The sequence below is a fragment of the Sceloporus occidentalis genome, unplaced genomic scaffold (genome assembly GCF_023333645.1).
Source record: "Sceloporus occidentalis isolate IW3139 unplaced genomic scaffold, rSceOcc1.0.p SCAF_1, whole genome shotgun sequence".
Lineage (NCBI taxonomy): Eukaryota > Metazoa > Chordata > Lepidosauria > Squamata > Phrynosomatidae > Sceloporus > Sceloporus occidentalis.
This window is the reverse complement of record NW_028316981.1, coordinates 79,433,075-79,492,361: the sequence shown is the minus strand read 5'-3', so window position 1 is coordinate 79,492,361 and position 59,287 is coordinate 79,433,075. Positions and strand designations below refer to the sequence as shown.

General features: G+C 43.0%; 1 protein-coding gene and 1 long non-coding RNA gene across 2 annotated transcripts; both read right to left on the bottom strand.

Moving 5' to 3' along the window:
* Nucleotides 1-1,672: 1,672 nt before the first annotated feature.
* Nucleotides 1,673-30,522, bottom strand: LOC149321687 (sodium-dependent phosphate transport protein 2A-like). The gene is made up of 11 exons (XM_089515911.1): nucleotides 30,384-30,522; nucleotides 17,630-17,758; nucleotides 14,315-14,458; nucleotides 12,002-12,113; nucleotides 11,217-11,412; nucleotides 10,250-10,345; nucleotides 6,430-6,532; nucleotides 6,094-6,261; nucleotides 5,803-5,919; nucleotides 2,679-2,803; nucleotides 1,673-2,227 (listed from the first exon to the last, which is right to left on the bottom strand). Exons 1-11 carry the CDS (start codon nucleotides 30,520-30,522, stop codon nucleotides 1,673-1,675), a joined length of 1,884 nt encoding a protein of 627 aa, XP_089372037.1.
* A 13,696-nt stretch (nucleotides 30,523-44,218) lies between these two features.
* Nucleotides 44,219-57,501, bottom strand: LOC149321686 (uncharacterized). The gene is made up of 5 exons (XR_016278157.1): nucleotides 57,413-57,501; nucleotides 54,325-54,395; nucleotides 50,455-50,532; nucleotides 49,075-49,131; nucleotides 44,219-44,481 (listed from the first exon to the last, which is right to left on the bottom strand). It is a non-coding gene; the product is annotated as an uncharacterized LOC149321686 (long non-coding RNA).
* Between the last annotated feature and the right edge of the window lie 1,786 nt (nucleotides 57,502-59,287).

Sequence of the window (59,287 nt, the reverse complement as noted above, 5' to 3'; positions counted from 1 at the left end):
AAGGAAGAATCTTAGGGTGAGATGCTCTCTTGAAAGGAGAGTGTGTGTGTGTGTGTGTGTGTGTGAGAGAGAGAGAGAGAGAGAGAGAGAGAGAGAGAGAGAGAGAGAGATTTGGTGTTTTTTTGTTCGAATAGCATATTCTATACAACTGTGGCTGATGCTTAAGGCACCATGCTTAACCATATCACCAGGGTCTGCCATTTCTAAATAACTGGGTCTGCCTCCTGTGACATCACAAGGAGTCATCCTAGGCCCCAGGTTTTGGCACTGAAATCTCAGAGCTGGAGATAGTCATGACCTGGTAACCCTATCTGCAGTCCCTTTTACAACTTTAGTGTACAATTTGCATGCATGATTTATTCCTGTCTCCTAAGATGAGAAATGTGCATGCTGAGATCTGTAAACCTATATTTATTCATACCAAGGCTAACCCAGAGAGTTAACCTTGAATACCAACATGGTAAGTCCAAGGCAGGGGTCACTAGAGACCTAAGGCAGACAGAATCCTGGCAATTCTGTGCCAGTATGTGGGTGTAAGATGGGAAGGATAATTGGCTTGCAGTAATTCAGCTAAGCACAGTATATATTTGATGGACATGGGGACATTTCAGAATTTCACTGACACCTGCCATAGACATTAAAGGAAATTCAAAATATTATGAGTCTGCATGTTGCTCTATACATTTAGGGGTACGTGGCCACATAGCCAGTTCTGAATCTTCCATGAAAATATATTTATTAAACATGGCATATAATAATTATAAGCATTTTGAAAAACAATTAATAAACATTGCTAATATTATCATAAGTGCACATTCCCCAAAGATAATACAGGCATCAGAGTTCAAAGAAACATTTTGGATGATGCTCTTAAACAGCCTCCCATGGAGAATCTGCCAATGCATCAGGTTCATTCCCCAAAATAGCATTTACTAGAGTACTTGAATTCTCTTCAATAATACAAGATTTCCTGTGTTCCAGAAATCCATAGGATATATATATATAGAGAGAGAGAGAGAGAGAGAGAGAACAGGAGTTTTAATTAGCTGTTGATCAGCATTCTAATGCTCTGGTTTACTTTGGCTCAGATGGGGGTGGAAACAGATAGTACTATGCTAAACCTTATAAATATCAGGTACTTCACAATTTGAATTTTCATTTGTACATGACAGTCTGTTTTCCAGTTGGTACGAGTGAGAAAAATCTTATAACAAAAGATACGTAGAACCAAATTCCTATTAGCCACATCTCACCTCACTCTGCAGGAGTTATTTTCCTGCCGCCTCCATCGGAGCTCAAATACTACTCAGATTTCATCACCAGCTCAGGGCAAGTATCCAATACACAGCTTATTTTGAGACATGATTTTATAGTTGTTCATTAATGCACACTACACACAAAGATATGCACAGTGACAGTTGTTTGCAGTTACCGGCATAATCATGCATCCCATGCAGAGTCATGCAAAATAGCAGATGAACCCACAACGACTGCGACACAGATGAACACATGGCAGTAGTACATGTAACACCAAACATTCAGATTCATCACACATACAGCCACACAAAGTGGCAGATGCACCTTCTTGCCTTCAAAAATTAGCTCAATCATTCCTTTTCTACTGAGCATCCTCCTTTTGTAGGCAAGAATGGGAACTTTATTCCTTCCCAGCTTATAGGCGGGTAGCACTGTGTGCTGACTCTGAATTCAAACAGGATGATGGTTTTGGTGGAAGAGATAATTCCTTCAAGAAGCTGAGTGAAGGATTACCCAGGCCTGCTTTGGTTTTCCTTTGGGGAGGCATATCACTGCTTTCTTCTTGACTGCCTGAGCAACGGTCATTGCAACACTGCAGGGTCCTGGTGATCAGCCCATCCATGGGTTGCAAGGAGCGTAGCCAGTAGGGGAGGAAGTCCCAGCTCTGAAGCCACTGAGGCAGTCGGCTGGGGCTTCGCAACTGCAAGAAGTTGACAAAGGCCACACAAGACAGAAGGCTCAAAAAAGGGGCTCCCACACCCACCAGGACCCGCCATCCTGCCAGAGAGAGTCCAAACACCAGTGATGGCAACAGCAGGAAGCACATGATCAGGTAGAAGACTGCAAACCAGCGGTATTTGGCTGTCTGCTTCCCGAGCCCTTTGGCCATTCGGATGGGGAGGCGGGTGCAAGGCAGAGGATACCACAGCAAGATTGCAGAGATGTTGAAGAAGAAATGGCAGAGAGCAATCTGAGAAGGGAAACCAGAGGCATAGCAACCATCTCAGAAGCAGCTTTGGAAAATAATGGCTCACCACACTGAGAGCTGTAGGGGCAGGGGTAAGAAGTGAACCTACCCCTCCAGATATTGTTGCACTGCAACTCCCAGCAGCACCAACCAGCAAAGACAAAAGTAAAGGACCAAGGATTTTGAAATCTAAAACATCTGGAGTGCTGCCCAAGTCATACTTGGGATAGGACATGCCAAAAGGTGTAATTTCCCCTTTCCCCTAGGTTCTTTATGATGCTCCTTCCCTGTGACCCATCATTTGTTGTTGCAATGGCCTGGGCTTCTCAGTGTTAAAATGGGTGGCATTCATTACTGTATGTACACTTTCCTCTATATCTTTAGCCTTGGATGGTTAATCTCACAAACTAAGACCATTTCAGCAACATAGGGGGAAGGCCATTTATCTGCTCACCTGTACAGCACTGGCCATTTTTTCTCCTGGACTGGCCAAGGCAGCTAGGAGAGCAGTGGTTGTAGTTCCAACGTTGGAACCCAGGGTGAGTGGATAAGCACGCTCCAAGCTAATCACTCCAACACCTGTCCCAAACAGAATGAGAGACAATGAAGTTTATCACAAGGGGGCAAAAACGTCCCCCGATGTGTTCTAACGAGCACGAGCACGGGCACGCACGGAGCATGATGGGAACCCGATGGGGCCCAGAACGCTAGTTTACCGCACGGTGGAACGCCGCCACTGCCTCCGGGCGTTCCCATCGGGTTCCCGATGTGTTCCAGGAGGCGCCATTTCTGGGAATGCTTTTGAAACTTCCCAGAAATGGCGCCTCCTGGAACACATCGGGAACCCGATGGGAATGCCCGGCGGCAGCGGCGGCGTTCCACCGTGCGGTAAACTAGCATTCTGGGCCCCATCGGGTTCCCATCACGTTCCGTGCGTGCCCGCGCTCGTGCTCGTTAGAACACATCGGGGGACGTTTTTGCCCCCTTGCGATAAACCTCAATAGTCAAAGAAACAACATATTGTTACTTCACAACAAACATATGTGCACCACTATCACCATGCTGGGAAACATTCCTTCTTAAAGTTCTGGAACACATTGTAGCTTTGCTATCTGGAGATTCTGTGTGTTGTCCAACAAGTAACTTTCCCAAATTCCACACCCAACCAAAGCCTCTTGAGATAAGTGGTACTGTTACTCATGACATACTCTGTCCAAGGGCTCTCAGGAACAGCTGTGTTTCACCTCACACTTTCATCCATGTTCACTGTTGGACCAAAGGGAATAGGAACACTTTGGTTTTTCATTCCTTATCCTGGGTCAGTGGCTACAACCAAGAATCATAAAATTCACTTCCCCCCTTCATATCAGGCTAAACAGAAGAGGAAGAACTGAAAGGTCTTGATGTCAGGTTTGGTTCCTCTTCCTGTGGTGAGTCAAGAATATGAATTTGGTAATTGAATTAGTTTGTTCGCGCGCACACACACACACACACACACTTGCACTTAGAGCCTGGAAAGTTACTTTAAAAAAACAATTTGTCCCTGATATGCTCTGGAACTCCCTTCCCAGGGAGGCTAGATTGGCTCACTGTATAGTTTCCTTCTGGTAGCAGACATAAACCTTTTCGTTTTGACAAGTTTTTCAGTATTGACTGCTTATGAGGAAAGGCTGTGCTGTATTGTCTGTATCTAGAACAGATCCCCTGGAAAACGGAGGGACAACTGTATTAGTAATGTGAACTTTTATTTGTAGTTATGATCTGTATCATGTTTGTAGGTCACCTTGAGTGCCAGGATTGTGGGAACAGAGGGATATAAAAAATAAATAAAATGAACAATAACAATAATGGTTAAGAAAGTAATTGATTACTGTGACTGTCTGCAGAGGGACACCACAGGATTGATAAGAGAAAAATATGAAATTTGGAAAAATCTTGTCATAATGCCTCTAAAATGCCATAAAATGCCCTTTTAAAAAGTAACTTTAAAAATAAACTAGTTTACTCATTACACCAATAAGATAAAGGTGTTCCTGCTCTTTGCGTCTGCTTTTAAAATTTGACCTTCGTTATGTTGTTAATGGTGGTTGGTAAAGGAATAAGTAACTCTGTACAAGTAACTTCAATTACTTATTACTTCCTTCTACTTGCTCTGGAATTTGTGTCTCTAAGGAGATTTTCAGATGGGGGAAGAAACTGAGAGTAAAAGGCATAATCCCAGAATAACTGCACAATTGCACTGAAGATTTTCAGACGACGTCACGCTCATCCAGAGCTTCCCCCATGAAGAACCTGGAATGTTCCTGCGACAAACCATTCACAGGGAAGTTCCATGAATGGCTTCTCAATAGCGTGAATGAAGCAGGGACGTAGCCGGGGGGGGGGGGTTCTTGGGGTCCGGACCACCCCTTCCATTAGAAAAATGAATGGTGTGTGCTGCTGCGCTGCCACACTCAAGCCCCATTATAATGGTGGCACTTAGTTTGGACCCCCCCCCCCCTTCCTAAAATCCTAGCTACGTCCCTGAATGAAGCATGATTGTGAGGGTGTGAAAGTTAATTGTGCTTCATTCACTCTATTGGGAAAATAACCAGGGACATTTACCCAGACAGCATTTCAGTGGAGGCAATCTATTTTCATTGCCAGGATTGGTTTTGCAGTGGATTTCAGTCTTCTTTTGAGACATGGACTTTAAAGCCCTAAATGGCTTGGGCCCAGGGTACTTGGAGGACCGCCTCTCCCCATATAATCCACCCCGCACACTCAGAACATCTGGGACTAAACTGTTGGAGGTCCCTAGGTCTAACCTTACTCGGACCTCACAGAGGGCTTTTTCTACTGCTGCCCCTTCACTTTGGAATAAGCTCCCTGCAGAGCTTCGCTCCGCCGCCTCATTAGCTGTTTTTAAAAAACAGCTGAAAACATATCTATTTCGGCTGGCCTTCCCACCTTAATTTGTTTGTTGTTTTTTTTTCTGCCCCCCTTTTTTTCCTCTTCTGACCCTGGATCGATGGAATTTTTTGCATTTTTCTTCTGCCCCTGATATATGTACTTTTCTATTTTACTGTTTCCTGTTCCTGTTTTTTTGTAGGAATGTTTTTGTAGTAATGGTTTTAATTGTTATATTGAATTTTTAATCTTGTATTGTAATTTTTTTATAAATTTTGTAAGCCGCCCTGATCATTTCTATGGAAGGGCGGGGTAGAAATAAAATTTATTATTTATTATTATTATTATGTGGCATGATTTTGTTTACATTGGATTAAAATAACGTGGTGAAGTAATACATTTTATTTTATTGTATTGGAAACATGATTTGCAGACATGTGCTGTAGCGCTAAAATGGTGCATGCACAAAATGATAAATTCCAATATACTAATGATTCATTCATAGATGTGTGCAGAATATGATCGCGTTATTATTTGGTATGTATGTCACAATTATTACACAACTCCATGACTGCAGATATATCGAGCACTATAGCACTACTGTTGCATTAGCTTCCACTACCGCAAATACTGCTGAATTGGCCCTGGTATGATAATCTCCTTTGAAAGGGAAATAATGGCTGACTCACCAATGAGTGGTGTGATCGCTGATGTAAAGACAGAGCTGCTCTGCACCACAAAGGTCATTCCAGCACCAACAAACATGGCGAAGTAACCAGTGACCCAGCCAAATGGGAACGGCAGATCTGCTCAAGGAGGAAAGACTGATTTCCACACAAAGATTCTACCATAAGAGAAGCCCAGAGAGATCCCCCTAGCATAGGCCCTTTGGCCCAAGAAACCATGAATACCCTTGTAGGATGATGGGGTTGAGTGGAGAGACTTGGAGTTCTTTCTGGCTCTTTATTCATTGAACCTACCTGTGTTGATGACCTTCCGGATTGCTCTGGCTACCTGGCCTTTGAGCACAGAGTTGAGTAGCTTAACCAGCATGATGAGACAGGTGCATAGCATGATCAGCGACCCAGCCAGCAGCAGGAGTCCAACAGCCAGGTCAGGCAGTGAGGATTCCACAAATAGGTGGTGGCCTGCTCGGAAGATCAGGGTCAGAGAACACCATAGAGCGCATTGATACATAGACTCCCTTCTGTCCTAACTTCTGAATCTCCCATGTTGCCCTCAGAGAACTAGCCCATTTCTAGCTGCCATGTCTTACAGAGCCCTGCTGCCTAAAAGGGTGTGTGTGTAAGTCTTACATTTCTGTAGCATTGCAGTGCTGACATTGCCAGAACTTCCCAGGCGGCATAGTGCAAGGGAGCTGCAATTCAGGAGTCTTCCTCTAGTGCTGCTAGAAGAAATCTGTAGAGAAGAAGAAAGGTGTAAAGGGAAGGGGTTCTGTAGAGCCACTAGAAACATGATTATTGTACAATAAAATCCAAAATCCACAAAAGAGAAATTATTGGTCAATCTAGATGCACAAAATACATCATGCAAGCTTTCAAAGCTCCACTGGCACAAAGGGCAATATAACACAGGTAATAAAATTCTGGAGTTGAAATTTTATTACCAGTCTTTTATTGCCCTTTTTCCCAACTCCCAAATGGCTAAGAAGGGGAGTGGCCTTTGCCTGCATTGTGATCCATGCAGAACAACTGAATTACAACAGAAACAACATCTGATACAAAATGTGAATCCAACACTGTCACTTTTCTTCTCTGATATGATTTTTTAACATCTTTTGCCCAAGATTCAAAAGATTGCACTTGTGTATTTTGTGTGTGTCAATTGGCCAAGAAAGGTACAGTATTGCTCTTTTGTAGCCATGCTGGTTATGGAATTCTGGGAGTTGTAGTCCAAAAAGTAATGTTTCTAAGCTCTGCAGATGCTTTCATTCTATTTGTCACCCTTTCATCTTTTGCCACTGCTGTTTCCATCTTTTCACCTATCACACACACACACACACACACACAAGTAGATTAAGGAGAGAGAAGCAAGACTGATCTAAAACGTCTTTTCAGGAGCAAGGCTAGGAGCCACCAGCCTTGCAGCTGTTCTCAAGACTTGACTTTAAATATCTATCTGATGGTCAAGGGAAAGAATTCCTAAGACTGACAGAACATCACAGGAAGTAGGAAACTGCTAATTTCTCTACATGAACATATGGTAGTGCTGAGGGAAATGCTGCAAAGGGTTGTCCAAAATGATTGGCAGGTTTACTGCAATGAAGCTCCATGGGAAAACTGTCAGGATAGCGAAAAACAAGTGCCTCATCTTGAACACAAAGTGGACATTGGAATTTGATTCCACAAGTTGTGGCAATAGCTACCAATTTAGATTACTTTTAAAGGAAATTAGTTATGGAAAATAAGGCTATTAATTGCTTCCTATTAGAAAGGCTATTTGTATCTCCTGAATAAAAGGCTGCATCATATCTTTCAGTACTAGCTGCTGGCAGGGCAGGGCTAGTGGGCTACCCAAGCATCTGCCCAAAATCAGGGCTACCCAAGCATCTGTCCAAAATGTGGGCTACCCAAGCATCTGTCGAAATGTGAGCTACCCAGTCATCTCTTTACCTTTGGTCTGATTCAGAGGGCTGGTCTTAGGTTCCTAGGTTTGTTGACCATCCAGAGTGATTTTGTATGCTTGCATTAATATCTAACAGAAGTCCAGCCTTTCTGATCAAGCACCCTGGCAAAGTGGAGAACCTCTTTTAGCTCAAGGGCCAAATTCAATTTCTAATAGTTCTCAGGAGGTCACTTTCCAGTGGCAGTAGGGGCCAAGGGCAAATGGGGAAGACTAAAATTATCAGCATCATTTTTACATAAAGCTTTTACTAGTAGTAACTGAGCTTTAGAAGAGGTATTCCTGTTTTGGAATGGCGAAAGCCCCTCACAATAGTTGGGAAGTCACCAAACACCTGTATCGTGTAATTGTCTCAGAAAAGCACTAGAACGAGATCCCAGAAGGGCTGGATTTGGCTCTAGGAGGTGAGAATCCCCATTTCTAGGCTGTACCTAGGCTTGGACCAAATATTTGGAAATTCAACATATCTCCATACAGCCTGGCCTATTCTCTCTTCTGAATAAGCATTAAAGCTACAGGAGCCCTTTCTTGTTCTTCACCTGAAAACTCTAACTAGGACATTAACAGGGGCTCTGCTGAATGGGGTGGCAACTGGGGAGAGTGCCTTCTAGAAGATGGAAACCCTCCTATAGATTACAATTCCCAGAAAGCCTCACCTAAGTCTGATCAAGGTTATCAACTTTTTGATGCCAGAGAGTTCCTCCGTTTTTTCTTTTAAAAAAAACCCATAGCTCTGCTTATGTGCTGTGTTATCTGCTGTTTCATTTATTTTTATGTTACTTTTCTTTATGTTCATGGTTTTAGTTTAATCAAATACTGTTTAATCTACCCTGATTTTTTAAAAAAAATTAATTGTAGAAGACATTCAAATAAAAGTATCAGTGGCGCAGTACAGACTGGCCTTTTGTGCCGTGCTGGTGCCGATTTTAGGGTTAGGGAGCACGCACCAACCACACGCTCCCTAACCCTAGTACGTGTGGGGGCCATCATGATTGTGTGGCCCTGCCTACAAGTCGCACGCGTCAGTGATATCACACCTGCACAGCATCCAAATGGCACTGCGCAGCTGCGATGCCACCGTGACGTCCTATGGCACTTTGTTGCGACACAGCTGCACAGCAAACAGGAGCTGCTTCTAAGCACTCCTTTTTTGCTGTGCAGCATTACTGCACCATTTGGTTACTGCAGTAACTCTGCGCAGCAAAGAGAGGCAGCCCCAGTCCGCCTTTTGCAGGTGGTATGTACCATGGCAGTGTTAAAACTGATGATTAATCCTAGGTGGTACACAGGCCATAATACTCAGGGGGCAGCATGGAGTATTCTGGACCTGAAGTTGCCTCAATGTCCTCCTGTTACCTTGGGCCCTCTGTTGCAGTGCTGGGCAGCCGTGTCCCTCAAGACTAGCACTGTCGCCATTGCGCATCACTCACTCTGAGGTCAGAACAAGGCACCTAGTTTTGATCACAGGGCTGGCCATCTTGTTCTGACTTCAGAGTGAGCAATGCACATCAGCGGTAGTGGCACAGCGGAATGCATTATAAACAGCCATCCGGTGTCCCAATGGAAGGCTCTGGATCTGCCAGGAAGATCTGGAGCAAAAGGTGATATATTTTTGAATGTTTTAAGGGAAGTATACCTAAGATAAGTGCTGAACTGGCCAGATGTCATCTGAACAGTCACACCAGAACCAGGATTTGGGCCCTGCATCATGCAGACTGGGGCTGGGCATGGGGCATGGGGAGGATGGTTTATTTGGCCCATATGGACAGGGTGTCTGCTTCTGGTTCATGAAAACCTGTACAGCACCAGCTAAAGGAATCCTAAACTTCCTGGCTCCTTGACACATATACTGTCATCTCTCACACCCTGATAAAGTGCATAGTTATGGGTCTAAAGACAAATGTATATTCATTGAGCTCTCCGTGTATCATTACATTTCCAGCCCTATGCACATATAGAGCAGTGATAAGCAAATTGTGGCCTGTGGTCTACATGCAGCTTCCAACCTGTTCTTTACAGGCCTCCAAGCCCACATGAAAATGGTGTGAAATTTTGTTTTACCTTTATTCTCATTTAGAGCAAAATCCAAAAGCTATGAAAGAGCAACACTTTTATCGGCCAATCAAAATGCACAAAATAAGTAATGCAAGCTTTTGAAGCTTCACTGGCTTCTTTATCAGGAAAAGGTGTTAAAAATCATACAGAAGAAAAGGGACAGAAGAAAAATGACAGAGTTACATTTCATGTTAGTGTGGCCTGCTGGGAGAAGTGTGTACAGAGGAAATTTGCTCCCCAACTCTGATACAGAGCCCACCTCTGACACAGTGATTATTCACTCTCCATTCTCCAAGACGACAGCACACAAACAGTCCAGGTACTTTACTGCTAAGCCACTGGGTTGATTTCCCCTGCCATTAGCAGAATAGCATGGACCACTTGGCATCATCCTTCCCTCTCCACACACCATGCTGTCTCTCTTGGTAGAGCTCTCACCTGCCTGGATGGTGCTTCACACCACACCTGGATCAGACTTTGGTTGTACAAGCTCTCATTGCCTGTGGCAATGCCTGTGATCACCGACTTATCCAGCTATAGGAAAAAAGGAAAGAGCAGGGTATGAAAGCCCTGTCAGGGATGGAAAACACAGAACCTCAAAAATAGCAGCAGCACATGTCTCCATCACAACCTCTCATACCATAAAGGATTCCCAATATGCAAGAGCATTGTGAGAATTTGTAACACATTGCAGTATCGAGAAAGGTAGCTCAGTCAATAGACATTTAACTTTCTGGTGCATGTTTGCCGATTTTGGAAACAAAATGAATCTGGAGACAAAGACTGAAAGTCTAAAGTCTTTCCCTTTCTTACGATCTTCTAGGTCATGTTTGGCTCATATCCTTGCCTCCTTATTGTCTGGGAGCTCTCTGCTATCTTTTCTAGGTTGTCAGCCTGGCAAATATCCTTGAAGCAAGCTGAGGACAGGAGGAGAAATCATGACATTTTTAACACCAGCTGAGAAACAGGGTAGGCAGAGAAGTAATTGTGGCACCATTGCTTGGTGTACCCTCTTGAACCTCAGCATTAGAAGATGCATCTGGGAATAAAAGAATAGCAAGGGAAGGGCCTGGATCAAGAAAAGCAGGACTTTGCTCCACTGTTCCATACCCAAGACGTTGCCATCCAGATCCCTGCATCTTGGACATTAACCTTTCTCCACCTGACCAAGAATTAGACTCAGATTCTAATTTATTGAATGTGAATTCCACTAACTCTTTCCCAAAAGATGATCAGTCTTTAAACATAGAAGCCTAGCTACTGGCTTCAGCAACCAGTAAGGACTAGACAATGCAATGAAAGCTGGGCCTTTCACCAGGATGTCAACCACAGGGAGGTATTACCTAGATTTTCTACCCACAGCCATGACTAAAGAGTTCATACTTGTTCACCCAGTAACACATACCTGGATAATAAGACTAGTGAAAGGCTCTGTGATTACTTTCAGGAGCTCTGGAGCATCCTGTCCACCACGAAACTTGAGGGTTGTCACAACAATGTTGGTGATTCGGTATAAATAACTGGTGGCCACCTCAAGTGGCAGCAAAACCAATACTGACAACCAATTGAAGCAGTCATGGATGGTGGCCCCTGCAAAGGCCCTGCCAGACAGTAGAGAAGTCATGAGGTATAGGAGTCATTGTGTGGGAATAGTGCGGGATGGGCTTCAGCTGGGCAATCATTCAAATATCAATGATCTCACCAGTTGCCACATCATTCCATTCTGCACTTACCAAATTCCTTCCCCACTTCCCACCCTACTTTTATTGATATGCATTTTTTGTTTCAGTGTGCAAATTATTCCTCTGTTGAGATGGACTTTCCTCATTTCTTATAGGACCCAGGAGACACTACCGCCTGCTTGCAGCATCCTAAAGTTCCTGAGTACATCTCACCCTCTTATGTTTGGTTTTTCTCCAACTTTGGTTGCTGCATGACTGTCTTTCTCTCCAATGCAGCCCATGGGTGTAGGCTACCCACTTCTCCTCCACCCATTTTCCATTCTCAGCCCCCACTGATTCTGCCCACCACATATCACAGTAATTCTTGTTAACTGCTCCCAAACTGACTTCAACTCATGACAACCCCATGAATGAGAGACCTCCAAGTCACCCTCTCACCAACAGCCCTGCTTAGGTCTTGCAAACTCAAGGCCTGGCTTCCTTGATTGAGTTTATCCCTAATACTCACCTCTTAAAATCATTTCGGTCACTGGCCTGCATAAGTGCTACAATGGTGTTGGTGACTGAGGTACCAATGTTGGAACCCATGATGATGGGAATGGCAGAAGCTACATCCAGCACTAAAAAGTAAAGGGCAAGAAATGACAGCTGAGTGTTAAGGTACTGCCACTTAGGTATGGTTTTACAATACATTTTGATTAGAGAAAATGCAGGCAAGCAAGCATGAATATATTCTCTGTCTTTATGTATAATTTGGAGCAACAGAAGCATTGTGAAATTTCAAACAAGCTGCTTGTTCCAGGTGTCCCAAATTTTGCTGTATTCTCTTTTCCATCTTGTTCCTAGCAGACACTCAGTACTCATCAGGGAGTTTATTGCACACATATCCCACCCCCCCAAAAGCGACTTATCCCTCGTGGGATAGAGTCACTTAGGGGATGCAGTCGGGTATGATCGCATGGAAAATACCACCGATGCCACCCGGCTAAATCCTAGCTCCCAGCCACGCTCAGCTAGCCAATTTGCAAAGTCTCAAATTGGCCAGCTAGCGTAGCTGGGAGCTGGGATTTACCTGGGATGCAGTCACCTGGTGGCATTGGTAGCATTTTTCATGTGATAATACCCGACTGCATCATGTAAGCAACTCTATCCCACCAGGGGTAAATTGTTTTTTTGGGGGGAGTGCGATAAACTCCCAGGTCTCTCACCCCTCCAGTTTTCCTGTTACATTCAAAGGTTTTTCATTACTACAACAAATTATACAAATGTTGCTAAGATACAAGCCTTATATCATATATCATATATTAGAAGAGAAGGCCAAATATATTTTTACAGCAGGGTGGGGATACTTTTTCTCTCTTGATGTTTTGAACTACAGATAGAATCATAGAATCATAGAATCGTAGAGTTGGAAGAGACCACAAGGACCATCCAGTCCAACTCCCTGCCATGCAGGAACTCTCAATCAAAGCATCCCTGACAGATGGCCATCCAGCCTCTGCTTAAACACCTCCAAGGAAGGAGACTCCACTATACTCCGAGGAAGTATGTTCCACTGTCAAACAGCATTTACTGTCAGGACGTTCCTCCTAATGTTGAGGTGGAATCTCTTCCTGTAGCTTGCATCCATTGCTCCAGGTCCTAGTCTCTGGAGCAGCAGAAAACAAGCTTGCTCCCTCCTCAATATGACATCTCTTCAAATATTTAAACAGGGCTATCATATCACCTCTTAACCTTCTCTTCTCCAGGCTAAACATCCCCAGCCCCCTAAGTCGTTCCTCATAGGACATGGTTTCCAGACCCGTCAACATTTTAGTCACCCTCCTTTGGACACACTCCAGTTTCTCAATGTCCCTTTGAATTGTGGGGCCCAGAACTGGACACAGTATTCCAGGTGGGGCCTGATAAAAGCAGAATACAGTGGAACTATTACTTCTCTTGATCCCATAGTTCCTTGGAGCTTGATTCCAAAGTTCCTTGGAAGCTGGATAGACATGGTAGGCCATAACATCTGGAAGAGCAGATTCTCCAGCCCCAGTGTACAATGATGCCAATACCTAGGTAGGAATAGTGTTTTCGAACTAACAACAAGGGAAAGTCAAAATTCATGACACAAAGATTGGACAATTGGGAAGCAGTTGTTAACAAGTTTGTGTTTTTTTCATTTCAGTTAATTGAGCCACATATTTCGCTGTAAAATTAACATACTGTCCACTTTCATAAATTACATGATGGACATACTGCGGTTTTTATGATGGGCCCACACCACACAGAATATGGGATTTTTTGTCAACTTGCTCCATCCATTATAAAAGGAGACGATTTCCAGCCCTCAAATAGAGGACATCTCTCATAATAAGGGACACCTGACAGACCAGTAAGTGACAATGTTTCCATCCTCAAATGAGGGACACTGCATAATAAGGGACACTTTGAAACTCTATGCAGGAATAAAACAGAGGACTGGGGTGGATGAGGGTAAAAAATGCTTAGAGAAAGAGTGGTCAAATCTGGTGTGAAGTACCAAACCACACAAATCCATGGGGGATTTTTGGTTCCAATTTATATCACAGAATTGGGGGGGAGCCCACCTGCTAGGAGGTAATAAAATATGGCTGTTTATGCCAGAAATTGCCACTGAATAGTCAGAAACAAGAGAAATATTCAAAGAAATTCAGAGAATGATTACAAATACTAAGCAACATTTATGCTGTCCAGAAGACCCCCTCATTTCTGCTCCACCCCTATGCAGCCACTCTCCACGATATCCCATCCCATTCCTTCTCTTGGACTTTCAATCCTGCCCAGCCACAGTACTTACACCCTGAGGAGACCATGCTGACCACAATGGAGCTGGAGGTGCTGGAACTCTGAACCAGGACAGTGGCAAGGATTCCCACCATGAGCCCTGCCACTGGATTAGCGAGGATAGTGTTTTCCTTGAAAATGTCCCCTGCCACTTTACCTGGAAAATTACATAGTTTTAACAGCTTTAAAACTGTCCTGTTTTAAGCATTAAATGGCTCAATATGCTTTTAACCTGTAATTGTTTTTATTGTTTTACATTGCATTGACTTGATTCAAATTTATTTTACTGTGCGACATCCTGAGAGTCTTGGACTGAGGCCAGGATAAAAATATTTATATATATAAATAAATGCATAATCAAGCAAGGATTGATCAAGCAAGGTAATGAAATGCAAGCACAGTGAAATGCCCTCCACACCCCTTAGGGGGCATATTTTTTATTTTGTTTTTGGAAACCATTTTTGACCTTTGCACTGTGCAGGGAGCTTCCAAACTTGATGGACATGTCCACCACACCTCCTAGAGGGCTTTGGCGGGCATTCTAGAGCAAAAATGCTCAAGAGCCGCATGCAGCCTGCAGACCAAACTTTGCCAACTCCTGCAGTACAGAAAACTGCATTGTCTTCCAATAACATAGTAATGGATGACTTAGATTAGATGTATAAATCAGGAAGCAAGGCAAGAATGTTATTGTCTCATTCTCTCTAAAGAGCAGAACAGATATAAGAAACTTCTGACTCCTTCCAAATACAGTACAGTCCTCCCCCCTTCTTGTGGATTTGGGATCTGCGTCCCTTGACTATCTGTGGGAGGCAAACAGAGGGGGTTAAAATGGGGCATGTACCCACAGCACACACCTGCATGCCCCCTAGGGGGCACATCTCCATTCAAGCCAATAGGGCTTTAATATGTGTGATTTTCCGTTTTTGCAAGGGGGTCCAGAAGGAATCCCATTGTGAAAATGGAGGGAGGACTGTACAACTGTCCAGTGCCATCTAGTGACCAAACTATATAAGGACACTATCCATCCAATTAGATCCTTTTAAACATGATATTCTTTTAAACATGAAATCTTCTGCAACCTAAGCATGTGCTTTAACACTTAATCCAGGCTTTATAATCTTCCTTCATGCTTCTGAACATCTGACAGCTGTATTAACTTTATAACTATGAGCAATGAATGCACGTGAAAAATGAACACGATAGCAAGTACATCTCTATACCACTTATCAGTGAACTTAAGCGCTCCCTAAGAGGTTTACAAAATGTAATCTTTGAAAGTAAGAGCAGACACTCATATATAAGAACAATGCATATCTAAAATACCAGCAATGGAGAAATAAAACAGGAAGGATATATGTTACAACTACAAATTTCTGAACTGCTGAAGTTTGTTGGACAGCTTTGAGGAGATCAATATCTTTTGTTCTGATTTTGCCAATAGGATGGTTCTAAGCTCTTGGAGAAACAAATATATATGCCCTTAACACTGTTTCCAAATGTAGATTCATGAGCTGATTTTCACAGGCCCAACCTTGCTATGAGGATGAATGAGAAAAGAGGTATAAAGGAACATCTATAGAGGGATTTGTGCTTCAGGGGAGTAATGAAATGAAGTTGCAGAAGTAGAGATGCTGCTGTCCAGTATAGTCTAGCAGCCAGTGCCTGACATAATTTAAGGAGAAAGATAAGGTTGGCGCAGGACAGACCACCCGAAAAGGGCAGCCTGCTGGCGGCCTAATTCCTTCTGGAGGGAAGCCGCAGCTGCCAAACCACACGGCTTCCCTCCAGAGGGAAAAGAACCCAGAAAAACGTAAGTGACGTGTGGCAATGTGTGGATGCCGCACATTGCTTATGTCACAATGGCAGCGCCTGTATGGACGGGATGCCGCCATTATAGCGCCGCCATGCCATGCTAGGGTTAGGGGCCGTGCGGTTGCTGCGCGGACCCTAACCCTAAAATCAGCGCCAGCACAGCACATTTGGGCCGTCTGTTTCGACCCTAAGATAATGGTTTTTAATATCATGGTGGATGGGGCTATCTTGGTGACAAAAAGGGAGAAATGAGGCTTTAGGCCAAAGGGAAGTATAAATGAAAGACAGAAATAAGAGAGTTGTTGTGCAGAACACAAAAACTGTACTTGGACATAGGAAGTCTCCTGAAAGATACTTTATGGTTTCTGAGACTGTAACATGCACAGTCAGCACATTTTCAAATACTGTTTCATAACCATGAAGACTAGAAATCTGCTAAGGGGGACATGAATTATATGCTAAGTTTAATTTACAGGTGAAATTCTTCCAGTTACTTAGAGGCCACAGAGGAGTAGGAGAAGCAGGAAACCAACCAGAAATGAAGAAAACAAAAACAAAGCCTTATAGGGAATTGTTGTATAAAGAAAAAAAAAATCTCAAGGTTTGCTGGAAACCATGAATCAGCTATTAGACTAAGAGCACAGAAAGATATGGCAGCTCATTTCTTATCTGGAGTATAGGATTGATAGGTAGGTCCCACTGAGCAAGACATAATTTTTCTTGCCTCCTAGTTTAGCATGAACAGGCTTTGAATAAAGTGAGGGGTATTTGATTCCCCCACCTTCTTTTCTCTTTAAAGGACTGTACTTTTAAATGGTTTTAAATTTTGGATAGTTGAATTACTTCTTATTGTCTGTATGCTGAAGCTGCCTTGAATTCTGAACTCAGAAAGGTTATTATTATTGATGGAATCACTGCTACAAGGCAATGCAGCTGCTAGAGCTGCAGGACAAAATAAATGCTAAATACCTTCACAATGCTCCCTATTTGAAAGCCTCCTTTTCTAGCTTCCCTTGTAATAATAAAAATGAGGCTTCATTTTGAAAAGAGATTTTGGGTGCTTTGGGCTCCCCAATAGGCAGGTAAAGCACATCTGGATGAAAAACTACATTGACCATTTCTGTTGTTCAGGTTGTTTCTGACTTATGGTGACCCTATCGTGGGGTTTTGGGGGGCTGAAAGTGTATAATTTGCCAAAAGTCATCTAACTGGCTTCCATGGCCAAGTGGGGAATTGAACCCTGATCTCCAGAGTCATAGTCCAATGCTCAAACCACTACACCATGCTCTGACCATTGTTAGTGGAAGCAAATGTTCCTGCTGTGTGGTCTTGTATTCTTTCATAACAATGTGTACCTAGCTAGATACACTCCAATGACAGACATGTGGGATTCGTAAGACTAAAAGAGAGTAAGACTGTAGTTTTACTCTCAGTTTGTTTTCCTCTGCAGAGATAATTTTATTTAAAAATAAAGGAGTTAGAGAGGCAGGCTAGCCCCCAACATGAGTCTCACCTCCTGCCAGCTGAAAGGCAGAGCTCAACACATCAAGCGAGCACACAAACAGGTACAAAAAGCCAAACATCAGGGGCACCTTGAGAAGGCTGGTGAGGATGGATTTAGTTCTTGCACATTTGCCAAGTTCTGCAATGGAACAACAGTCATTAATCACAGTTGGACATTAGACATTCATAGCCAGTTCAGTCTGTTGCTCCCAAGACCATGCAGCTGATCACTTAGCAGCTTATCCTCTCTGATCCCTTCTTTCTCCACATTCAGCTTCCCATTGAATCCCTCTAACTTCAGTGATTTTTGACGCTCCAGCTGATGCTCTGGGGGAGCTGTCCCTATGGCATAAATATAGGAGCACAGGACACATCACTGTAGAGTTAAGAAGAGCAAAGGTGGAGTACGACATGGTCCCCAGCTCAGCTTGTGCCTCTGTAGAAACCTTTCTAGAGTAAAAACGAAGTTGGAAAGAGGTAGTCATCCATCAGGCAGTCATTCCAATTCTGAAAACAAACCCACTTCATTTCAGCACTGCCTTGGGTTGCTTAGTAACAGTACAAGAACCTGCCAGTCATCATTCTATAAATGCCTAGTGCCTTGCAGCAGGGGATGGACAGAAGTGGGGACCACAATCTTTCAACAGAAGCCACCCACACAATCGGTATGGGCAATGAGAAAAAAGTATGTTATGACACGACACAAGCACCTTAACTCTGACTTAAGGACACAATGAGAATGAGGGCCAGCATCGGTTGGAGCCCATGTGCACAATTCTATGACTCAGCCACTTGTCTTAAGGGAGACCTTCCCAGTGGGAAACATTCTCTTTCAATATTTATCAGCTGGAAACAGATTGTGTAAACTTGTTGCGGTTAAGCAGCAGTGATGTTTTAATTCTAAAAAGCAGGGAATCATTACTGATGGCATGGCAAAGTTCCATCCAGAGCTTATTTTTTGCACATGATACTGTTCTGGTATTCGGACCATTGATTTGATTTGATTTGATCTGATCTGATGAATGAACAAATCTATTAGGATTTTCATTATCACCACAAATAAAAGGATGGGAATCATGAGGCCTTTCAGATGTTGGTGAAGTGCCATTCTCAGCATTCTTTACCATTGGCTAAACTGTAAAAAGCCATATTATCCCCACCCCTACCATCAACACTGCCTCAGAGTATATCCTAACATTTACCATCAAACCTGAGATAAACCAAGTAAGCATTTGAATCAAATTAAATCAAATCAAGGATGCATCTACACTGTAAAAATAATGCAATTTGACACCACTTTAACTGCCATGGCTACATCCTACAGACTCCTGGGATTTGTAGTTTTGTGAATCACCAGCACTCTTTGGCAGAGAAGGCTAAAGACCTTGTTAAACTACAAACCCCAAGATCCCATAGGATGGAGCTACAGCACTTAAAGTGGTGTCAAACTGCATTATTTCTATAGTGTAGATACATCCTTGATTTGATTTAGATCTTGTTGGACTGTAGGCTCTAGCTGCCCTTGCCAATGGCAAAGAATGCTGGGAATGCAGTCCAGCAACATCTGAAAGTCCTTGTGATTCCCATCCCTTATTTGCAGTGATAATGAAAATATTAATAGATTTGTTCATTCATTATTTGTTTCACTACACCCTACACTCAGCTTAGAAAAGTTAATTCTGAAGCCTACAATTCACTGACTATCTGGATGATTCTGGAAACCATTATCCATAAAAATAACTTTTCTAACCTTTGCCCATGTTATGCAGACTGATGGCCTGGCTTTTCACTCAGAATTGTCTTTCTAAGTTAAAATAGGACCCACTTCTTAGTAAATGTGCATAGAACTGCTTCTCTAAAAGAAGAAACATTCACTATTAAAAGGCCGAGTCACTTTACACACTGAATTACAAAGCAGGTCAAAATGGCCCATGGATCTTACAAGAATTTTAAACAAAAGTTTCTGCATATCCATTATGGGCACAATGGTCATAATGTCTCCTGGTAGATCAGGACTTAGGTTACTGAAAAAGCTGCATGTGAACATTTCTTCTATCATATTTACAGGAGGGGACTTTCTTAATGTTACTGTTTTGGTGCTTGCACAACACAACTTAGCCTCTTTTATTTTGATAGCACCAGAGGACAAATCTCCAAGCCAAAAGTATCTCCATAGGGCAGTATTATTTTACTTATTCAAAGATGTATATGCCATAGTTTTTTGTGTTTTTCGGGCTATGTGGCCATGTTCTAGAAGAGTTTCTTCCTGATGTTTCGCCAGCCACAGATGCTGGCGAAATGTCAGGAAGAAACTCTTCTAGAACATGGCCACATAGCCCGAAAAACCTACAAAAAATATGGATGCCGGCAGCCTCTCTTCTCAGAGCCCAACTCAGCAGGAAGCCTTCTCCAGGGCGGAGGACGCTCCTCCGCCCTCTGCCTCAGAGAAGGCTTTCCCCAGCCGGGCTAGGCTCTGAGAAGAGAGAAGCCTTCTCGGAGGCAGAGCCGCACAGGGCCTAGTCAGTGGGCTCAGCTCCAGAGGAGGAAGCCACACGGCTGTGGCCTCCTCCTCTGGAGCCCAGCCCACTGGCTAGGCCCTGTGCGGCTCTGCCCCAAGCTCTCCTTCCCAGCAAAGCCTAGCATGGCAGCTAGGCCTTGCATTACTAAGAGGGAGGAGGTGGTGACCGGGAGTTCTGGGACAGCTGCCATACCCGGAACAGGACGCTCCAGACGGTTGAAAAACCGTGAATGTCCCACCTGGAACCGGGATAAGGCAAGCCTACCGGCAATGAAAGCCTTCAACTTCACATTTATATGCCATTTTTCTGAGCAAAACACTCCCCAAGCTATGGAGGTTAATTAAAAAGTAATAAAACAATGATCTAAAATAGAGGACATCAAATCATTGTGCAACTGCAAGCCCTTTCATGCTACTGAAGGTCTATGATTCCAGATAACTGCTAGAGCAGCATCCTGTAGGATGCTGCAGTTTCTAATTTTAGGAGTGGTGCTTCAAGTTCTTAACCAGAGAGCTGTTGTGCCATACCCCACTATATACCCCAGGATGCTATAGGGTGCAGCCATGGTAGTTAAAGTGGAATCATAGCTCTAGAACTCTGTTGTCTGAAAGGATCTCAGGTAGTATTGTCAGATTTTCAAAACAGCAATAAGGGACAGTTGAAATTCATGACAATTAATGACAGGATTGACCTTCAGGAATGAGCTATTAACAAGTTTGTGTTCTACCTAAATACCAGATGAAAAGATTGATTTAATTTAATCTAGTCATGTATTCCGATGCACAATTAACACATTTAAGTTTATCGCATGGGGGTTAAACCGCTCCCCAGCGCGTTCTAACGGGGGCGAGCGGGGGCGCACACGGAACGCGATGGGCACCGGATGGGGCCCAAAACGCGACTTTATCGCACGGGGGGACGACGACGACGACGCGCGTTCCCATCGCGTCCCAATTCGGTTCCAGAGGGCGCCATTTCTGGGAACTGTTTCAAAGCGTCCCCAGAAATGGCACCCTCTGGAACCGAATTGGGACGCGATGGGAACGCGCGGCGGCGGCCCCCCGTGCGATAAAGTCACGTTTTGGGCCCCATCCGGTGCCCATCGCGTTCCGTGCGCACCCCCGCTCGCCCCCGTTAGAACGCGCTGGGGAGCGGTTTAACCCCCATGCGATAAACTCTTATGTCTACAGTCATAAATTACATGATACACACACATTTATGAAGGACCCACACCCCACACAACAAGATTTTATTTTATTTTGGTATCTCATTCAGTCTAAATGAAAGCGAAACCTTTTTAGCCTTCAAATAAGGAGTGTTCTGGAAGGGGCTAGCTTCCCAGCCCTCAAACAAGAGACATCCCTTATAATAAGAAACATGTGGTGACCCTAGCCCCTGGTTAGCTGGTTGGTTTGAGAAGTCCCTGAATTATTTTCCTGAGCTCTAAAGTGTGGTTCATGTGGCATCCTCTTCCAACTTTTATTCTTTTAGACAAGAAAAGCTGTCCCACTGCCTGTGGCTTGAGCTCCAGATGAGGCTTATTTACAACACTCTTCTCCTCCTCCTGACTGTTCCCCCTGCCCCTTGATGTTTTAGGAGCTACGTGATCAGCACCTTTTCAGCATTCCAATACATCTCTAGGCAAACATGGCAAGAAGATCTGTGAGACATCAAGGCACATCTCTTATGAAGAAGACAAGTTGCTGACACCTTGGTAACATGTCACACCTCACCACCACCTCTACCACCACCACCCACCCTCTGCACATCTTGTGTCAGCTCAGCAAGATTTCTGAGATCCTGGCTGCAGTTAGTTTGGCTCTTCTAGCATACCACTTCCTCTTTGGCTGCATTTGCACTGCAGAAATAATGTAGTTTGATACTGCTTTAACTCTCATGGCTCAGTGCTATGTAATTCTGGAATCTTGTACCTCACTGTGAGATATTTAGCCTTCTCTGTCAGAGAGTTCTGGTACCACAACTAACTACAAATACCAAAATTCCATATCATTAAGCCATGGGCGGTTTTTATCAAATTGCATTATTTCTGTAATGCAGATGCAGCCTTTGTAAGTTTGTTTGCTACAGGCGAGGCCTCATGTGGCCTCCCAAACAGCTCCTAAGTATTTAAGCCTTGTACTTTTCTGCCTTGATGATTCACTTGGTGTTAGCTCTGTGTCATAGCTATTGCCATCTCCTCAAGCCATCTCCTTCCATAAAGCACTGTTTGGCCTCTGTAGGAACAGAATGCAGTGCTAGAGAGACCTTTAGTCTGATCTAGCAGGGCTCTTCAGATGTTCCTATATCTTAATTGTGCAGTCCTTTGCAGAAAATAACAGTCTCTTTGTTTTCTATTCATATACCATACATTACAGTCAGCCCTCCATATCCATGGATTTTTTTTATCCACAGATTGAACCATTCATGGCTTGAAAATGCTTTTAAAATGTATAAATTCTAAAAAAGCAATCCTTGATTTTGCCATTTTATATACGGGACATGCATCATTTTACTATGCTAATGTACTGAATGGGACTTCAGCATCCATGGATTTTGGTATCCATGGGGGGTGGGTGGGTTTTCTGGAACCAAACCCCAGCAGATACAAAAAGCCCACTATATAATGGTAGTCTGGTCCATCTTTACTGAGAAAAGGGGCATATTACTGCTGAATGACCAAAGAAGTGAACTATCCTTCCCCTGTGGATTTAAAAGCAGCCAAATGTGACAACACTGGCATACAAAGCTTTTCGTACTATAGATGTAAGTAAGCATTATCATTTGGATGACAAATAGCAGCCTATGGAGACTGGATTGGCAGGTTCTTTATTGACATTGTTACTAAGCAACAGTATCAAAATTGCTAAGAGTACTTCCACAACAGACAGAAAACTGTAATTTTGTAAACATATAATCCAAGGTGCTCTCATTCATTGGAAGAGTCTATGAACAAGTTTTCTTTTATTTGTTTACTGTCTATCAATTGAAATTTCATCCATGAATATGGTTTCCGCAATAAAGCTCTTTAGTGCTATTGACATTGTTTTTCTGGAATTTGCTGAAAGCAGAATTAGAATGGAGATGCCCTATAAACACTTGATACTTTATTCAGCTATGCCCTTATTACAAACAAGTTCTTATAATGTGTAATATAGAAAGCTTGGGGAAACTATTCTTTAAACTACAGCTCTCAGAATTCCCCAGCCAACAGACTGGGGCTTCTGGGAGTTGTAGTCAAAAAAATATTTTTACAGCTCTGCTTGCCAGTAAGTTTCATTTAACAAGGATTTCTGTCATTATTAAGGCCCTTTTTTGTATGTTTTAGCCTATTTTATTGCGTCTGAGTGAATATTAGTATGAATTAGTGAAGACTATCTTTAACAAAGAGATTTACATCATTAGCCCGATAACTCTTTCTGTTCCAGTGGTGACAGGAAGCTAATTATTGATTTTCCAATACTGTTTTTTTCCAATTTTTAGAGAGAAATAACACTACTTTGCTTTTTAAAAAGGAAAAAAAAAAGAAGAAGAAGAAGAAATTATAAGTAATTTAAGCCTCTTGCTTTCTCTCCATCTCAAGGGTAGATGTGGATATTGGGTTATTTGAGAGAAGTTGGGGTTTTTTTGGTTTTTTTAAATTTTAAAATAAACTTTATTGTGGCATTTATACACATACAACACATACACAACAAAATCTAAACAGTGAATCAAATCAAAACAAGAAAAAGAAGAAAAATAAAAATGAAAAATAAAAAATAAAATACATCTTACTTCAAACATTAAATACATTTAACACAGTTATCTCACATATTAAAAGGAACTGATCAGCTAACACTCCTTGTGTTTACCTCAACACAATTCCTCTTTCATACCATGTCTTCCACTGCCTTCTCTTTATATTTCCTGGTACTCTCTTAAATCATAATATTCAGTGTATATATATATATATATATATATATATATATATATATCTCCATTCTACTGAGCAGAACACGAATAATCTTACACATTCCCAAAGGTATATTCTTATAATGTTTAAACCGAGAGACGATTTATCCTCTTTCTATCTTGTCATTCTATGTATAGCCGATTATTCCCAAAACATAATTGTATATAGAGAAAAACCATCATTATCTCAATGTTATCTTTCATTTTTAACAGCAGAGCTAAGGGAGAGAGGAAAGAAAGGCACACCAGATGTTACATAGAATCTACCTACAAGTTTATACACTGTCTTATCTTAATCTAATATACTATTAGGATATCTTTCCATTTCATCTTCAGGTATTCTAATACTTTTGTCCATTCTTCCGCTATTTTCCCATATGGAATATTTTTCGTCATGCTTGAGAGTCTGTCCATCTGCATCATATCATATAGGTAACTGACCCATTCTTCTACATTGGGAGTTTCCTTGACTCTCCATCTTTTGGCATATAAGATCCTAGCAACAGAAACCATATATGTCAAGATCTTTACATATTTTTGGCTCACTTTATCTTCAAACATCCCTAGCAAGATACTTTCTGGGGGTTTTCCCCAGCTTAATATCTAACATTATATTTATCTCACCTATTATCTCATCCCAAATTTGTTTAGCCTTCTTACAGGTCCACCAACAGTGGAAGTAGGTGCCTGTTGTGCAACCACACTTCCAACAAAGATTATTTGTTTTGTTATTTATTTTAGCTAATTTCACTGGTGTCAGATGCCATCTAAAGTACATTTTATACCAATTCTCTTTTAAATTTTGAGCCGCCGTATATCTAATATTATGTTTCCACGCTTTCTCCCATAAATCTAAATTAATAGGATGGCCAATATCTTTTGCCCATCTTAACATAGGCGGGTTATAAACTGCCATAAAGTATGCGCTCCACGCGTACTAGGGTTAGGAAGGGCTGTATTAGGGTTAGGAAGGTTCTTACCTTCCTGACGGCCCTTCCTCCCAGTACGCGCGGAGCACGGACTTTATGGCGGCGCCCATCCACATGGGCACCGCCATTTTGATGTCTTGGATGCTATGCGTCCAGATGTGTCGCGGCGGAAGTGACGCCGCGAGGGCGCGCTCCACCCCTCGCGGCGCCACTTCCGCGTTCTGAAAAGGAGCGCCATTTCGGCACTCCTTTTTCGCTGCGTGGGGAAGCCTCGCGGTCTGGCCGCTGGGGCTTCCCTACACAGCGAATGGCGGTGGAGGGAAAACGGCCCCTTGAGGGCCGTTTGTAACCTGCCACAGATTCCTTGATAACCTCCTGTTCAGTATGCCAACTTAGTAATAAATTATATATCTTTCCCATGAGTCCTCTTTTACTCTCCTTCGTATATATCTCCCAATTCAGATTTTTTCTCCGTAGCTCCCCATACTTTTAAGTCCTCCTTTGCTCTTTCTTGAATTTGCTGATATTCAAACCAATTTAAGTTTATATCTACTAAGCCTAGTTCCTGTTGGGTTTTAGTCTCGATTTTTTTCTCTTTTCTCTTTAACAGATCTTTATAAGTGGGCCAATCCCCTTCTCTATACATTTCCGTTCCATATAGGGCTTCCAGTGGGGAAGCCCATTTTGGTAAGCCAGTAACAATTCTTTCCTTATATTTTTTCCAAATTGTGAATATAGAGTTTCTAATACAATGTTCATTTATCATTCTGTTTGCTTTTTCTTTTTCATACAAAAGGAATGCATGTAAACCAAACTTGAGACCTTCTGATTCTAATTCTATTAATTTTTTGTCCTTTAACGTCATCCATTCTTTTAACCAAATCAGGCAGTTTGCTTCATAATATAGTTTGAGGTTGGGAACCGCCAAACCTCCTCTTTCTTTAGCATCTTGCATTACTTTTAATTTTATTCGGGGGTTTTCCCCCTCCCAAATAAACTTCATCATCTCTTGGCAGATCTTGAAAATTTTCTCTGGTATTCTGATTGGTAAGGTTTGAAAAAGAAATAAAATTTTTGGGAGGGCACTCATTTTTACTGCTGAGATTCTTCCCAATAATGATAGGTGTAATTTGTCCCACTTTATGAAATTCCCTTTGATTTCTTTCCATACTTTAACATAGTTATTATCGAACAGTTCATTTGATTTCTTTGTCAATTCTACCCCTAAATATCTAACACGTTTCTTTACTGTCATACCTATACCCTCCTGTAATAGTAGGTCTTCTCTTGCTTTCATATTCTTCGTAATAATTGTAGATTTACTCAGGTTTACTCTACATCCGCTTACTTTTCCAAAATCATCTAAGTGTCTCATTAAAGAATCTGCATTTTCTAAGGGCCTTTCCAAATTTATCACTAAGTCATCAGCATATGCTTCTATTTTGTATTCGTACTTTTTTTTATCTTTAGTCCTTTCAGATTTCTGTCCAATTTAATTTTTCTAATCAGTGTCTCAATAACAATTAAGAATAGGAGGGGAGAGAGTGGGCATCCTTGAGAGAAGTTGGTTGAAGGACAATTCATGACCTATTTTTCACTAGCAACCTCACACCATGCACACTGCTGCTGAGCCTGCAGATAGGAAGTGTGTAAAGGCAACACTAAAAGGTCTCCATAGCACTGTACCTGCTCATAATAGATAGGCACAAAAATCACTATACACACGGTCTGAAAAAGCAAAACACACTGAGATTCAACAGTCTGGCTATGTCATCATTTACCCATAAATAGGTATGCAAAGGGATTTTGTAGCCCTTTTGAGACTCAGGCCCTGCCTTCTTCTAATTTTTTTTGTTGTGTGCCTGCAAGTCATTTCTGATTTATGGCAATCTTAAGGCAAATCTATCATGGGGTTTTCCTGGCAAGATTTGTTCAGAGGAGGTTTGCCATTGCCTTCAGCTGAGACGGAGAGCATGTGACTTCCCAAAGTCACCCAGTGGGTTTCATGACCAAGCGGAGAATCGAGCCCTGGTCTCCAGAGTCCTGATCCAACAGTCATGCCACTACACCATGCTGGCTCTACTCACCTCATTTTCAGTGCTTTTGGAGCACATGAAATATGAGCTGTTTCACAGTGAAACAGGATTTTTTTTAGGTGTTAAAATGTTTGTTTGTTTTTAAAGTCACATTATACTAAGCAGTTTTAGGAGAAATTGGATTTTTTGCATGTTTGTTAGCATTGGGGTGGAATTAGGGGTGGCCTAATTGAGGGGGGACAGGTTGGTCGGTGGTTATCTTGCTTTTTAAAAAACTTTCAGTGCATAATAACCAAAGGCTAGCAAGGCTTTTGAAATGGAAGTGTATTTAGTATTATATAAACTTTTTAAAAAAAACATGCAGCCATCCCTCCATATTTGCAGTGTTTGGAGAGGGCGTGCTCCTTAGCTCATTTGCTAGCTTGCTCATTTGGACAGAGGGAAGGAAGAGAAAGGAGGATAACCAGATCTACCATTAGCTTTATTAGCTCTGATGATACACCATTGGAAATAAAGCTGTTCATTTCCTTCACTGCAATTGCTGATAATGGAACACTTTACCCTGGTTGCTGCTGCCTGTCACAGCAGAACCTCACTGGTGAAATGTTCTGAAGTCAAGCAATGGTGCGAGGCCAACCAAAGCCAGCCATTGCCACGGTCCCGAATGGGCTGCTGACAGGAGCACAGGGACGTAGCCAAGGGGGGGGGGGGGTTCTTGGGGTCCAGACCCCCCCTTCTGTTAGAAAAATGAATGGTGCGTGCTGCTGCACCGCCGCACCCAAGCCCCCATATAATGGTGGCACTTAGTCTGGACCCCCCCCCCTTCCTAAAATCCTGGCTACATCCCTGAGGAGCATCTTTTTGCCGCGACAGTTTCAGGCCACCTTAGGTGACCTCCGAGTAACTTCCAGGCTGTTTGGGGGCATGCGTTGTTTGAACGCCATGCTCCCAAAGTACCCGTAAGACACTTTATTTGGCCCATACGTTTTGGGTCTCAGTCTCAAAAGTGTTACAATTTACATACTGGTCCAGATTAACATGACTATATCTTTCAATTCTATGACCATAAGAATCTAGTGAATGATGTACTGTAATTTCCAAAGAAAGAACTAACAAAGAAATTACCAGTCAACAGTTTCCTTTACAGGAGTGTTACAGGTGTGTACCTGTCATTTTAAAAAAGAATGTGTTGAAGGTGACATGTGAGATGCTGAAAAGCTGTTGCCAGTCAGTATAGACTATTGGGCTAGTTTGGGGTGAAGCATCCACGGCCCTCCAGATGTAGTTGGACTGCACCTACCAGCAACCCCGGTCAACACAGCTAATGGTGGTGGATAATGGGGTTGGACTGGTCCACCAACAGCTTCAGGGTCAAATGTTTCCTGCCTCTGGCCTAGATGGGTGCATAATTTGGTTTTTTAGAATGCAGCTTCCAGTATCCTCACAGTTCTGAGGTCCATCAAAGCATATGGGAGATGTGAATTAGGATATACCAGAAGTTCTTTAGAGAAGTGAAGAGGTTCCTCTGTGGATATCTGGACACCTGGCTGCTGCTTTCCCTAAAAGCAGACAGTTATGAAGAGCCATTTTGGAGACTCTTTTTACTTCCCTGCAGAAAGGAAATAGTTTGCCATAGCAAAGATTCTGGGACTGCATTCTCTCCAACTGTCCAGATTTGGCAGGAACAGTCCTGATTGATCCTCTCTTGTCCCACTTTCTCAGATGCTTTTAAATATCCTGGTTTCTCTCTCCTCTTCCCCCTTCCTTTCATCTTGAGTTAATTCAGTTGCTGCAAACCAAGTTTAAAATGCAAATGTAGTTTGTACTCAATTAGCTCAGTGAGAAGGGGAGGGGAGAGAGGAGAGGCAGAATTTTGTCTTTCTCAGTAGGCTAGCCTCTACTAGCTTGTCTATTCTTCCTTATTAATAGCTTGTCTGTTCTTCCCTATTTTGTTGTTTGGCCACACTCTGGTGTTACTTGTCTACATATGTCCTAGTTTTAATCTGTGAAATATTGGAGGGTATGAGTCTTTAATCCCAGTCCCTGGTGGAAGAAGACACTCTGGTTGCGGTTTGAGGTAGCAGTCTACTACTACTTCCTTCCTTGTGTCAATTATGTTTCTGGGTCCCTGGCCAGGAAAGCAGTAGGCAATGATGGTAGCAGTGGTGGCAGTCTCTTACAGGGTTAAAAGTAAATAGGGCCTTTTTTGCCTCTATCCTGTTCTGTAGCATTCAAGAAGGACATTTGCCAGCATCCCTGGTTTGATGCTCACGACATTCCTAATTGTTCCTTTTTCATAGACGTATTCATCATCTGTGGGCTGGGCAATGGGGTTCTTGGCAAAAGGCAGCTGAGCAATTATCTCTGCTTGCAGGCTCAGTTTGCTCACACTGTGTGTATACAGCAAAAATGATGTCTTTGAACACTTGTTGCAAATGATAATTAAACTCCAGTTGTTAGCAAAAATGGCAAGGAATTTTGGTCAGGAAGACCTGCTGGGGTTTGTACACTCATGCTAGATTTGTACTGTGAAGTGCATATATTTTAAGGCATTCTTTAAAGCCAAAGAATGGCACAGACATGAGGGCAAAGAACTTTTACTTAGTGTTACACAGCCATTAATGATTTAACTAGAATCAGTGTTAACTGGTGATTTCCATGTCAATGGAGTGGTGAATCCACTCTGAGCTTTAGTCTAGATTTTGAAGGGAGATATCAAAGGGCCAAATACTATTCTCAAAATAGATCCAGCACCCTGGATGGATTATTGGAATTTATAACATTTGTACAGTAGCTACAAGCACAGTTTGTGCAGCATTCTCAACAGACTCTCTTAGGTCTTTCAAAGGAAATGTTCCACCCACTGCCAATATATTTAATCCTGAGATAACATAATGCCATGTTGCAGAAATGATGTGTTGTGGGAAGAAGCCTGGCTCCCATCAACAAACGAGGAACAACATAATTAGCATACATTTGTTGAATAACATCATCTGTAGGAAAGCCTTTTATCTCTGGGGAGGTCATCAGATCTCTTCCTGTCCCTACAGGCAATGCTTGAGAATCTGGTCTTGTTGCACTCTTCTTGAAACAGTATATTACAGGCCTGATTTCTCAAATGCTATACAAGGTTCCATTATTCCCCAGGAGTTATAGCTCTGGAGAGGAAAGGTGATGATGATGATGATGAGTAGGACATATAGTCACCAGATGTCAAAGTCATCTTGACAGCAAATAACAACAAGAAATAAAACATTAAAATTAACTAGGTAATGCAAAGTACTCGTGTGCAATGGCTTATGTGTAGCAATATCCTATAATGTTTCTTTTACCTGGTCCCTGCACATCATCCAAACTCGTGTGGGAGTTCTCCCATGTCATAGAAGGGGTGTCCTTTTCATACTTTCCTAAATTTTCAGCCAGTCTTCCAGGAGAACCTGGGCAGAGGCAGTCAAGGTCAAGACGATTCATAATACTGACAGCAGAGAGCAGGTGTACGTTGGGATTAGGAGTGCTCTGTAGAGCTATGGAGAAAGAAGTACTAATTACTGACGCATGTCCCTGAGCTTTAGGACATCCCACTAGGAATAAGGCAGTAGTACTGAGAACCTAATATCTCATGAGTTTATTCTTAGCCCTAATCAAAGGCATCAGTAGAAACAATAAACAATAAAATCCTACTGTACTATGAAATAAAAGGCAAGATCCCCCCCAAGGCCATTTTACAGAAAATAAATGACCCCAACATTACTCTTGGAAAACATGTTACCCAGAAGCATGATGTCCAAGGAACAAACAATCTAGTGCCATATTTTCCGTTTTCCTCCATAATCTCATTATTCTACTGGCTTTTGTTCTGTGCCTGGTGCCCTTGTGCCTTAGTGAGCAGACTAAAGAAGCCGCTGCCCAGTAGACAGCAGAAACATGCACAGTGACATAGACTAGAATCAGTAGAACATAAAGTCTCTATGCCCATTTTTCAAGGGTAGCAGGAAATCAAGAGAGCTTCAATGTATAGAAAACAAAACACTACCCAACTTTTTCAGGCATGAGGGGAAAGACAGACAGACAGAGAGAGAACATCAGAGCATATTTAACAAGTGTATTTTGTGATGAAATGCCCAGGTACAGGAGTAGACACCTATGCTGAGTACCTTGGTGGCTGGGAGGGAAGGATTAAGGTGGTGCCCACAAGATCTTTCCCCCTTCTCAAAGCTGATGGCACTGGACTGGTTTCTCTTCTTCATAGGACATCATTGTTGCCTTACAATTGAACAGACTAAGGTGATAAACATGGAACATTCTTGTCTGTAAGAAACAATGATTCTCAGTCAAACATCCCTATCACCATCCTGATTCAGATTGCTATTGCAGTCAGTTGTGTAGCTATGGTTTCAGGTGAGCCCATATCATCCTCAACACCCTATGTCTGTGGCTTCATATTGCCTTCAGTTCTATATGTTGGTAGGCAAGGGGAGTCTGCACTTGAAATATACACACTTCAGATTGCCCAAGTCACATGATCCAAAAGGCCAAGTGAGTATGGCCTGAAATGGATAATTATTGGCAAATCCTTGCCTAGTATTGTGCAGGACAAATGTTTGCCTTTTAATGACAGGAGTGGGGAATGTGTGGTCCTTCAATGTACATCAGCTCTAGCCTTCAAAGCCAGTCATGGGGGAAGATGGGAATTATAGTCCCACATTTGGAGGGCCACACATTCCCCACTCCTTATCTTATGAGATGTTCTGGGTTTAATTATATCTGAGGGTCAAGAACCTGTTTTAGAATGGCCTGGAACCAGCTTTTAGATCCGTACCTTCCGAGGAAGACTGTCCATTTTGGTTGCTGCTGTTATGCAAAGCCAGGGAATCCTATGTCTCTTATGGCACTGCAGTTCCTAGTAGCCCTAGCCATCATAGGTAATGGTGAGAGATGCTGGAAGTTGTAGTTCATCAACTTCAAGAGTCCCACATGGTTCCCACCCTTGTTCTAGATCCTAGGCTTGGTCAGGGTTGCCATATCACCAGGTTTGGCCAGGTTTCATCTAGATTCTAGGTATGCCATCTGGCATCCATTTGGGCCACCATATGGCCTGGATTCCAAGCTCTCATCAGAAAAAAAGGAAGTCTCCAATTCTTGTAGGAGCTGACAGATGAGACAAAATGTGAATTCACTTTTCTGTCCATTCGTTTTGCAAGAAACAAGTCAGCCCTGCCTTTCAGGTGCATGATGAAGTAACAGAGGGAGTAGGAGGAGAAAGGAGAGTGACTGACACAAGTGGCAGAATGTATAAAGGAGGCAAAGGGGCATTGCAATGTTGCAAGGGGAGGCAGAGAGAGAAAGGAGAGGAGGGAGAAGCATGTCTGTCATTTTGTACACTTTGTAGTGTTTACCCCCCTTATACTGTACCTTTCAAAGTTTTAAAGGCAGCAGTTGTGTTAGTCTTTTGCAGCAAAAATACCAGTCTCTGTTATTTATCCTTATCTACCCTTATTGACTGAGTTTGATTTGTCATAAGCTTTTGTGGATGGAGTCCACTTCACCAGAGGCATGGAGTGCTGCCTCAGTTACCAAACGTTTGTGCTCATGGTTAAGGTGGGAGAGTGTAATTAGGGAGGTGAGAGGGAATGGAAATGCAATAAGGACAAATATTATTTATTACTTTAACTGGCATCAAAAAACAATGAGAGCACAGACAACCTAGGACAAATGAGTGGATTAGCATGTGCATTGTAATGAAAATTCAGATAGCTGAAAGATAGTTAAACTAAACTATTTTTTGGTTGTAATAAAAAAAATTAAGCTATATCTCTTGAGGAAATCACACAGTGCATTTTCCTTTCAATTACTGCAGTTTGTCTTTATTTTCCTGTGTTTTTTACTTATTTCGCCCTGGGCGTGAATCAAATGGCAGTCACTCTCAGGGGCTTTCTGTGATATTTTCATGGAACTGGTAAGAAATTTTTGTACACTGATCCACTGAGAATACCACTGGAAGTGACGAAATGATTGTTCTTTTATTTATGCTGCAATTGACATATATATATCCAATTTATTGGTCCCCCCTACCTATTACTCCCCACAACAAATCCCATAAAGAGGGTTTGGTGAAAGATAGTGATGGCCTAAGTCAAATGCTAAACTCCATAAGTAAGGAGAAGTTTGGGTCTTTTTGTTCCAAGGCCAGCACTTTGAGCATTAATTACTCTACGCTGATTCTGTCAGCTTAGTTGCTGCTATGAAAATGGTACAAAAACTGAAATGTACTGAAAGAAGAAAGAGTTTGCATAACTAAAACAAAAATTAAAGTAATTTGCATAATTAGAATAATTTGCAGAATATGCAAACTGAAATGCCAGATTTTAAGAAATGGGCTATGGCAACACTAGGCGTGGTCCCCTGGGGTCTTGTCTGTACTTGTCCTCTTACCTGCTGCAGGTGAGCCATTCAGAAACACATCTCAAGGTCATACATTACATCCACCCCTCTTTTGCAGACAAGCTGTCTGGAAAACACGTTATGTGTCCTTTATACACAGAACAGGAGCAAAGTCTAAAGGGGTTTGTGCTACTTCTACCATTTTTCCACACTTCCCTCTTCCCTAGAAATTCCTTTAGTTAATTGCTAACTTTTGGATCACCCTGACTTGCAAAGCAGAGTAGCCCATGCAATGTTGTCAAGACACTTGATGCAAAACAAGAATCTGATTTCCACGCAGTACTAATCTAGACTCACTAATTTAGACTCATGCCTACCATGTGGGCAGGGCGGAGCTGCAAAAGTGACAGCCCCATCTTTTAATATAAGAAATCTTGCTGCTTGGCAGGCATTATCTGGTTTTGGAAGCCAATCAGAGCCAGTCAGATTTTTATTTCAGATAAACTAAAAGGACTTTTTGTCCTTTTTGGAGATGTGTCCTCATGAATAGGAACATTAAGGTGTGTGTATGCAGTTTTCTGCCCTACAGTAGGAAAGAGATATAAAACCAGTGTAAGCACATGGAACAGATAAACACCGTAGTCAGTGTAGAATTTGACAATGAAGTGCCCTAAGGCAAATCAAAGCAGGCCATGGCAATTTTCAATCTAGACTGAAATAGTGTTAGCTAGGAGATTATTATTATTATTATTATTATTATTATTATTATTATTATTAATAGTATTTATTTATATTCTGCTTTTTCTCAAGGAATAAAAGCAGATTACAGCACTATGAATATAAAATAACAACAATATAAAAATACAATTAAAAACCCTTAAACCCTCAATCCACCCCGATTAGCACAAGTAAAGCATATTTCTCTCTTTTTATTGTATAGTATTTTTTTTCTTCATCTAGTTTAGGCCTGTGGTACAGATTGATCTCCCTTATCCAGAATTCCAAAATCTAAAATATTCCAAAATCCAAATCTTTCTCAGGTGGCTGACATAGTGACACCTTCGCTTACTGATAGTTCAGTATGCACAAACTTTGTTCCATGTACAAAATTATTTAAAATATTGTATGCCTTCAGACTATGTGCAGAACGTGTATGAAACATAAATGAATTTTTGTGTTTAGACTTGGGTCTCATCTACAAGATTATGTACATATATACAAATACAGATATTCCAAAATCCAAGCATTTTGGATAAGGGAGAGTCAACCTGCATCCAATTTCTAATACAAACAAGGTTTCTTCTTCCCACCTCCGCAAGCTGCACAGTTGGAAATTGTAACTCTTTTCATCATGGCAGGGTAATGAAGAGAGTTCCATGCACTCCAACATTTCACAGATGGGAACCAGGACACATGGGGCCAAGCAACCTCAGAGTGTGATCAAGATGGCAAAAGTTATTGAGAAGAACAGACGAAGTATGAGAGACTGCAGCAGTTTGCTTTTCCCTAAGCCTTCTGTGAAGGGCAAGATTCCTCTCCTCTCCCTCTTGCTGGACTAATTGAGTTCAAGGCACACGTGCACACTGAACTCAGTTTGCAGCAACTGAAGTAAGCTGAGGGGAAAGCGAGAAGGGGAGAGACATTTTAAAAGCATCTGAAAATATGGGATGACAGAGAATTAATCAGGATTATCGCTTCCAAATCAGGACATCTGGGGGCTATGGAGTTACCTCGTTCACTGAACTCATCTTTGCCCTACCACAGCCTTCAGAAGATAAGAAAGGAAGTGGTAACTGTTAAAATCACAGGAGTCCCATTTGGATCAGGAGTTGGCAATCCAGTTATCGCTCATTCCATCAGATTAGGAAGCAATGAGCTCTACTGGGGTAAGAATCACGTGGCCTTCCAGCTGTTGTAGAATGCAAGTCCTAGCAGCCCTAGCCAGCATAGGGCTATAGTGGAAGATGCTGAGATATGCAACATCTCCCAGCATAGCAACAACACTTGACAGGTCACAGGATCCCCACCCTGACCTACACGTTGACTCTGGCTAGATTCCTGCCAGTGCCATGGATTCCTGTAGCTGTGTATGCTTACAAAGTAATCAAGATTAGGAAAACAATGAATGCAAATATGTATACATTCATACATATTGTGTAATCACACACACATAAACAACTATTATTTTGTCACCAAGGTTCCTAGGGGATTACCCAGCTCATCCTCAGTAAGGCTGTGTATTGCTTATGATGATAATTTCTAGGTTGCCTATTAAAAACTAGGTGCTTCACATTAGACCAAAAAAAGATACAGGGCTTGCCTTCAAGCTCAGAAAAAGTGAGCTGTAAGGTATAAATAGTTCAATCCAACAGCTTTTCTATTTTAATCCATTCAGAGAACTAAGTCGTGTAGTAAAATTAAACAGTCCAGTCATGTTTCTTGTATTGAGGAAGGGGCAAAGTATAAGCAGAGAAATATAGGAGAACTGGCTCCATACAGCCTTGCCCTGCACGTATGTTGTATGGCAATTCCCACCACCACCCTCCCCAGCTGGCATGGCCAATTAGTGCTTTGGCCAGAGATAACAAGGGCTATACAGGTATAACTTAGGTTCAGGACAGATGATCCTGAAGCAGCGTTCCACTGGCGATACTAGGGTTAGGGACCACGCACCACCCACATGTTCCCTAACCCTAGCATGACACAGCGGCGGCATCATGGCAGCATCCCATCCACATGGGTGCTGCTATCCTTATGTAAGCAACACACAGCATATACACATTGTGGTGCATTGCTTATGTCACGAGTGCGCCAATAGCGCACTCGTGATGTCTGCCTGGCAACCCAAAAAGAACCTGGGTTTTCCTGGTTCTTTTTACTTTGGAGGGACGCCACACAGTTTGGTGGCTGTAGCGTCCCTACAGAGGGAAACAGGCTACATCAAGTCCGGCCTTTTTTAAAGGTATGTACTGGGCTTTAGTTTACTTTAGTTAAGTAAATGTGTTCCTGGGCATTACTTCTTTAACACAATATTTGGTACCAGAGCCAGCACACACACAAACCAGTTCAAAATGTTTCTGTGAACTTTTTATCCATAACTAAGAATATGCACATGTAAGAGGATCTTGAAGCACCTTTGTCACTAACTGTGTGAAAGAAGTTGTAGCATGAGCTTTTGTAAACTTGGTCTACTTCCTCAGATACATGGAATGAACTGATGCCCAGGGAGGAACTTTATAGACTGTATGAAAAACAATGGAAATGCAAAATTTGTGGGGTATAGTAATGAGGTGACAATATGGTAATGAGGTGTTGCAAAATTCCTTTGCACGCTGATATTCTAGACTAACATACATACCAGTATGTCTGTCAAGTATGCAGATGTGTAATGAAACAGTCAGGTCAGGTAAACTTTAGATAAGTACACAAAAACATTTTTGAACCTTTTAGAGACCACTTGAAAGCTTCTTCCAAATTTCATCCAGGGGTGACATATTCTTTCACTGGGCATCACTTTACTTATGATTTCCATTTTGGTTTGTTGTTGTTTACTGTCCTCAAGTTGATCCCGCCTCACGTCCACCCTGTCGATGAGATCTCTCAGTGACTCCCTATCCTCCACTGCTTTGCTTAAGTCCTGCAAATTCAGGCCCCTGATCTCCTTGATTGAATCTACCTGATTGAATCTGGCATGTGGTCTTCCTCTCTTTCTACTACCTTCCACTTGTCGTAGCATTATTGTCTTTTCTAATGAATTGCACCTTGTCATGATGCAGCCAAAGTACAACAACCTCAGTTTGATCATTCTGGCTACCAGGGAGATTTCCGGCTTGAAAAGGATCCATATGTTTGCCTTTTTAGCTGTGTATGGTATCCTCAGAACTCTTCTCCAGTATCAAATCTCAAACTAGTTGATTTTCTTCTTAACTGCTATTTTCCACTGTTCAACTCTCACATCCAAACATGGTAATGGGAAATACAATGGCTTGGATGATTCTAACTTTAGTGCTCAGTTGTATATTTTTACTCTTTAGGATCTTTTCTAGTTCTTTTATTGCTGTCATTCCCATTCCTAGTCTTCTTCTGATTTCTTGACTGCAGTCTCTATGGAGCTTATCGCACGCAAAATCCATGCCAGGATAGACATTGACATTGTTTACTGCAGGTATGTGGCTGCAACCTGACACCAAAAATCTGTCTCTATCCTTCCTTCAGCATCCTTTTATAATCCATGCTGCTAAATACGCACACACCTATCTAACTAAACACAGGACATAAAAATATTTTTTAAAAGGAGACACCTGCCATACATTTTAGGGCGCATGTAGATCCTGCATCTTCACTTATCAGTTCTTGAGCTCCTGCTTTGCTATGGCCATGCCCTTAGGTCTGCTAAACCCACTCCTTCCTCTTTCCCTCTATGCTGCTATTTCCGACTTCCTTAATAAACACTGCTTCAGTTATACTTACTAATTTTGTGACTCTAGGAGACAAGGGGAAAGTAATTTGTATTGCTTTTCCATGGCACATTCCAATCCATAATCATGTCTTTTTCAATCAGTAGTTTTTTTTACAAAGCACACACACACACACACACAGAGGTTCCTAGTAACTGCAACTGCTTTAGGGGCTTATCACAAATCTGTCTGTCCATTGGGCCATCAATAAATGATAGGGCAAGCTATGACAGAAAAGGTGGCTTTTCTAGGTAACCACTTATGGCTGCCACCAAAACAGACACAAGCATGCCTTCCACCCAATGACTGCCTAATCCTCAAAAGATAATATAATAACCTTGGAATATCTGAATGTCTTGTTTATAGCATAAAACAATGGTATCAAGGAAAGAATGACAGCCTGAAGATGGAATGTGTTTGTGCTTGTTAAAATGAAATAGTGTGAAGGGAGGGAAGGAGGGAGCGGATGTGTCCACAAGTTTCATGACGTATTACTAATATGTATGTGTCAAATATGTATGGCCATGGAAACAGCTACCAAATTTTCAAGGAACAATAAATCTCCATTCTCTTTTTTTAAAAGAACAGAATGTCAAGAACTAGGGTAGATGGAATATTTTAGTAAAGGCAATCATATTTATACCAAGTTCATGCCCAAAGCAGAGGAGAGAATAAAGCAGCACATTCCAGGCTTAATATTAGTTGGGCAAATCTCCAGGTAGCCACTGCATCTGGTGACAAGTAACAGTTGCTAGCCTGAGGCCAATGAAAGCTCAAACCAATATTGGGAAGGTAAGAAGATCACTTTTTAATCTCGAGGCCACATACCAAATTAGTTTATGTTGATAGGAGGACCACCTGCCCTGTTTGTATAAAAGTAAAAGCCAGGGAAGCAGCATCAATTCAGTTGCCAAGGAGAGAAAGGATGGAGGACATCCATACGGCAAAGGTGACAATGAACCACTTCTTCATTTTCCAAGGTAGGAGCTTTCTGGCTACAAACACATCTCCCAGAGTTTTCAGGTATAAACAATGGTATTCTTACTTATACAGCAGACATGGGGCACCACTTTTTCTGTCAAGGGTCACATTCCTTTAGGAATGTCTGGCAGAATTTCTGTCACAAAGATATTTTGCTTCCTTCATGCAAAGAATAACATGGTGCCCCCACTCTGTTCCACAAGTAGAGATAGGTATAGTGGAGTCCAGCTTCAGAGGCCCAAAGCTCCAGGACATTTTGATTAGCAGGGACTATGCAACCACCCCTTGGATTGCCCTATCCTTTCTCAGTTTAGCTGAAATTTCCATAACAGCTGGAGGGCAAATAGCTTTTCCCAGAAGGAATGAATTTTTCAGTGATATCACCTTTGTAATCCAAAGTATTTTGTGGTTGCCAATTTTAAATGAATAAGGGCTATTTGCAAAAGACCTGGGTGTGTGAGTGAGTAGAGATAGACAGACAGATCTCTCAAGATGGCCATCTGCTTCCTTGATTGAGTCAATCCATCTGAAATGTGGTCTTCCTCTTCTCCTGCTGCTTTCCACTTTCCCCAACATTGTTATCTTTTCCAGTGAATCATGTTATGGGCCAAAGTACAATAGCCTCAGTTTTGTCAGATGGTTTTAATGGAAGAGACACATAATGTATACACAGAGAATAGGTCTTAGTTTAGCTTTACGTTCTCTCAGCCTCAGTAAAAGGTAGTAGAAATTTAACCCCCTCTAAACAAACCTTGCCAAGAAAATCCTGTGCTAGGTTTGCCTGAAGATCACTGTAAGTCAGAAGCTACTGGAAGGCATAAAACAAGAAAAAGTTTCTCATGATGCCATATTATAATCTCTGGCCTACAGGCTGGATTTGGCCAACTGCCAGTTAAGGCTACTCTCTTTGAAGTCAGTAGGGCAGCAAACCTTCAGTCTGAATTCTAAATGTGTGGGTTGGCACCTTGGATAGCTCCTTTAAAGTTCAGTCTGAAATTCAGAATAGTTTTGCCACCCCATTAATATTAGAGCCACCCACTTCCTTTGTGCCCTGTGCGTCTTTATCCAGTCAACAGACCTCTAGGATCAGTGACTGGGGATAACAGATAAGAGGCAGTTGGAAGGTGTCATGGGGACTCAGTTCCTGGGAGGGGTTCCTAATCCCTTTATTACGGAAACCTCCAGGTTCAGAAAGACTGAACCTCTGAATGCCACATATTAGAAACAAACAGGAAAGTAGGGATGTTGCTTTGGTGTTCTGTTTGTGGGCTTCTCATACATTTCTGATTGGCTGGATGATAGATATTCTGTTTGTCTGATCCAGCTTAGTTTGTATTGCATTCCCCATTCTTTTTCCCATTACACTCTCCACCTACCTGTTGTTACTTATGTAGTTGTATTTTCACAAGGGTGTGTGTGTGTGTGCGTGCGCAGGACCAAGGTAGAGTTCATCATTTTTGGAGGCCTGGGGAAGGAGCACTCTACTTATTGCCAGATCTGAGGGAAAAGCCCACTGGGTTTCGGCAGGAGCAATCAGAGGGCAGTTCAAATCCTGTCTGTCAATCTAGGAGGACCCTTCTGATGTGACTATAACACCCCTGTATCCCAGTCAGCCAGTGGTGAGGGTAATGGGGGTTGTAGTCTAAAATATTGAGAGGACAGCAGGAAAGAGAAGGTTGGTACAAGCTTCACTTTCAAAATGTTGATGATGAAAGAAAATAGCCTTGCCTCTTAATTTTCTTGCTTGATACCTAACACACCCTCCCTCAAACTAGCCAAACTGTTGTATGTTGTTCTCCATTTTCCTCTTAAATGGGAATCTTCATCTTCTTTGGATAGGATGTATCTTCAATACAGTTCAAGAGCCAGAGTGATGTTGTGATTTACATGTTGGAGTTTGACCAAGGTTTAAATCCCTGGTCATCCTTGGGTGACCTGGGGTGACCCAGGGCAAATCGCACTCTCTCAGACTCATAGGAAGGCATTTGCAAACATCATCTGAAGAAAACTTGCCAAGAAACCTGTAATAGATTTGCTGCACATTTGCAATAAGTAGAAACAACATAAAGGCACACAACAGCAATAGTTCCAGAAGGTGTTATACCCAAGTAACCTCAGCCTCAGTCTCTATGTCCCAAACCCAGTCTACCTGTGATTTATTTTCACTTGCTAATCATGCTGTTATTGCCAGTTTTCCATCTACTCAAGAAGCTCTAAACTAGCCAAGAGTACAGAGGGGAGTGAAGTTTGTATTGACTTCTACTAAAGTCCAAACTGGACTTGTGTCCTCCCAATATAAGCTTGGGGTCCTCTCACTTGTATCCATGCATATTTCACATGTATATCCATGTACAAAAAAGAACCCATACTTCTAAATGTATCTTTTATAGAGGGAGAGATCAGAGACTTTGGGGTGAAATTGTCTTTCCAATTCAATGAAGGCAAAGATGAAAGGAGGAGTATTATCAATTTTGTGAAAACAGGCTAGAAAAAAGTTGATCATATGCTCACAGTTTTTTATTAACTCTTTCAACAAGTGTTTTAGTGTGTTTTATTATGATTTCATTGCAAATTACTTTGAGGACCCATTGGCTCAGAACAGTCTAAATATAAATCAATCAATAAATGACCAATTGATGTACATATATAATGAAAGTTCACACATGTACATCTGTTAAAATCCTTTTAAAATGCCTAATTTTTAATAGTTCTTGTTATTTATATGCAACATGGTTTCAAGACCTTCATAACTGTATGTTATTTACATCACATGTGCTTCATACTTCCATGATCAATGAGTTCTTTGTTCTTTGCATTCCAAGGACAGTTTTTCAGAGTTTTGCAAAATTACTTTTTCAGACAACAACTCCCACTCTGAAAGTGGCCATGCTGGTGGGGGATTCTAGGATATATAGTTCAAAAGGTAATTCTTCATGCTGTGGAATTTGTTCTGTTTTAATATGCAACACATTTGAGCCTGTTTTTCCCCCCAGACATGGGCTAAACATGTGCCTGTTTAGTCACTGCTTTCACTGCATCATCTGAAAAAGAGTGGGAAAAGAACTTTGAAAGGCATTGTTGTCAAATTTTACAAGATTAGTGGTTGTCTAGAAAATCAAAAACAAAAGAAAACCGTTTTGGAAAGAGAACAGTGATGAGGATCAGTCTATAAGTAGACAGAATAAGCAAAAACTAGAAGAAAATTTGAAAGTCCATGTAGCCAGATTGATACAGTCCATGGTGTCCTCAGGTTATCCTTTTCTTATAGATATTATTCTGGACAGCACCAGCTCAGGAGGGATCTGTGGCCAATGGAAACAACTGGATCTTTAGGCAAATATAAATTAGGAATATTCAGGCTGCAGTGTCGTGAGAGATATAAACAGCCAGCGTGGTTTGAGCATTGGACTAGGACTCTGGAGACCAGGATTTGAAAACCTACTGGGTGGCCTTGGGCAAGTCACATGCTCTCAGCCTCAGGAGAAGGCAATGGCATACCTCCTCTAGAAAAATCTTGCCAAGAAAGTCCCATGATAGGTTTGCCTTAGTGTTGTCATAAGTTGGAAATGACTTGAAGGCACATAACAACAACAACACAATAGTGTCCTGAAACATGGACCAAGCCATGTTGTGAGTTTTGAACAATGTAAAAGCCCACAGAATAACTATGAATCTAAGGGCATATACAGATGGGCAGAAAGGAGCGCCGAGACACTACCCCCTTCTGTCCCACACAGAGGCCGCAGCAACAAAATGCCATAGCCTCCGGGAGCCCTAAAAAGAACCCGCTCCTGGTGGGTTCTTCTTAGGCTGTGCACACTCGCACATGCTGACATCCACGTGGCACCATTTGGACACTGCGTCATATGTACGTCATCATGGCGGCCCCCGTTTGGTTGGGGCGAGCCATTATGGTGTGGTATGGCTTAGGCACGTGCAGACGCTCCGCTCTCCTGAGCCCTAAAATCGGCCCCAGGCCAGCACTTTGCGCCAGTCTGTACCAGGCCTAAGTCACGTATTCTGTGCCTGACATCAATGAGATCTTTCCTAAGGGTGCAAAAATTTTACCATTTGCTGCAACCATCTCAATAATAATTAGAAAGAAGAAGGATTTATTTGTGTGGAGCTACTGAGACTCTGCCTTGTGATATCCCTTGGAGCTCTTTATAGAATAGTGAAGAGAGGTTGTTTAAAAGGGGTGTGGGTGTGCTAGCAGTGGGCCCAACAGAGAGGCAACAGCCCTCTATTCAAGACTACTCACAATCATTAAACTACTCAGCCAGCCCTGGCCGATCACTCATTGATTTGGTCAGGCCAAAGTCCTCAACCAGAACATAATGTGACGTCCTATTGACGCTGCATCTCTTCTGCCTCTGCCCTCTCTAACTTGCTAAGTCAAGGGTTTCTGAGAGGATATGTTCCAGCGTTTACTGCATGAAGAGAAAGATTCACTCACTCACTCACACTGTCTCCCTCAATCTCTCTCTCCCCATCCTCTTGGGCACCCAATGAATCATCCTTCTAGCTGAAAGCCTGGGGCTTTCAGCTAGAACAAATTGTTTGGTATTTTCCTCCCATTCAGAGTCTTTTGTTCCCATTAACATCTGACACCTAAAACCAAGAGAAAGTTTTTCTATTTGTGCTCTCTTTGACATGGATATTTGAGAGCTGATTGATATGCACCAGGAGGATGTGTGGTACAGCCCTTTCATGGCACAAGTAAGTAAGAGTTTTGCTTGAATAAAACAGTCCTGTGGTGAAGTTTTCTTTCAGAAGGATAGGTTTATACACACACACACACACACACACACACACACACACTGAAGCAGAGGTATCTCATATGTACTGTCAGGTACATGGCTCCAGATATGGTTGTATAGGTACATAGAAATATCTCTTTGGGTCTGACATCTAAATTTTTCATCGGTTTTAGCAGATAACAGAGACATGTAATGAGGGGCCCTGTCCCTTGCAATGGGGTTGCCAACAAGTAAATCAATAGAAAGATAAATCGGTGTTTTGGTGGGGTGGTATGTTCCTTGGCAGGAACAGGAGCCATTCAAAGCCGCCACCACAAGACTGATGTCTAGTATGCTAGTGAGACATTAACTATCAAACATGAAAGGTTCTTTCTTTGACCAAAGGCAACCCAAAAGTACTTTGAAGCTTTGAAAGATCAAGCCTTGGGTTCCTTTGCAGAGACAGTAGTATGATAGCCAACTGTACATGATATGTGGGACTCAAGGCCCTTCGGAAAATATAGTGTCCAGTTCTTCTCACACTGGCTTGCCATTCCAGACCTGGTGGTGAAAATTGCATCTGCATATATGTAAGAGATGACAGCAAAAGATGTTCCAAGCAACTTTATTTACCTAGATTTCATTCCACAGGGAAGACAGACAGTCACACAGCAACAGCTGGGCAGACAGAACCACAGTAACATCCACAAGGGCATAAAGACAGAGCAACAAGGCCAAGCCAAGGAGCAGTGCAAGGAATGGACATGATTCTACTCCTTGGTAGTCAACACTCAAACAGCTCCTGTTCCTCAGGTCTGCTGCTGCTGCTGCTCTTGCTGAGTAGGACTGGGTGCTGAGACAGGACAGGAACCCTGGAGAGCACAGCAGAATGGGACATAATCATGGAGAAAAAGCCAGAAATCCTCACTATCATTCTTTATGGATATCCACTGAAGTATACCCATTCTTTTTTAGCCCTAAGAATTCTTGCACAGCAACAGAACCCCTGTTGGCATGATAGCCCACAACACCACAATTGTCCCTAACCAACTCCAGCACCAGCTCAAAACACAAGTGAAGGGATTTATTTATTTATTTACTTATTTATTCATGTAATTTATGCCACCTTTCTCCCAACATGGCGCTCAAGGTGGCTTACAACAAGGTTTAAACAAATTGCAACTAAAAATCATCTGGACTGGTAGTCAAATCTTGCTTTAATACTGATGGGGTAGTGCTGCATCCACCATCACACCTCAGGGAGGCAGGTTGGGCAGAGAGGTGGTAGGGCAGGCAGGATGCCTATAAGATATACCTCCAGCAAAGGGGCAGGGCCACATGCTCTTAACCTTGCCCCGTTCACAGCAGCCTGCACATGCTTCCTGAGACATATGCTTCGCTCAACCTCATGGTAGGCCTGGCCTTGGACATACCCCACCCCACCCCTAATGATTATCACCATTATCCGTTATAGAACTTGAGCCCCCACAGTGTGTTTTTAAAGAACATCTCAAGCACTCAAAAGTTTTCATCTAGGGGTTGAGAGTTTCTAGATGAATACACACCCTCATCTCCATCAGGACCACATTTCAAACTACACAGAAGATGCTGCATTTGGGATATCCAGAACGGGCAAAAAGGACTCTTCCAAATTGGTCTAAAGCAATGTAAGGTCTTGCAATGTGGCTCCTTGGGTTGTGCTACTTCTGTCACCTCTGCATTTATTCATTCTGCATCAGTGAACCCTTTTCAATTTTTTCCCAAAGGGGGGAGCTATTTGTCACTGGATATAGCCATTTTCTGGATCTGCTCTAAGGCTCTTCTAAAGTGTGTGTGTGTGTGTTTAATGGGGCCTGGTTTGTTGAGATGGTCCTATGTTTTGAATGGTAAATACTCTCTGATTTTTACTTTTTTAAAAATAATATGGTGTTATAGTGTAAAAGTACCATTTCACTAATGCTTTGATGTACTACTGTACTAACTAACTAACTAGTACTATACTAACTATATCAAAAATATACTTTTTTTTAAAGAAGACAAAGGAGGAGGTGGAGAGAATTAAAGAATAATCCCTTTCTCACCTTTCATCACCTTTCCTTTATCTTCCCCACTGTTCAGTTTTGAGTGTCCCCCCAAACCAGGTATAAACACAATTACTGATACAGGGCACATCCAGACTGACTGAAAAGTCCCAGATTTTGTTCCCTGACCTTTCCCATTTTATACTGGGTTAAAATAAACCAAAGTGGGGAGCTGGTATAAAAACTCTCTGGTTGTACCTGAAGATGATAGAAAATATTCTAGAATAAACAAAACGTATATGGATCTCCAAAATAAAATTAGAAAGAACTGGAACAAAATCTGACACATTCTTATGTTTTTAGTCAGTCTGGATGCACCAAGAGATGTACCCCTCCAGACTTTTTTTCCTCCCTAATAATGTCTTGGAGTTTTAAAAAAAAACCCAAAATGCTCAAGGGTGAGAATAAAATGTGGCAGCCAGTGCCAAGAATTTCTGGAAAATAGTCCAAATGTTGTTTTGATTAATAACAAACAATCATGTGAGCTACATGAATAATAATAATAGTAATAGTAATAGTAATAGTAATAGTAATTATTATTATTATTATTATTATTATTATTATTATTTATATCTTCCCACCTCTCCCAGGCAGATCGAGGCAGGATTACAACATAATAAATATACAAGGACAATAATAAAATACAATAAAAAATTAACAATAATTCCACAAATTCTATCAAAAAGCGATGGTGGAATAGATATATAGAGATATAAACGGGTTACAGACCGCCCTCAAGCGGCTGTTCTCCCACCACCGCCACCATTTGCTGCGGAGGGAAGCCCCAGCGGCCAGACCACGAGGCTTCCTAGCGCAGCGAAAAAGGAGCGCCGAAATGGCGCTCCTTTTCAAAATGCGGAAGTGGCACCACGAGGGGCAAAGCGCACCCTCGCGGCATCACTTCCGCCGCGACACTTCTGGACGCTATGCGTCCAAGACGTCAAAATGGCGGCGCCATGTGGATGGGTGCCGCCATTTACGACGCGCTCCGTGCATGTTGGGGCCGGGGCCGGTTAAGAAGGGGCGACTCTTCCTAACCCTAACATGCCCCTTCTTAACCCTAGCACGCACGGAGTGCATCGTAAGTGGCAGTTTGTAACCCGCCATAGAGATCTTAATCAAGAAGAAGGGATAATATTTCTTATACAAAGTCAGGTGGGTAAGCTTGCCGGAAGAGATCCATCTTAACTGCCTTCTTAAAAGCATCCAAGGAGGTAATAAGACAGATCTCTTCCAGGAGACTGTTCCACAATTTTGGAGCCGCTGCGGTGAAAGTTCTCTGGGAAGTAGAAACTAATCTAGTTGTTTGTACTTCAAACAAGTTCTTCCTAGATATTCTGAGAGTGCGAGTGAGAGGCATTCCCGCAAAGTAATTCGGGCCCAAGCCATGTGGGGTTTTAAAGGTAATAACCAACACCTTGTATTGTGCCTGGAAGCTAATTGGCAGCCAGTGAAGATCTTTTAAAACTAGTGTAATATGGTCAGTCCTTAAAGAGCCTGTGACCAATCTGGTTGCCATATTTTGATCTAATTGAAGCTTCTGAACTTGGTACAAGGGTAGCCCCATATAGAGTGCATTACAGAAATCAAGACGAGAGATTACCAGTGCATGTACCACTGCTTCAAGGTCCTTTCGGTCCAGGTAGAGATGCAGTTGGCATATCAATCGGAGTTAATACCAAGCACTCCTGGCTGTCACATCCACTTGAAATGACAACTGTAGGGACGAGTCCAGGAGTACTTCCAGACTGTGAACTTTGTCCTTTAGGGGAAGTGTGACCATGTCCAGGACTGGTAGATAAATCTCCTTCCCCAGACTTGGGGTACCTATCGCATGTATCTCCGTTTTCTCTGGATTCAGCTTGAGTTTGTTTTCCCTCATTCAGCCCATTACTGACCCAAGGCAGGCATTCAGAGGAGAGATGCCTTCCTTAGTCACTGCAAGAGTCGGAGGCACAGAGAAACATATTTGGGTGTCATCAGTGTACTGATAATACTGCACCCCATGTCTCCGAATGATCTCACCCAGTAGCTTCACTGTAAATGTTAAACAGCATGGGGGATAGAATGGTGCCCTGAGGGACACTAGATGTCAGCTCTCTTTTGGAAGAGCAGCTACCCCCCAGCATCATCATCTGGAATCTGCCTGAGAGGTAGGAATGGAGCCACTGGAGCGCAGTGCCCCCAATACGTAACTCCCTCAGGCATTCTAGAAGGATACCGTGATCTATGGTATTGAATGCCGCTGAGATGTCCAAGAGCACCAACAGGGTCACACTTCCCCTGTTGATGCCTAGGCAGAGATCATTGACTAAGGTGACCATGGCAGTCTCAACTCCGTATCCTGCCCTGAAGCCAGTTTGAAAAGGGTCCAGATAATCGGCTTCTTCCAAGCCAGTTTGGAGGGCAACTGCCCTCTTGATAACTTTGCCCAAGAATGGTAAAAGGGAGACTGGTCTATAATTATTTCTCACCAGGGGATCCCAGGAGGGTTTTTTAATAAGTGGTTTGACCACTGCTTGTTTTAATTTTGATGGAAATTTTCCCTCCCTGAAGGATGTGTTAATTATAGATTGTAGTAATGTTTTTACTGCATTCCCCCCCCCCCCCGGGCAGTCAACCATGATGGGCAAGGATCGAGAGGGCATGTTGTCCTCCTTACACTTCCAAGAAGCTTGTCCACTTCATCGGTATTTACACATTCAAAGTGATCCAGTTTAATACAGTCCACAGAGTCACTGGACATCTCTCTAATTGTTCCTGTTAAAATGCCTGCATTCAGATCAACTCTTATCTGAGAGATTTTATCTGCAAAAAAGTCATTAAAAGCATCACAGCAGGCTTTGGTTGGTTCTAAAAGTGGGTTCAGGGTAGGAGGTAACTGAGTTAATTCTTTAACCCCCCTGAACAGCTCTGCTGGATGAGACCTCGCAGATGCAATACGTGCAGCATAGAAAGAATTCTTTGCTGAATCTATTGCCACTCCATAGGAATCCAAAAAGTCTCTATGACGTGTCTTGTCAGGTAAGTGTCATTGTTTCTGCCAGTGGCGCTCTAGTCATTGTGCAGTCCGCTTCATTTCCCAAAGATTCTCTGTGTACCATGGTTTCCTATCTGAAGCGGGCTGGAAAGGATGCTCAGGAGCGATAGTGTCTATAGCCCTGGTAAGATTGTTATCCCAGGTATCAACCAAAGCTTCGACAGAATTGCCATTGTTTCCAACCATAAATCCCTCTAGAGGATCAATAAATCAACAAATACTGTATTCTTCCAGTAATCACTCTACACGCTTGCCCTCTCTGGAGGAGCCCTATGTCTCCCTTAGTCTATGGACCTGCATCTGGCTGGAAATGGGCTGATTCTCTGACAAGTCAACAAACATACCTTGGACTCATCTCCATCCATCTGATTTGGTAAGGACTTCTGGGAAGTTTGGAATGCCTGTAATGAGAACCAGGATTGAGTTGGATCAAGTCATCTAGAGCATTCCAATTCAGAAGGAAGGTTGCAACCCAACGGCACATCATGAAACATGAGCAACTCCTTCCTACTAAACCTATGGGGCAGTAGTAATTTACATTGGGTAAAGAATCTCTCTAGAAAAGTGTAGTGGTTTGAGTGTTGGACTGTGATTCTGGAGACCAGGATTCAATTTTGGCTAGGTCATGAAACCCACTGGTTGACTTTGAGCAAATCATATGGTCTCAGCCTCAAGGGAAGGCAATGGCAAATCTCCTCTGAACAAATTATGCCAAGAAAACCTCATGATAGGGTTGTCATAAATCAGAAACAACATGAAGGCACATAACAAATGGTCTCCTTACTCAATTTGATTCTACATGGAGTCTGGAATATCACTTCTGAGAATCCAATTGCATTTTCCTTCAGAACTTGGAGAAGTTACTTTTTGGATGACAGCTTCCAAAATCTCTCAACCAGCATGGCTACCTGAGGGAAGCTCTATTGTCCCCATCCTTAACTGCATCATGTGACATGACCATATTGTGCACACACAATATCTAGACTATTGTAACATAGGCCAATCCAAAGCTGAGATGGGCCCTCTAACACTGAGAGAGATCTTCTGGAAAGTGCCCATCTCCCAAGAGATCACTATCTTATCAAGAGGCAAACAATGGAGTCATGGGAAGCTTCATACCAGGTCAAGTCAGGTCAAGTCAGACTATCTGTCTGGCTAGCCTAGCGTTGTAAACTCCAAGGATGGTCATTTTCCATTATCTAACCCTGTTAACTGAAGATGCCACAAAGGAAACTAAGGCCTCTCCCAGCTCAATGGCAAAGATGGACCAAAAGTAAAGATGCTTAAGATCATGGCTGCTCTCACCAATATGGGGGATTACAGGGCATGGAAAAGGTCTAGTACTGTCTGCACAGAGCCTGGAAATGTACCTCTTTTGGGCTACAGTTCCCATATTCTCCATGACCATGAAGGCTGGGTGATTCTGGGAGTTGTTGTTCAAAGAAATAGTTTTCCTAGGCCCTGGCAGAGATGTGGTAAAGCCCTTTAACAGCCAGCATGAACTAAGCAGTATCTGTGCCATATCTTCTCTAAACCTGAGTGGGTAGTTCTTTTAATGGACAGGATTCTTGGCACAAGCCTGTTTCCTTGAAACTCTGCTTCACTCTTGGCCTTCATTCAACTCACCAAACCTTGTGAGATCCCAGACATCCATGAAACCACCTGTGAATCTCACCAGGCAATGTGGGCTCTTTGAGCAAGCAGGGCTGGGCTGGCATAATTACCTTCTTGGCAGGCTGGATCTCCTCTGTGGATTTGGACCGAGCTTTCACTCCTTGCTTCTGAGGGGAGCTGGACTGTTCCTGTGGCACAGGAAGGACACATCAGATGGGGAAAATGTGCCCCTAACAGAACCCTTATTCACTCTTGGAAGTTTTGTAATCCCTAGGTCGATGCACCCACTTCAGAGAGAGATATGGTGAATCATAAAGTATCCCATTTTCAGAATTCTGACATTCTGTCATAAGAAGTGTTTTGTTGTTGTTCTGATTACTGATACATTTTTTTCTTTTCATATTGGTACTGCATACAATCTATAAAAGTGTTGGATTTAAATTTAGACATGTTAAAGATAATATCAACTGAGTATAGAAGCTTGGTAGTTTAGCTGATAGGAGCTGTAGTGTTCTCTCTGAAGAAAAATAACTGCCTGACTACAGAATGCATAGATGTGAGTAGGAAGATACTGGGACTGAATTCCATCAAGGTCAGTCTTGTGGGAAACCTATAAAGGCCTAAAATGAAAGTATATGTGGTGGTAGATAAAACTAGAAGGGGAGCAAGTATGTTTTGGCTTATGAACAAATCAAAGTAAAGCCTGCAAATTTACAAGGTTGGGCACTGCTTATTCTATGCTTACATTTGGGTATTATCATAGCTCTGCTGCAGAAGTCAGGCTGTTAACTTCTCTGGTTAATGAAATAAAGTTTTGCTATTAGGGAAAAAATACTGGATTACTGAACCAAAGAGAGTGGGCAGTTTCTGACACACATTCAAATACCTGGATATTAATGCAGCAGACACTTCGGAAAAGCAGGGTCCCATGCCATTGCGGTCTATATCGGTATCATATTGTGGGGCTATTTCATAGAATCATAGAATTGTAGAGGTGGAAGAGACCACAAGGGACATCCAGTCCAACCCCCTACCATGCAGGAAATCTCTATCAAAGCATCCCTGACAGATGGCCATCCAGCCTGTTTAAAGACCTCCAAGGAGGGAGATTCTACTACACTCCGAAGGAGTGTGTTCCACTGTCGGACAGCTCTTACTGTCAATAAGTTCTTCCTAATGTTGAGGTGGAATCTCTTTTCCTGGAACTTGCATCCATTGCTTCGGGTCCTAGTCTCTGGAGCAGCAGAGAACAAGCTTGCTCCGTCCTCAATATGACATCCCTTCAAATATTTAAACAGGGCTATCATATCACCTCTTAACCTTCTCTTCATAGGGCATGATTTCCAGACCCTTCACCATTTTAGTCGCTCTCCTTTGGACATGCTCCAGTTTTTCCACATCCAGGTGGGGCCTGACCAGAGCAGAATATAGTGGCACTATTACTTCCCTTGATCTAGACACTATACTTTTATTGATGTAGGCTAAAATTGCATTGGCCTTTTTAGCTGCCGCATCGCACTGTTGACTCATGTTCAACTTTGGTCTACTTGGACTCCCAGATCCCTTTCACATGTAGTTTCATTCAGGTGTCCCCCATCCTATATCTGTGCATTTCATTTTTCCGCCGTAAGTGCAGCATCTTACATTTTTCCGTGTTGAATTTCATTTTGTTAGCTTTGGTCCAGCTTTCTAGTCTATTCAGGTCATTTTGAATTTTGGTCCTGTCCTCTGGGGTATTAGCAAAAACCCTTATTTGGTGTCATCTGCAAATTTGATAAGTATGCCCCTAGTTCTTTGTTCCTTTATCATTGAGATAGAAGGGAGGAAGGATCCATGCAACAGGCCACCAACAAAACTATAATATAGTGGCAGAAAATGCCACTGCAAGGAAGCACCTCCGAAACCACCACCACCATAGGGAAATGGGATCAATAAGACTGGGTTAGGTACTGAGGCATTTCTAGAGGTAGTCAGGTGTACTGCTACACTGAATATGATTCGTTTACCACTAAGTGATCCTAGCACTTCTTTTTAGGTACCTAGGAAGCAGATGCTGATATATAATTTGTATGGCAAAGGTGGGGATCATGTAGCCCTCCAGATGCTGAAACTCCCAACATTCCTCACCACTGCCTGAACTAGTTGGGCTGATGGGAGCTGCTGTCAAACAACATCTGGGGGCCACATGATTCCTCCACCCATGCTGTAAAGATCACATGTGGGTGAATCAGCAGGGTGTAGTGATTTGAGTGAGTAACATTCTAGAAGATCAGGGTTCAGATCCCCACCCAGCAAAGAAAACCAACAACATATTGGGCAAACAAACCCTATGATAGGGTTGTTGTAAATTAGAGTTGACTAGAAGGCACATCACAACAACAAAGATTACAAGTGAAATTATAAGGCATGCTGAAGTGAGACTCTCAGGTTGCATGCTCTTCAACTGGCAGCACCTCATAATGCATGTGACTCCCACTCCCATCGTTTTTGTATCTTCTGACATTGCCACTAAAGTTGCTGTCACTATCAAAACCCTGTGATTTGGCTGGGAAACATGATGTCTGGGAAGCAAGCATCTTGTTTCCCAACAGGCTTTCTGATAATGGCATTGGGAAGGTACAGCCCTCATTGGCTTCAGGCTGGAGCCAATACAGCTCCTAATGTCCAGATAGCCTAGAAAATTCCTCGCTCCATTATAAAAGTAGCCAGGGTACACTTGCTGGATCCAATTTTGCAGCTTTTTGAGGATGGCTCTTCAGGATGAGAATGGTACCTTCCAGCAGCAAGGAACTGAGAAGTCCAGCACATGGAGCTAAGCCCCTCATTGGACATAACAACCAATGTCCATGGTCCTGTATCATGATGAGCAAAATTTAGCAATGCAAGTGCTCACCCAAGAAATTCAATAGCCATGGAGCCAAACTCCAGATGTCAGAAATGGGCTGATAAATTGTCCACCCTTATACAGAACATATATAGCTGCCTTATTGGTCTGGCCAACCATTTTTGTGTTCTACTGGCTAGCAGTGGGACTGTGTAAAGTCTCAGGAAATGGTATTTCCATCCTTGGCAACTGAGATCATTGTTTACTGTAGTATACTGCATACAATTCATGTACTCTGTCAGTGACATAGGTATAATTCCCAATGTACTGTCATATGAAGTTTAGTATAACACCATGTTCCATGCAGCTTTGTGGCTTTCTATTCAATCATAATGTGTATAAACCCGTGGCAAAGCTAGCGACAAAGCTTGAAAAAGGTTCCATTTTGCACTAGAAATCCCATCTTATGAGAGTTATAGTCTATGTTTTTGGACTGCACCTTCCAGCAGCCTTAGCCAGCATGGCCAAAGGTATGAAAGAGATCACGAGAATGCTCCTGTACAACAATATCTGGAGGGGCACAAATTGCCCAACCCTAACCAAATCTGTAGCATCATTTATCATGCAGGAGTGGCAATTGCAGCTCTGGGAAGTGTGCCCCTGAACAGTGACATTACTAGGGAGATGCAGGGGCTGCAGGCTGCACTAGATGATGCCCCAATTAGAGTGATGCCAGTGCTCCCCAAACATCAAAGGTGTGGAGTGAGGTGCAGCCGAGTGGGTGAAGAAAGGAGATGCTCACTTGCAGTCATCATTAGTGAGCAAGGCAAGCAGCTCCTTCTCACCCACTAAACCTCAGTGGCCATGAGTTTTTCTAATTTAACTAACTTTCTCACCTGGTCAACAGCCCTTCCAGACTTGGAAGAGGCTGCTGGAAAGGCAAGAAAGGGAGGTGGAGGAAGGGAGGCAGCAGTGCCAGAAGCAGAAACATGGAGTTGTCACCCCCGCCACCATCTCCAGAGATGGGCTGTCTCTTTTGTTAAGAGTGGAGGACGTTAAAAAATGATCTGCACCACATGCCAAATATGCTAGGTATGTTATTGCCCCTGAAATATGAATTTGGGTCACCCCAGTGTGGGATTTTTTTCCAACATACCTTTGAGTTCAACTCCATGGCTCCTTCCTGATGAATAATTCTGAGATCTGACTCTGGCCAGAGAGAAGATTCTGCAAGAAGATGCACATCATTTGAGAAACCACCCATCCTGTCCTTCCCTCTTAGGGCCCAATACACACAAAAGGGTAATCTTGTGGCTAATAGCAGTGCTGGCATCAAAGGAAATACAGATTAAATGCCCTGTTCTTCCAGCAACAGCATGTGGCAGATTGTACGCTACAGAATGCTCATCACAACTAAAATGCAACTTTGGGAGGGGGGAAGTAGCTGGTTTCCCCTCTCTCCTGCCTGCTTTCTTTTCCCTTCAAAAACAACATCCTTGTTCTGGTGCCAACATGTGGAGCCCATTCTGTCACACATAAACCCTATGCTTCTCTACAGGTAACATGTTTAGGAGCAGTTGTATTGGCCATGCAACAAAATACAGGTAAAGGTAAAAGTAAAGGTATTCTCCATTGACATAGTGGTCAAGTCATGTCTGACCATAGGAGGTGGTGCTCATCTCCGTTCCTAAGCCAAAGAGCCAGTGTTCTCAGAGATTACTCTGTGATCATGTGGCCAGTGTGATTGCGCAGAACACTGTTTACCTTCCCACTGGAGTTGTACCTATTTATCTACTTGCATTTGCATGCTTTTTAACTGCTAGGTTGGCAGAAGCTGGCACTAGTGATGGAAGCTCACCCCATCATGTGGCATCCAGGCCTCAAACTGCCAACCTGCCAGTCTTGCAATCAACAGAGTCATTGTCTTAACCACCAAAATACAACAAAATCCAAAATCCACAAAAGAGCAATACCTTTACTGGCCAACCAAAATACAGAAAATACATGATGCAAGCTTTCAAAGCTTCACTGGCTTTTTATCAGTAAAAGATGTTAAAAATCATACAGAAGAAAAGTGATGCTGTTAGAGTCACAAGCCTTCATTCTTCCTGAGATATTATTTAGTTGTCAGTTAAGATTATCGGGAGAGATATGAATGGAGGCAGAAGCCACTCCCCGCCTTCCTGGCCCTGTGGGGATGAGGGACAAAGGAAAATAAAAGACAAGCAATAAAATTTCAATTCTGTTAGCAACAGAAAAGCAACTTCCTTTGAGATTCCGCTGTCCCAGTCCTGTGTGAAGTTAACTACCCTTTTTTGGGGGAAGAGAACACTGAGTTGTACTATTACAATTGTTTGTTATTGTTAGTTTTTTGTGGGTTTTTTCGGGCTATGTGGCCATGTTGTTGTTGTATTTTGCAGCATGGCCAACACAGCAAGGCCTGAATATCCTGAATTTTCTGGAATTTAAAATACTTATTTTTTCTGCAAGAGAAGAAACTTTAACAAGAAGGAGCTAATGGACTGGCACTTCATTCTTTGAGGTTTTTACTTTGAACAAAGGTATAACTCTTTCATTTGGACTACTACAGCGCCAAATCTAACAGTATGGAGACTTATTGGGAAACTTAATCCCTCCAGACCTTCTTAACTCACGACAGAAATAACATTTGAGACAAAATGCAGGCGGGTGACTCTAACATTGTCTTTGCCTGATGAAGAAGGCAACGAAGCTTCACAAGATTGCATGATGCATTTTTTGCCTTTTAGGTAGCCAATAAAAGTATTGCTCTTTGGGGGATTTTGTTGCATTTCTCTACAAGTGGTCCCCCAAGTTCCTGCTGGCTGGCACAAGTGGAGACAATGTGAATGCCCCTTTGCTTTTCTTCTAATAGCCCGACCCCACAAAACTAGAATTTATCTCACTCTCCCTTCTACTGCTGGCAGTTCCTTCAGTACCAGGAGGACATAGGAGTCCTGTCAGAAAGAATATTCCTGGGAATATAAAAACAGCCAGCAGGATCTTAGTAGGAAAGTGGAATTTCATGGACATACTGGGGCTGTTAAATGTGCCCCTTGCCCAAAATCTCCTAGAAATCAGGGCTCCTGGAGCATCACCTTAGGCAGGATTGGGACCCAGTCAACCAACCAGACCATTTGTAGGGAGGGCAGTGGACACAGGGAAGGCTAAGATGCTGGAGGCCCCAGTAGTCCTGAGAGCCAGCATGGACTAGTGGTTTGAGCGCTGGACTACAACTCTGGGGACCAGGGTTCCAATCCCAATTTATCCATGGAAACTCACTGGGTGACCTCAGGCAAGTCACACTCTCTCACCCTCAGAAGATGCCAATGGCAAACCCGCTCTGAACAACTCTTGCCAGGAGAATCCTGTGACAAGTTTGCCTTATGGTCATCATAAGTCAGAAACAACACAAACAGCACACACATTCTCAGCTTCAGAGGATGGCAATGGCAAATCCCTTCTGAACAAATCTTGTCAAGAAGACCTTGTGACGTGTCAGCCTTTTGATCTCCATAAGTGGAAACGACAACAACACAAACAACACAGACACACTCTCTCATCTTCAGAGGATGGCAACAGCAACCCCCTTCAGAAGAAACTTGCCAAGAAAACCCTATGATAGGTTTGTCTTAGAGTTGCTGTAAGTTTGAAACGACACAAACAGCACAGGCACACTCTCTCAGCCTCAAAGGATGGCAATGGCAACCCTCTTCTGAACTAATCTTGCCAAGAACACTTTGTAACAGGTTTCCCTTCAGGTCACCATAAGTCCGAAACAACAGCAACAACACACACACACACACACAGAGAGCCTCAGAGGATAGGAATGGCAAGCTCCCTCTGAAGAGACCTGGCAAGGAAAGCCTAGTATAGGGTTGTCTTGGGGGAGCAACACACCCAAGACAGGCACACTCTCTCAGCCTCTGAGGAGACCTGCCAAGGGCCCCCTGCGACAGGGAGGCCGGAGGCTGGCCAGGGGTCGGACCCCACAGAGGCCCTGCCCCCCGGGGCCCCCAGCCCCTCTGGATCCCTAGCGCCCCCGGCGCAGAGTGGAGGACAGGTGCCTTGCTCTTGGCAAGCAGGGCGCCCCCTACTGCAGCTCAGGGAGAGAGCAGGGCGAGGGAGAAGCCCCAGACGCCGGGGCCAGGGAGGGAGGGTCCTCCTGCTGCTGCTGCTGCTGCTGCTGCTCTTCCGGCCCCGGCGCCCTCTCCTCCTGGCCTCACCTGGCTCCGGGGGCTCCGGGCGTCCAGGGTGCAGCCGGCTCTGCCTTCGCCGCCGCCACTGCCTTCTCCCATTCCGGGGCTGCTGCTGAGGGGCTGGCACTTGCGGCCGGGGGCAGCCAATGAGCAGGCAGCCGCCTCCGCCTCCGCCGCCCTGCTTGGCATACAGGCCAGGAAGGCCCCCCCCCACCGTCCTCCTTTTCCCGGACGCGTCCTCCATCGCAGCCTCGGGTCCAGGAGGGCTCCCAAAAGGGAACGAGCGGTGCTTGCAACGTGTGTTAGGCCACGTCCTCCATTTTTATCCTAGGTCCTCCATTTCCCTGCTTTGCCCGGAGGACGCGTCGGGTCACCTTGAGCAGCAGGAGCCCCCTCCCTGCCTCCCCCCTTCTCCCTCTCCTCCTCCTCCTCCTTCTGCCACCCAGGGGCTCAGGCTCCACTCAGGCTTAGCATCCTTCGGAGGTCACTAAAAGGATCCCCAGCCTCTTGGGGGCAATGAGCTTCTAGTTGCAAACCTCTTCTTCTTAGGCGGTATGAAGCAGTACAGAAATGAAGCTGCTATTGCTATTGCTGTTCTTCTCCCTAGCAAATCCCAAAGCATCACAACTGGAGCCAAAGCGGACTGAGACGGCTGGGTTTGAAGGGCAGGGCAGCGCCCAGATCCAGAAGAATCTGTACGTTAAAAAAAAACCAGTTGCAAAACATGCCTGCCTCCAGGACACACGCAACCACTTGTGGTGTCCCTTCAAGTCATTTCTGACTTACGGTGACGCTTAAGGCAAGCTTATCATGGGGTTTTCTTGGCAAGACTTGTTCGGGAGAGTGTGTTTTTGCCTTCCCCTGAGGCTGAGAGAGTGTGACTTGCCCAAGGTCACCCAGTGGGTTTCCATGGCTGAGCCAGGGTTTGAACCCTGGGCTCCAGAGTCCTAGTCCAACACTCAAAGGTCTCCCCCAGGCTGGCTATGCATCGCTGTTGTTGTCAGCTGCCCTCCAGTTGTCCCTATGGATGAGACCTCTCCAAGATGCCCCATCCTCCACTGCTCTGCTTACGTCCTGAAAATTCATTCCAGTGACCTCCTTCACAGAGTCCATCCATCGGACACATGGCCTTCCTCTCTTTCTGCTTCTCTCCATCTTCCCCAGCATTATGGCCTTTTCTAGTGAGTCTTGCCTTCTCATGATGGAGTTTATCAAATGGGACGGGAGGCTCTCAATTTTGAAAGAGAAGATAGTGAGGTCAATTCAAAAATTCCCACAATTATGTGATTCCTTATCACACCTTAAATTCGCTGCCATGGCCTCCCCAAACACAACCCAGATTCTGTGCAAAGTAAGCCATCTCATTGGTGGGTTCTGAATTGCGAATTGGCCCCCTTGCACATGCTCAGTAGACTCCAGAAGACTGGGGCATAGCATACTTAGGCAAGTGAGAGAGAGGAAAGAGGTTGGGGGGGGCGGAGGGAAGAATGGTTGAAAGAACATGCTCTATTCACATTAAAAGGAGCATATATTCACTCTTGTCACATTTAATTAATTTAGGTATAAAGAGTTAGTGATCAGCACCTGATCTAGCCTTGGCTACCAGAGTTTTCCATCTTTTAGCGTACAGTCAACATATTTCATGTATGAAAAGTAGACAACCAGCTTGACATCATGTGTTGGTGTGTTGACAATTTCTTCCTGAACTCCTTCATAAAATCTCTCTGTTTCTTCCTGGTCTGCCTGTGGTTGGTGTGTATATTTCAGTTATGGTGATATCCATAGGCTTTTCTTGGAGCCTTACTGACATTAGAAACATTAGACATTAGAAAGGTGGGCCAAAGCTAAAAAAACGAATTTCAGCACAGAGAAATGTAAGGTACTGCACTTAGGGCGGAAAAA

What these genes read in the sequence shown, in the direction of transcription:
- LOC149321687 (XM_089515911.1), bottom strand. Translation starts at nt 30,522, where the DNA reads ATGAATCGTCTTGACCTTGACTGCCTCTGCCCAGGTTCTCCTGGAAGA. An exon ending in GACCGAAATGATTTTAAGAG is followed by an intron (nt 11,413 to 12,001) that starts GTGAGTATTAGG and finishes ACTGTCTGGCAG; the next exon opens with GGCCTTTGCAGGGGCCACCA. An exon ending in AGCGATCACACCACTCATTG is followed by an intron (nt 2,804 to 5,802) that starts GTGAGTCAGCCA and finishes TGTTTGGGACAG; the next exon opens with GTGTTGGAGTGATTAGCTTG.